Here is a 60,948-nt window from a genome sequence, read left to right on the forward strand (position 1 = left end):
TATTTTGATAAGAAAGGCAAATGCTTGTGGAGTGGTCAGTCCTTCAGATTTAATAGTGTTGTAACATCGATGCCAACATTTAAGTGCTAAACTTTGAATTAAGATAGATGTTTAGTTACTATAAAATTATCCATCTTATTTTTCCAAATGTGTGGAGACAAACTGTCGTAGGCACAGGATGCATTTCAGAATTCCAGCCCAATGAGATTTGGAAACCACAATTCCATGAAAATGAGGATTTGATGTGTTTCTGATGGTTTAAGGGGATTAGAAAACTACACAACATGGTCAGAAACCAATCTTACTCAATAAGGAAGGACTGATTGTTTCATGTTAAATCATTCATTGAAATGGAATCATTGGTGTGTGAGATGTTTTTACGACACATTAGCACAGTCTGTGCCTGAGGCTTATTTACTGGTCAGCCATTACTGACTTCATTGGATCAGTTGTTTCTGTGCACTTTAGCTGACTAAATTATTCTGTGACAAATTACTGATCATGATGTTCCTCTGAGGGTAAGCTGTCTGATAACCACCTAATTATGCTGTAATAATATTATTCTACAGCAATGGGAATATTATTGCATTAACCACATTTGTCTCAACTAACCTCCTCAAGATTCTGGAAAGATGGGGGAAGATGTTTACTTTTAAACTGTAACATATAGATGTAGTTTAGGATGTGCAGGATGATGATGCATCGGCCAATGTGTTGATATAGGAAATAAACAGAAACATTTGCTAATTTAGTTGTTATAGCAAAATGTGCAATATTAAAAGAGGGGTATAAGATGGTCCCTGGGATGAACTTTTACAGAATGCATAAAAGACTTATTCATATTTATTAATAATAAAATATTTTTTTAAAGTGTCAATTTAAACTATTCTATTTAAAATGTTATCTTGACAAATTAGTTAAATAATTAAATAATTGAATAACCGATGACACACAAAGCAGTAAAAGATTCATCTGAAAGGTCAAATTAATTTTTGCATATTTAACTGTCACCAAGCCTAAATTTACTTCACTATATTACAATTAAATCCTAATCTAATCACGACAAAAATATAAATAGATATTTTAGCACCGTTTTTTGTTACAAATTATGTAGGAACAGTAATAGATGAATTTATGACAAGAGTGCGCCTCAAAAAATGTACATCATAAAAGGAGTTCTGACCTTTGGCACAAAAAGTCGACGCACACACTTTTAATTGAACCTTTGGTTTTCATGCTAAAATTAGATCAGTTAACCTCAAAACTGTTTCAACTGACTAAATCTCACAAATGTTGATATTCAGATGATTCAAGATTAAAAATAGTGTAGCCATAGTCAAAAGTGATGTGAGATGAGATTTTGTGGCATTTATGGTCAGGAGAAAAAATTAAGTTTGTACCCTACTGAGTAACAATTCCACCGTAAACCTGGCTTCCATTGCAAGACATCAACAATATAGATGGTGTTTATGCTTTATGGAAGTTGATCAGTAACCCAAAAGAGATTTTTATACCATAGTTTTACACTTGCTCATTGTTCCAGTTAATAATGAAAAGAAACAGATTCAACTGAACAGAACTGCAGTGGGCAGACGGCACGTGTGAAATAGACATTTTTCTAACAACTGGAAACCCCTTTCACTCACAAAACGGCCTCATCTGAGTTGGGTAAGAGAAATATTTAGTAGGCCTAGTTGTTGATTTCGAGAACAGTGGAAAAAAAAAACTGCAGTTTCTCCGCTTGTGTAATTTGTGAGCATTCTTGTGTGGTGAGCTGTCTGGAAATCAGGCTCTTGCCTCATCTGTGATCAGAATGAGTGAATGAGAGTGAGAGGGCGAGAGCGTACATGGAAGTGTGAATGAAGCGAGTGAGCTCGGGGTCATGTGAAAATCACAGCTGAAGAGGAACCTCCCTTTGGGAGCGAGCTCTGAACGCTCTGCTGAACGCATTAAATGAAATGTTCTAATAGATAATTGAAAGTTTGGTGAGCATAGATGCACACAATTAAAGCCTTGACCTGTCTTAGACACAAAAAATACTTTCATTTGTTTCATAGTCTGAAATACTCTATCCCCAGCTTCACAGACGAGGATTAAGCCTAGTCTTGGACTAAAATGCTTGTTTGAGCTGTTTTAACTGAAAGCAACTTGCACTGATATATCTTAAAACATGTCAGTGCCATTGTTTTGTCTCGAGATGCACACCAGTAATGTTTTTTTTTTTTTTTCTAAGGCACATTTATAAAAGATACTTATGTCCTAGTTAAACTAAGGGCTAATTCTGGCTTAATCCAAGCCCTGTCTGTGAAACCAGGCCTATATGATCTTTAATGTAAACACGACGATTTAACATTTTCCAGTGTGTCTAGTCCCGTTCACAGTTTTTGATAATTTTCACAAAAACGTCATGGCCCCCAGAATATTTTGTTGTGAATATCTGAACATGCAATAGGCCTATATAAAAAGAGAGAACAGACACTGTTAAAAAAAAAAACAACAACAAAAAACGCGTTTTATTCTAGCTTCATTCAACACTTGAATATGTTTCATTAAAAAAAACCCCACCGTTTTGAGCAAAAAGCTGAGAAAATCACGTTTTTGTCAAATACGTGTCTGGATCAGATTCAGAACGATGATCAAGCATGGAGTAAATCGAGTCCATCAACACCGCTAATGCTTTACATCCCGGGTCGACATTTCATTCAGTAACATTAGGCAGTTTGGATTTATATGCCGTTTAATTAAATGTTGATGATCTGCAGCTTATTCATGTGCTTTGATCAGGAGGAGTATAAGTAGCCTAGATACTCTTTCAAATGATGTGTCATAGCGCCGCCTAGTATTAACAGTGAAAATTCCGTGTTTGTTGGGAAAGAATTTTCTCGAAAACGGAAAATTCAGGTTTGGCGGGGAAAGGGTGTCTATAAAACAGTAAAGTCTTATGACATTTGGAGTCGCGCAGACCACGAAAGTGGCGGGAGCTCCGTTGGCGGTGACTGTGTCGAAAACCTTCAGATGACACAGCTAAGTCACTTATTAGTGACTGCGACTTTGCAAGTTACCGAATCGTGAAATATCTGCTAGACACACACGCGTCTGTGCAGTATGACGCGACAAACGAAAAGTCCAAAATCGTTGAAATCCAGTTGCGAGTTCGGTTATGGCAAGCCGTTTTAGCTTAAATTGTACCCAGTGTTACTCGCCGTAATTGCATTTTTACTAGTAAGAATCTCTCTAATTATAATTGCTACTAAGAATTTAATTAGAGCTCTCAAATTTTATTCTTACTAGTAAAAATGCAATTACGAGTAATGCTGGGTACAATTTAAGCTAAAACGGCTTGCCATATTCGGTTATATAATGCGGTTGTCACTCCGATAAATAACGAGCTGTGTGTGTGAATTGTATTCTGCTGTTGTGTAAATGAACAGCCCCTAAAGGCCCTTGCACACTGATTCGCGTCTGAAATTTTTGCACAAAAAAAAAAAAAACCCGACGCTAAATCACACTTGCACACTGCCTCCGAAACTTTCGTCCGTCAAAAAAAAAAGAAAAAAAAAGATTTCGAATCAGGTTCGATTTTCTGCGTTTTTCGCATCCGTAGCAAGCATTTTGAAAGGTGTTTTGACAATTCAGAGCCACCGAATCACGAATGCGAAAAAACGCATGCGATAATTTCGGACTTGCCGTTTAAGGGCCTTCAGGATGTGATTTGTGATAGTGAAAATCCAACAGGAAATAAAGACACAAAACGCTAGTTCAATAAACCTTTTTTAATCTTAACAGCACATTAGCTTATGTGTGGTCAACAACCATGTTGAAGGTAAATGTAGAATAGTAGGCTAGAATGTCCAAGGAATGGTGTTCGCCAGCAGGTGTGATTATGATATGGAAACACATTCACTAATCTGCTCTTTCTGAACTATTCATAAGAAATATTGCTATTAATACTTTTCAACGGCATATACTGATTGACAAAAAGAAAAGGAAAAAGCACATTTACGAAGCAGTCCGAGAAGCTCCAAACTCCACATGGTGGGGTTATATACAGGAACATTTCTGAGGGGACTTTGGTTTTGTACCTTTGTTAAACCTGGGTCTACATATGTCCTGTAACAATACAAACAGAATCAAACTGAAAAACAAAGTTATTAAAGAATAATTCACCCAAAAAAGAAAATCTGTCATTATTTACTCACCCTCGGGTTGTTCCAAACTCATATGGGCCACTTTCATGATAGTTACTGTATGTCCTTTTTGACGCTTGTGAAGTGTTTCACAGAAGAAAGTCAGCCATTCAAATTTGGATCAAGTGAGTAGAAAGTAAATGCAGACAGAATGTTCATTTTTAGGTGAACTATCCCTTTAAGATCTTAACTTAAAAGAACGAAGAAAAAGGCACACGGAACACTATCACATTAAATACAAAATCTGTTGCATTTTGAAAGCACTTCCAAAGTTTCTAACCCCTATGTTACACAAAACAATTGCTAAGTCGCGCTCTCTCGGAATCCTTCTTTGAGAGAGCGCCGGCTCGCGGGGAGAAACTTATTGGAAAGAGATGAATTTGTCTCTTATTTGACAAAACTAGCAGAGAAGGTTCATCTTACCAATCTGCCGTCTCCTCAGCTACATTAACTTTAGCTTCCATGACAAAGTGCTCCAGTATATTATCTGCCTTAATGCGTGTTCTGTTAAAAGCCCCGAACCTTGCGATCAATTTGCGTCATGATCGTTCTCTGTAGAGTATCTGATATCTGGGTTTAGTCACAGACTGTCATTTCAAGTAGAACAGATTTACTAAGTGCTGCTAACAAAAACAATCTTTGTTTTGTCTGTCGTAAATGCAATGAATTGGCCGAACAATCCAGTGTCTTGTGAATAAACGTGAATGCTGATGTATTCTTTAGTGTAAAGGGGTAAATACCACCAAAATAATAACTGAAATCTCTAAATCATTAAAATGCATGCCGACGTCACCCATGGAGGTGATAATGTCACCTGACATACAAGAGTCATGACTCATCCCTTCACAGTACACCAATTTGAGTGCAGATTCTGAAGAACTGCAATATTAGCACACAAAATAACACTGTTGTGGTTTGAGGAGAACAGTTTGTTATTTTCAGGGCCTTTAGGATGAGCGTGAGGAGGAAATCCAGTGAAAAAAATTATTGAAAATCACAGCTTCATCCACAAGTATCTGTGGATTTAGACTTGAGCCGTTTAGAAGTTGAGAAACATCCGGTGGTAGCAGTTTTGGGTGGTGCAGTTCCTACTTATGGCTTCATTTTTTTTAATATATTTTTTTAGTTCTAAATGAATCAGTATATTGCTTCAATATTGCCATGTGTTTTAAACTAACATTGCACTTATCGAGTGTGCACGACTAGTCTTTCGTAATCAAAGTCAGACGCTTCGATTGACTTTGTTCAGTACAAAACGTGTCAATATTTAGTTGTGCTGTCGATCAGGCTCTGTATTGCAGATCTAGGCTGTCTTTGTGCTACATATGGCGCGTAGCGAGCAGCTCCTATCCTGCGGTCAGCTTGGAGGCGACGAGGTGAGCCCCCGACACAACTGGCCCGAACGCCACGCCATCCGGCACTCTATCGTGAGAGAGCAGCAGGTGGGACCACTGGAGAACGAGGAGGGAGGTAGGGAGGAGTTTCGTAAAGTATAAAGATCACAGCTCACGTTCGCAACAACCTAAACGTCGAACGTACAAAACTCGATCCGTCCCTGTGACGTCATCTCATCCGTCAATTCATCCGTAGTGAGTCAGATATCAAGGTAATACTGGTTATTCGAGTCTCAGCCTAGTTCACCAGTACGAAACCGTGCTGGGGGTCCACGGTCTCCATCATTTCGCTGTCCAGAAATGGGTCGGCCAATGCCAACCCTTCGTACCCAGCCGCGCCGCCCTCCGCGGGTGGAGGCGGCTGCCCGGGATCAAGCGGATAGTCGTATTGCTCCGGGTACAGTGCTTCTCCTGAGAGGGAGTGGCTTGGATTGCAGGCTGAGTAGGTGTAGTTGAGGGGTTCGTGCTGTTGCGGCTGCAGCTGAGCTGAGAAGCTTTGTGGTAGAGGCTGCATCTGAGAGTAATGCCCCAGGTAGGGTTCATACGCTAGGGCTTCTGGGTTGGGCTCCATTAGGTGGCCAAGTGGCTGTGCATGTGCAAACGGAGGTGAGGTCTGGGGGTTCTGCGGCTGCTGATGTGCTGCTGCGATCAAACCCTGTGGCTGAGGTGGGGCTCCGGAGTCCTGGTGGCCCATGGTTGCACAGGGAGCGTAAGGGTCCTCCACAATATGCATCTGGTTAAAGTATGTCTGCATTTGAGATTGTTTATGAAGATACAGACGTTTTTGTTGCAGCCTGCGTATCGAACAGAAGGGGTTTAATAGACGGATCACTTGTTTGACATCAAGAAAAGGGTAATACCTGTGCAGTAAAGGGTAGTACCTGTGTTCCTGCAGCTGCTGCTCCAGACTGCGAGGAGTTTCTTTGCAGAACATCTGACAACTGCTGGGGCTGTTGGCCATCAGTGTGGCTTTCTGTACAGAGATGCACAACATCAAGGATTGTGAAATGCAGAGCTCTAGCAATCTTTCAGCACTGCCATAAAAATCTTGAGAAATACTGCAGTGATCTTTTGGCCTTTTATCACTTTAATTGATAGAGATAGCAGAAAGAGGACAGGAAATGGAAAGAACAGAGCGCTAAGCACCAACAGCAGAGAAGTATTAAATAATATATTTCAACATCTTTGCAAATGTCAAGGCTTACTGCAAAACTTATTGGCCAAAGGTATTGTGTGGCTGCTAGCATGTTTTTATGTGGTTGCAAGCATGTTGGAATATATTTGCTAGGAGTAGGAATCTTTTGGTACCTCACGGTTAGATTCAAATCGATTTTTAATAAAATTTTGATATGTGCATAGATTTGATTGTTATTTACTGTTTTGTGTTACTTTTCTTATTTGACTGCGGTAGACAGTTTAATAGGTCTAGAAGGAAAAAAATCCAACTGAATTTAGTTTTTCTTCCCATTTTAGTCTATCCAATATAAAACAAATGCCCTTTAAGCTGACTACAATCATTGCAGTCTTCTGTAATAAAGCAAGGCAGGCAATTTTATTTTATTTTTTTATATTAAAAATAGGAACAAAGAAGCACATTACAAACAAGTTTTCCAGGTACAGTAGCATAGGTTACTACTTTGTCTTCACTGTATGAATTGTATGAATATAAATTGATTCATATTAAAGATAAAACAGTGATTCAGTCAAAAGCAGTGAGTTTTTTTTAAAGTTAACATTAATGAAACGGATGGCAACAGTTTATGAGGCTGCTGTCCCTTTAAGAATGAATGCACGGATCTAATATACTCTTACACATCTGATTTTCTCCCATTTGTTTTCGTTCGCGTAGGAAAAACAGTCTCGGTTTACAGTGAATACTCCACAGTCCACACGATTTGCATTTTGACAATTATGTGTGTCGCTGTGAAAGAGAACTGAACGAGTCCTTGTTCGCGGCTTATTGTGATCAACGTCAACAACTTTAAGTAATTTTAAGTAGTTCTGCGAAGTCAAAAAAGTGTAACACTTTAGAAAAATGATTTTTGAAATTTGTGAACCGATGCAAATCGATTTTTGAAACATATTAATCGATTTTTTCCCGCACCCCTAATATGTGATGGTTGCTAGCATCTTGCTATGTTGTTCATCCAGGTAAGACTGTCTGAGCAGTAGTAATATTTAGGCTTGTCTTAACCTATCATTACTAAGCAACTATTGTAGACCATGAAGCCTCAGAAATGTGCTTTGTAAGTGTACACACATCTCAGATGGGCTATAATGATCATTAGCTGGATGACGTTAGCAGAAATAAAGGTGCGTCACCTGTATTCTGTGAGAGAGGTACTGCGGCTCCAGACTCTGTCTCCTTGACAACAGTGCGGGGTGTGTTCCACCTGAGCATAGAGCCATGTCATGCTGGTAACCTCTTTCCTCCTGCACAAACCATACATACACACAGAAAACATGTCAGCGCCTCGCTAGGTGGCCACATCGGCGGCTGTGCACTCAAATGCATAAATTCATTACTTGGTTATGAAAAGGCTGAATAGCTGTCCAGTGACCCAGAGGGAAAAACATGCCAGTCTGCTCCAGTAGCTGATACTACACACAATGCCACATGCTTCTAATGGAAGATCATTTTTCACTGTTCTTTTTTCTACTATATTAGCTCACTAAAATGAACATGATTTAGAGCAGATTTTTTCTTGGACTTCATCTAGACACTGGCGCCTGCCCTGTGCGGTACCCCTACTAGTTATTCCCATAAGTGTTTATTCATTGATTCATACTAAATCTCTGTCTTCGGCTTGCATGGAGCAATGGGCACCAGCCACCAGCCTGTTACTCGACAATGGCCGCATTCAGCGGGCTTACCGGATGGACAGTAAACAACTGACAATTGGCTGCTTCTTCTCCAGTCATTACATAAGCGGGCTGTCTGTGTGTCAGTAGGGAGGTTAGAAGGGTAGAAGAGTTCAAGTAAGGGCGTTCTGGAACTTTTCAACCAAAGTAACTCGCAGTGCTTCTCAGAGTAATACATTTCACAATAATGTCTTAGAACCCTGTTTCACCTCAACCTTGGAATGTTGCAATTATTGCAGCAGCATCCCAGCATTAAGGCCTTCTCCTTGTTCACAAATTTTACTGAGCAAAGCTTCAAGCTACAGTATTGTGTGCAGGTCAAGCGTTATAACGCAACACTCATAGTTCAACTATTTCAACTGTGACCTATTTGCCACCGGTGGAATGCAGACCATGATTACTGAGGGTCTCTTCGTGAAAACAACATGGGAAAAAAAACATTAAAATATTATGTGGAAATAACTGTCTATACACACACACGCACACACACACACACATATACATGTATATACAGGTGCTGGTCATAAAATTAGAATATCATCAAAAAGTTGATTTATTTCAAGAATTCAACTTAACAGGTGAAACTAATATATTATATAGACTCATTACATGCAAAGTGAGATATTTCAAGCCTTTATTTGTTATCATTTTGATGATTATGGCTTACAGCTTATGAAACCCACGAAATCAAAATCCCCCAAAAATTGAATATTACATGAAATCACACAGTAATTACACAGTGATCCCATGGTCATTGAACCAGGTTTTTGTTCTTTTGGCAGTGTGGGCAGGTGCAAATCCTGCTGGAAAATGAAGTCAGCATCTCCATAAAGCTTGTCTGCTGAAGGAAGCATGAAGTGCTCTGAAAATGTCCTGGTAGACGGCTGCGTTGAGTGGACACTGGACAGCACAGTGGACCAACACCAGCTGATGACATGGCTCCCCAAACCAACACAGACTGTGGAAACTTCACACTGGACTTCAAGCATCTTGGATTGTGTGCCTCTCCATTCTTCCTCCAGACTCTGGGACCTTGGTTTCCAAATGAGATGCAAAATTTGCTCTCATCAGAAAAGAGGACTTTGGTCCACTGTGCTTTATTAAATCCAGAGTCAACGCAGCCGTCTACCAGGACATTTTCAGAGCACTTCATGCTTCCTTCATTTTCCAGCAGGATTTGAACTGTTCAGTGAACTGTTGGAGTTACTGGAGTAACATATACTCTGGGATATTGGTTTATTTCGAGTCGGAGGGACTGTCAGGCACGTCCGAAAGCGAGTAACTTTAGAAAACTGTGGATCAGCCCTGACTCAAGACGCAAACTGTTTTGACATGTTCACTAAAAAGAACCGGTTCAAAAGAACGATTCGTTCACAAACCGGACATCACTACCGTTGACACGTCACAGAGCAATATAGGTTGGAGATGTGAGTTTGGTTGCTCAAACGCTCGAGTCCGTTTTCCAACTGTACGTTGGTTAAGAATGGAAAGGCTAGAATTTATTCACACATCTACTATTGAAGCAGAGGTGTTTCAGCAACCAGGTGAGTAAATTTATTTTTACCACTGGCTAAAAATAAAATCGATATTTTACCTAAAGTTCTCTTTAGAGTATTCCATACTGTCCTCTTCGTGCAATCTAGAAACGTGTCAACTGTCATTCTTTGTTTTTGGGGCTTTTCTTATGACAAGACATCCAGTTCAAAACACGGCGCTTCTGTAGCCATTGTTTGTTTACGCTCACAACACATGTCAGTCGATAGTTCCTCAATCTCAATGACATTACACATGTTGTTAAAGACAGCAAGCAATAATTTGGACGGGAAGCAACGTGTCTGACATGTTTTTTGTCCACAATACGATATTAGAAGTCAAAATTGCATATCTGACACAATAATTATCGTGAAGTCTGAAACCAGCATTAGAGATATTACAAAAACTATTTTGGCTCAAATCTGTGCTTTCTAGTAGCTCCCCTGGTGGACTGACCTGTAGTGCAGGGTCCAATAAGCCATGTGGATGTGCCTGAGGGCTCAGCAGCCCCAGGGAAGGGGTTTCTCCAGAGCCCATCTGCTCATACACCTTATTTAGCTCCAGGATACCTTTGGTCCGTGCCAGATTCTGTAGGTGCTGTCTAAAGGCCACCAAGCCTACATGGAGAGAGGAGTAAGACTATGAATAATAGCACTGTTATTTCCAAATGATTTAGTGATCATCAGATGATATTCCACCCCCTGTGTCATCATGAATTCTTACATGGGAGTGTCAGAACAGAGGAAGTGAGACACATTCCCTCAAGCCCACGCCACTTCTGCTTGCTCCTGTGTGGTTCTACCATGCGACCTCTATTAAAGTTGTTAATCAGTCTATTTCAGGAGAACATATGTTCAGGCATGGATGTAAATGCTTTATTCATCGTTCAAGTGCCCATTAAAATGCTGTTTAGTGGCTCTTAACTTCTCTGCAGCTAAACGGAAGAGGGTAGATGGGTTGAAAAAAGGGACTCTCAGGTTATTTTAGGGCTTCAAGTGATTAAGGGTAATTATTCAGGCCACAGGATGAGAGAACTCAATAGGACAGAGTTGGCCTAATCTTCAAAGCGTTCTCTGATTCACTCAATGAATCATCTGATGGAGGGGGGGGGGCATTTAGAGGAGGAAAGCAAGAGAGAAACAGGGTGAGAGTGTGTGAAAAGAACAATAAGTGTGAGAGAAGACAAGGAAGAGCAGAGACCTCTGAGACCACTAGTGAAAACTTGTGCACTTTTTTAAATTATTTAATATTTTAGTATTTTTTGTATTTTATTTAATAGAAATGACATCATCAGCATAACAAATTTGAGTGTCACATGATCCTTCAGAAGTCATTCTAATATGCTGATTTGATGTTCAAGAAACATTGCTTGTTATTATCAATGTTGAAAGCAGTTGAGCTTCTCAATAATTATGTGGAGACTTTTGTGTAAATTTTTTTTTCAGGATTCTCCGATGAATAGAAAGTTTAAAAGAACAGCATTTGTTTGAAAAAGTTTTTGTTTGGTAACAATATAAAATTCTTCACTGTCACTTCTAATCAATTTAATGTCTTTGTTGAATAAATATATTAATTTCGTAAAAAAAAATAATAAAAAATTGTCCCTAAACTTTTGTGTATTTATTCTCATGGAGAGCACAGGATGCTGCTCACCTTGAGTGAGTGAGGTGTCTGACGCCCTGCGGCCCTCGCGGAAGCTGATGGGAGAGCGGTTGTGTGTCTCTCTCCTCTGGGTGCTCAGCGCTTGCATGGTGGGGTTAGCGGGACGAGCGCTGATGAAGGGCGGAGTCAGGCGGGTGACGGGTGTGTTTGCCAGGACCACCTCGTTAAGAGAGGGCGCATCCTCCAGCAGACTGAAGTCACTGTGCACAGAGCCCATGTCATACTCTGTGTCCACGCTACCCAGAGAGGGGTTATGACCCATGCTGAACAGTTTACCTGGGTAAAGAGAATGAGATGACACTCATTTATAATCTTAAAGTCCCCCTGTGGTGAAAATCAAGCTTTTAAATGTTGTTAATATGTCTATGTGGTGTTTTAATATGCTTTAAAACAAACCATGTGCAAATTCATAAGTCAACACCATTGCTGAGTATTTTCTCCTTAAAACTGCAGTGAACCAAAGACAGTCTCAAAAACGCGGTCTGAAATCGCTGGGGTTTCTGACGTCACAAACTACCTTGTAACCAATCACGTCAACGAGTGGATCTCTGAGCTGGTGTGAGTGAGTGGAGGCGGGGCTAATTTGCATATTCATAGAACCGCGTTTACTAAATGAGGCAAGGGTGTAGTTACATTCGAGTTTTAAGGGATACAATAATTTGACTACAGGGGGACTTTAACAGTGAAATAGTAGATTATTGTGAATTCATTGTCAGTTTTATTCAAATTGATTTATTGACAATGAAGTGGGGTTTGAAACTATAACTATGTGGTTACCCCTAAGCCACACCCACCTCCACTGGTCACAATTCCTGGCTGGTTGGTGACCTCAGACAGCGTGTGTCTGCGCTGACCAAAGCGGGCCGTCTGATAGGCGTTGAAGACATGGGTATGATCATCCTCAGTGTCCAGCTCCTCCGTCTCGATGCCCTCGTCTATAGACATCTCCATCATGTTGCTGGGAGACGAGGCGCTGGATTTGCGAACGGCCACGGGGGGCAAGGGGTCCAGCATGCAGCCGTTGACCTGGAAAACAAAGTAAAGATCTCTAAATAAAATGTGGCGAACAGTATTTGAATGATGCTACTGTGCTTGAGGAAATTCCAACAGCCATGTTGCAACATCTAACGCCTGGTACACATTGTACGATTTTGGGCTGGCCCAGCTGAAAGATGACCAATCGTGGTGATTTCTGTGATCGTGGCTCCTAAACGGTGGTCCTACATCGTACAGTGACGATGTTGCGACCAAAGATTGTCTGCGATAATTTTCTGACACTGTCAGATATTTAGCATTATCATCTCACAGTGTGTTTGCAGCTGCGACCTACATCTACTGACTAGCCAATAAAAATGCAACATGAAATGGTGTATTGATCATGGCGCTAAAACTTAAAATTACTTGCATCAAGCTTCATTTGCTAAATTGACATGCCAAGTTGTTCTCTTTTCCCTAGCCATGACCGTGTCCTTATTCTCCTCTTTCGCTTCCTCCTCTTTTTTTCACCGAACATAAAAACAGTTGCCAAAGTGCAATTCATCTGGCTCAATTTGTTTACCACAGGCGTATGCTGATGATGTTTTATTCTTCTATACTAACTTGTGTCTTGGCCTAGAATTCAATAGGTGTCATCATTGTGCAGTCTACATACATGTCGTACCCAAGTTTATTACATCCATGTCATATAATGTGAAATCACACAGTCTGTAGCAGGCATTATGGAAAGCCTTCCCTGAAGATTTGATATTGCAATTGGCAGGTTAATTTTTTTTTAGTGAAAAATAAAATGTAAACTGTGAAATATATTAAGCCACATTGTGAGTCATAAAGTTGTTTCTTTATTACTCTGAAGTGAAAGTGTAGTATATTCAACACTAAACCAACTTGAGCTGAATAATGACACTATTATCGTGTATCGTATCTCAATTCCGTGAGCACTTAACCTCATAAAAAAAAAAAAAAAAAATTACTTTCCCTTCGAAACATCACTTATCAGGCTTATGCTACTCTGAATAATACCTGAACTTTGTATTTTGAGCACTTCTTGCGTTGTTGTTGCTTTTGCCTCTTTATGATGACTCGCTGAATTTAGTCCTAATTTGTAAGTCGCTTTGGATAAAGGCGTCTGCTAAATGACTAAATGTAAATGTAAATTATCGTGCTATAGCTGTTTTACAGCAGAATTTGAATCTCATATTTGATTAAATTTGCATTATTAGTTATTTTATATCCCTGTTTATTACTGTAAAGCTGCTTTGAAACCATTTTTACTGTATCAAGCGCTATAAAAATAAAGGTGACTTGATTAGTATACATGCAATTTATATATTTTCTTTAAAATATTTGGCAGATGACAACTTTTCAGGGTGTTTCTTTCTATTGCTTTGCATGAACTCTCACTTACACTGGTGTTGTAGATAAGACATTTCACCCACATGCCTCGCAGCACTGTATTTCCCGTAAACTAGTTCTAATCTCCCATCAGCCCTAACAAGTCACCCACAGTCCTGAGGCACATTTCCACTCAGTCAGCACCATGCACATGTACTTTTACGTGCTGTACGATGACAGGCAGAACTTGATGAACACATTCCCTACTGATTTGGGGACTGAGCGAGAGTAAACAAAAGCTCTGCAGTCTCTCCCTTTTTGCCTCTTTTTATTGCTCCCTCTCTTTCACTCCAGCATTTCGTTCAAACGAATGAGTGAGCTGAAGAGGAGGGGGTGGAAGTCTGGAATGCAGGGACAGGAAGTGTGTTTTGGCTGAGAGGGCCGTCAGAGCCTCATGCAGACAGAGTGCACTGAGAGAGACATGCCATCAAACACACACACTCAACCAACATGGATCATCTGGATGAGTTGAGTTTCCTGCAGCATGCTGGGCCAGGAATGCTGTTATCCCAAAACACGGTTAAAGAACAGCCACAGATCCTCTCTTTATTCTTTCTTCTTTTGCATTTCAGCCCATCTTTGTGCCCTCTGTAATTCACACACAAACAGTGTGATCATTCGGACTCTGAACAAATTATGTAATCCCAGCCATCCCCTCCCCACCAGTGGTTGTGTTGTTCTCTCTGAGATCAAGCTTCAGATTTGATGATCTTGTACAGGAGAGAGTGCCACAATTCCCCTTCTGCGGGAGAAGAAAGTGGAGACTACTATAAATAAGCCATTTGTAGGTTGATTTCTCCAAAAAGTGTTAACACAATCGCTGTTTTATCTCAAGTAGTAAGTTTGGGTGGGGGCTATCTGTTTGTTCAGCCAATGGCACACAGGAACATGTTTAAGGAAACCTGTGTGGAAAACATACATTATTTTATGCAATTATGTTTTGTAATCTTTCAACACAATGTTGAAAAACGACTTCTGTTTTTTGCTGATGTCACAAAACGTTCTCCCATTCATCCTCCAATCATATGGAGTCACAAAGATTTTTTTTTATGACCTGAACAATTCTTGAACAGGGTTAATATCATTAACTAAAACCATAAAAAAAAAAAAAAAAAAAAAAAATTCTTGAAACAAGAATGTTACCTGCAATAAAATAAAATAAAACATAAAAAACTAACTTATTTCCAAGGCAAAAATTCTCATGTTCATTTAGTTTAACTTAAAGTAACAAAATAACTTAAAACTAAATAAACTAAAACTAATAAATAAAAAAAGGAATAAAAACTATAAAATAAAAACAGAAACACAACTAAATTACTAAAACTAAATTTAAACAAACACAATGTTAAAGAGAGGAATTAGCTAATGCAATGTTCAGTATGAAAGCCATGAACGCTCAATTACTCCACATTTCCGAAGATGGTAAAATACCGAAACACACAAAGCCAGACAGTCTGTGGTGCGCAAGTGTATGAGAGGGAAAGAGAGAGAGAAGAAAGAGTGGAATGACTAAGCCGGAGCGAATGGACAGCTGTCACGTCCAATGTGTGTTACTGCCAGAGATGTCTACAGTCTGACCTGCTTATGTAAGCCAAACAGCTGTGGACGGCCTCAAGGGGAAACACTCACAGTGTACGTCTCACCTCACCATCAGATACATAACGACAAAAATGACTAAGGACACTAAAAACCTTCAAAGTAAACAGCTTTTCCCTCATCGACGCAAAATGTAATAAAATCAGTGCAAGAGCGAGTGAAAGAAGAGTCTTTGAGAGAGCAAATTACTCCTCCTCAAAGAGACAGATAAAAATGAAGACAGCGTAACTAGGTCTCGAGTGAGTGAAGTAGATACGAGTGGCAGAGCTGGCCGGCTCCTGTGCTGTTATTCCTGTTCTGTATGCCAAGCTGGCAGCCGATCTGGCCGTCTGTCAGGATGGTTCTGAACAAAAGGCTCCTCGGGGAGCGGGCGTGATGAGAAGGCCTGAGCAAACAGCCAGGCCCACTGCCTGACCTTGGAAGGACTAACGTTGCTTAACAGCAATGTAGGGAAGGAGTGTAAGAGCACTCAGCGTGCAGCAGTCAGATTCAACTCTGTAACAACAGCTGTTTGTATCAGCGTCTCAACAGCCTGGCACATCAATGTAGAAAGAATGTCTCAGAGGAATGGGCATATGGGAGATTTTGTTAAAATGCATATATAGTAGATATAGAGATCTATCTAGACCTATCTATCTTATAATATACCCTGAATCATAATCACACTGTGTTCTCACCTAATGGAGTTTGGGTTCCTTGCCACTGTCACCTCTGGCTTGCTTAGTTGGGGACACTTAAGTATTCAACAATGTTATTGATCTTATTGTTCTGACTGTATTGACGCTGCTGTATGAGAAGTGAACAGAGCTGGATGATGACATCACTGTTTTCTGCAGAACTGCTTTAGGTGAAATTAACTAATTTAATAATTGATGATCTTTACAATGGAACTGAATCAACACTGAACTGACTTCAGGTGAACAACAGCCGAAATACATAATTTTCCTGTCATCACTGTAAAGCTGCTTTGAAATAATCTGTATTATATAAAGTGCTATATAAATAAAGGTGACTATATCTACCTCTAGCTACCTACCTACCTATTTTAAACATTTGCTACGCTTGAGTGAAAACTCTAGTTTTCATAGAAAAAACAATGCCTAAACAAGCAACAGAGAGAAACACAAGCTTCCTTCCACTATAATTGAACATCTAAGCCATTTCTCACTCACTTTGGGAGTCCCAACCTCCTCCTCCATGAGGCTGTGCTCAGTAGCACAGGTGGAATGTGGGAATGTGAAGGAGTCCGCAGAAGCTTGAGGAATAGCTGGGGATCGCAGGAGACGCATGTTCTGAGGCAGGAGGCTGACCTGAGGAGCAGCGCTGCTCGCCTGCGGTGCAGAGAAAAAGATCCGGACACAGTCAACAGCTTGGCCAACATCATACTTGCACTGCTGTTAACATTGACATTTTTAGAGGCAATTTGAAGAGTTTTACCTTGACGACGGTCTGCTCTGCAATCGTACTGGGACGTCTCTGGCGGGCGTCGAGTCGGGGCTCAACTGGGAAACTGCAGCGGTGGGCCTTTAGCCTCTCAACCAGCAAGTAGTAGATAGCAGCAAAATGATTGTAACTCTTATTCTGAAGAGACTGCAGAACATATGGAGAAATGATTAAAAATAAGGGCCATTAGTCAAGCTTGTATGAACATTAACGCAATTTCATTTCTTAAAATCAGTGTAATTTCTCACCTCTACGGTCTTGTGCTGGTCGATGCCCAGGCTGTGCATCAACCTGAGCACCTGTTCACTGTATTCTCCCACACCAGCCTCCCCCTCCACAGTCTGCTGATATAACATCGGCCGCTGCACAGGCACCTCCATCACCATCCACTTGTGCTCCTTTATTTGTCCTATAGACAGGCGTTTAGAGGGGTCTAACACCAACATCCGCCTGATCAGATGCTCACAGTCTGCACATAAGAGAGGAAAAGAAAAAGATAAACATGACACGTCCTGTACCCAGGAATTGATGGGGAACTTTTAAAAAAATAAAGTTTGGGGTCAGGGTTAGGGCTAGGGTGAGATAATACTATAATAAAAACGCATTTGAATGATCAAAAGTGACAGTGATTGTGAAAGTGTTACAAAAGATTTATATTTAAAAGAAATGCTTTTCTTTTTGACGTTCTTTCATAAAAGATAAATATGACACGAACAGTGGTGTATGTTGGAGGGGAAAAAGTAATGGCGGAAGAACTGTTTATTCTGATAACAGTTATAAGTAAATTATTAGTATCATTGGTCAAGTATTATCATAATTGTGGGAGCAGTAAGAAAGTTCTGTGCTCGTCTCAGTAGTGAGAACAGCAGCTCTGTACAATCTCAACCTGGAAAGGTCACAGTGTGTTTGCTTCACAGTAAACACTGCTGCATTGGAGACATACACACAGCAATGGTGACAGCCTGTACCCTCCACTGCTTAGGACAAGATTTGTCTACAGTCCCTGCAGAAAACTGCCCAACAAATGCTGCACTGTCAGACCAACACAAACCTTAATTACATTATCTCATCCGAGAATGCACAAGGTCTTCTGTCTGTCCCTGTGTCCTTGACTACTGACCACGTCTGACTCAGCTGGGCTGAATGAAACTGACGTCACAGGGCTGGTGGTGATGCGGACGTGCTTAATGCTCCTGTTGCTCATTGCTGACTATTTTTTTTCGAGACTTGTTCATCCTGTTAATCTGTCACATTTATGGTTGCTGGAGAGCCTGTGAGACACGAGAGCAAACAGAGGGAGTCGCACGGCTACAGTAATACTCCTTGTGCTAAAACACAGTGGGATGTCCGCTTGCTGGAAACATCCTCCTCCCGACGGCTCCCTCACTTTAGCAGGGGGAAATCACAGAATCTTATTAATATATTCATGTAGAAATCATAAGCATAAATACAACTGTGAAGAACTCTGGCTATACCTTGATTTTAGGTTGAATGGTTACTGATATTATTAGATTTTTAATCACTGCTTGCTTTAAAGACAAAACGTAAGACAAATTTTATGAATTAAAAATTAAAATTCGGTCATAATTTACTTGGGAACCGGGACTGTCTAGCACCAAAAAGCATCCTTATAGTAGTCCATTTGACTCTGGCACTAAACAGCAAGTTTTCTGAAACTAAACAATAGCTTTGTGGAAGGAATAGACAAAATGTTAGTTTTTATTCACTGAAAATCTCAACAGATTATTGGGAGAAAGGGAAATTCACATTAATTTGTCTACACCTGGCTCCAGAACAAGACATCTACAAAGAATAGTTTTATATCACACCATAGGCCCGCCTACTGGCGTTCAGTCACTTAAAGGTAGTATAGGCAATTTCGGAGAGGCTAGCAATAGCAAGCTAGCTTTGAAACCATAAGATCCCACCCTCCCTTCAGAGCGCTTTCTAAAGCCATACCTCCTTCAAAACACATGAACACACCCTGTCAGAACAGTCTGCAAAGAGAGAGAGACGGCGTTAAATTGCCTCATGTCTCAAAGTACATAACATTACAATAATAATGACCGTAAACAACTTAGAGCTCTGACTTGTACCACCTGACTGCTACAGATTCATTTTGGCATTGATAGTGTTGCCACAGAAATGCATAATTCCGAGTCCGAGTACAGCTCCAAGTGGGTTGCTATCTCTTAACTACGGTTATGACATAGCGTGAACGCAGCATAAGCTAGTTTTTTATTGCTTTAATTTTAGTTATTAAAGCAAAAAATATTGCTTATATTAACCCTGGAGTAAATTCAAAGACGTATCAAAACTAAGGCTAGATCAAATTTATGAATGCCAAGTCAGCACAGACGACTATTTTCAAGGCAATTAATAAAATAAAAAATAAAATAATAAATGTAACGCAGTATGTTGTTCAGGGAAGGAGGTGGGAACCGGCGAACATTCAAACACTTTAATTATACCAAAACAAAACGAAAGTAAAAGTGTAAAAAATAAAAAATAAAGTCTCTCTCGTCCTTCACTGTCGTCGCTCCTCCTTTTATGCTTCTGTAACTCTTTCGTGAGAGATATGAGGCTGGAGCGGCGCAGAGGTGACGCTGGTTATTAATCACGCCACCGGCCTCGCGCTAGTCTCTCACGGCTCTCGACCCCACCCCTCTTGCCACAAATAATAATAATCGTAATACATTTTTTTTTTTTTAAGAAATAGAAATTCTAAAATTCTCTCTAGTGACACCTAACTAAACACATTCTCCTAATTTATAGTAAAAGTATCTTCCTCAATCATACTTTTATTTCACCTCAAAGTATCAAAGGGCAGAGAACTTGTCCTACATGTCCTAGAAGATAATGCCATTACTGTGCAAGTTCCTGAATGTTCCATCTCATCTTGAGTTCTCATTAAAGCTACCAGGATAATTCTGGAAAAGTACTTTTCCTTCACTGAGAAATAAGCCAAAGTTCCCTGTATAGCACACCAGGCTCTCATAATCTTTCCCAACTGTGTGTGTGCTGTGTTCACTGTGTGACGTAGTGTGAAGCATGTAGTGTGTGGTGTGTGCAAGCAGTCTTGGCTGAGAGCAGACTGAGGTGGGGTGAAATCCTGTGTGATGAGAGCATTTGAAAACAAAATGTAAAGGAAACCCACACACTGTTCTCATTTTGGGGAGTAACAGTTTCACTTGGGGACCCGCAAGGACATGAGTTTTGGACTAACATTCTCAACGTGGCTTAATTGTTTAAATGTCTTGAACAAAGTCAACTGACCCCCCTACTACCGGCCCCCCTCCCCCCAAATCAGGGGCCATCCTGGCAAGACCGGTAGGTTAACATGTGTTCGCTCTTCCTCGGGTTACCTGATCCGTGCTTAATCACAGTGAGCAAAGCTTTTGAAAAATGAACAAATGTGACATTATGACTCTTGCGTCAAAAGCGGACCACCCCTCCCTCTCTCAGAGTCTGGCATGAACTCGCTCACTGCCATCAGGATAGTCTGAACTATCTTGCATCTCAACCTTTGCCCTTTCACTTTATCTATCTCTTTTCTTGCTCTCCTTTCTTTTTTCTCAAACACAATCCTGCCCTTCACGGCTTGCGTTATTCTGCCTAAAAAAAAAAAAGAGAGAGGAGCGAACGCTGACTGCTTTGATTTTACTCTGCGTAGGACAACAAATCAGGTTTAAGGAAGCCCTGTATAACTAGATGGCTTTCTGGGTCACCTGACCCTGATTGGAATGCGTTGATTAGGAGCATTTAACAAGTGGGCTAATTTAGCTAGCATGTTCTTGCGATGCATTTCCAAAGTACTATTTAATAATTGACACACTATTAAAAAAAGAATGGTGGAACCAATGATAAAAATATAACAAAAGAAATTCTAATAATCTTGTCAGTAAGTATGCTTGATAATCAGTACCATATTAGTGATATTAAAGACTTTGTTTAATAGATTTATTAATTGCTAATTTACCATATTTTTACATAAAATTTTTACACTACTATTCAAAAGTTTTTGGTGAATAGGATTTTTTGTTTTAAAGAAATAAATACTTTTATTCAGCAAGGACACATTAAATTGATCAAAAGTGAGAGCAAAGACATTTATAATAATACAAAAGACTATTCTATTTCAAAATAAATGCTGTTCTTTCCAACTTTCTATTTCTCAAAGAATGAAAAATGTATCACAAATGAATCAAAATTCCTGAAATGTTTTCCACAAAAATATTAAGCAACACAACTGTTTTCAACATTGATAATAATAATAATTTCTTGAGCACCAAATCAGCATTCTGAAGGATCATGTGACACTAAAGACTGGAGTAATGATGCAGAAAATTCAGCTTTGCCATCACAGGAATAAATTACATTTTAAAATCCATTCAAATAGAAAACAGTTATTTTTAATTGTTATAATATTTCACAATAACTTCAAATAAATGCAGCTTTGGTGAACTTCTTTAATGAAACATTAATGAATCTTGCCCAACCCAAACTTCTGAACGGTAGTGTAGATGACCTTTTTAGCGTTGTCTAACATTCACTTAAATTTGACTTTTAAAAACACAAAAAATTTAATTTAGCAAATCTCAAAATGAATATACACATTATAATGTTGTGATGCCTAAATTCACTTGTAGCATTTAACATTTATTGGATATATTTGGACAAAAACAGCAATTAACTGGTTTATTGGTATCGACCAGAACTGTAATATCAGTGCAACCCTACCAGTCAACCTCACTAATAGACTATTCGGTTACATCAATGACTACGTTTACATGCTGACAAATATCGGGTTATGGTCGGGTTAAGGTCACTATTTGGGTTTCTGAAACATTCGGAATAACCCGTTTACATGCGTGAGCAGAGAGAGTTACTCCTGTATACATGGAATTTGTAATCAATTGGCAATATCCCGATGTAAACGGCGACGCACGGTTAGCGTCTGGACGTACGGACAACGTTAAGACGCAATGTGCGTCATTTCCGATTCTTCTTCCTGTATCCAAAGGCAACAACAACAGCAGCAGCATGCGGATAATGAATAGTTCGGGGCAGATAGCGATCGCCTTTGTTTGCGCTTTCCTCCTCGCTCCAAAAGTGTGGTGCTGTGCTGCGTCTCGCCATGTTTACCTCTACTTCTTGTTTACTTCCGGTATACTGCACGCGGGGTTTTGTATGCGCCGTCTCTACTCAAAAGACCAAGATTCCTTGCGAATAGAACATGCGCAGAACACAAATCAATGTTCATTTTGATGGGGATATGCCGATACGCGTTTACATGACCAAATATTCGGGTTAGAAAAGGGGTACCCCAGGGATAATATCCGGGTTTTTAAAAACCGGGATATGAGCATATCCGGGTTTTTGCCGGTGTTTACATGGCCGTGCGCGACCGGGTTATTGCTAATATCCCGGTTTTGAACGGGTTATTGGCTGCATGTAAACGTACATGATGTCTAGTTTACAAGTTGACCCTCATTACTAATTTCAAAGGGATATGTTCCATTGCTCAATGTCTCTGAGCATTTAGAGCCATTCCTCTTTATCCAGTCCAGACACACACAAACTGTAGCCAAGCACTTATGGAATGTTTTAATTGACCAGGCTTGAATTTCATGAAAGAAAAAAAACCAGCAACTGCCGCCAGAAAACCTCTCCTGGTGGACTTCGTGCTCTAGGAGAACGTCTCACCTTCTGTCATGAAGTAAGGGATACGGAAACGGCCCTCCAGAACACGCTGCCGCAGGACGGGGAGAGAGGGCCCATCGAAGGGCAGGGCACCACACACCAGCACGTACAGAACCACCCCCATACTCTGCAGGAACACACACACACAGCTTCAGCTCAATGGTGAAAAACAAGATCATAATGTGCAAATGTACAGGTGGCATGTGGCATCACTTGCTTCCCCTCATGTCGTTCCAAACCTGTATGACTTTCTATTTTGTGGAACACAAAGTGAGATGTTTAACAGGAGGTACGTGCTGCTCTTTTCTCATTGTATGTGAAATTTTCACCTTATTAAATTGTCATATGGGTTTGGAAACGACTTGAAGGTGAGTAAATGATTTCCAATTTTTGGGTGAACTCTTCCTTAATGGCAGTAAAAAGCGAGCAAGAGAGATTTCACATGATCTGATCTCTATCTCTCTCACACGAACTGCAGGGTGTTTGGTTTACGCTTTGACGTCAGTCGAGTTCTCAAAGGTTGAATAGGTGGTAACACAAACAACTGTCAGCTGACTTACTAATCATTTACTGTCAAACACACTGCAGTGTGAACGTGCACGGATACATTGGAAGTGCAGAGAGGCATTACCCAGATGTCTAGCTGAGGTCCCTCATACTGCTGTCCCTCAAACACCTCTGGGGCTGCATATGGAGGACTCCCACACCATGTGGCCAGGGGCTTTCCCGACTGGAAGAAATTTCCAAAGCCAAAATCTGCAAACACAAAAAAAACAAAAAAACAAAAAAAGAGAACTGTGAAATAAGAATGAAACTGACAGGCTCGGCTAAGCCTGTGCTCAATATTGATTGTACTATCAAGGTTCTCACACCAAGTGACCGTTGAACTTTTCCAGTTAATCATGACTGGTCTGTTTAAATAAAGACTAAACTCACTAAAAAGAGATATTTCTAGCTGATTTTCTAACTTATTGAAAACATTGTGAAATATTTTTACAAAATATTATTACAATTTAAAATAGCTGTTTTCTATTTTAATATATTTTAAAATGTAAATTATTCCTGTGATGGCAAAGCTGAATTTTCAGCAGCCATTACTCTAGTCGTTAGTGTCAAATGAATAGAAATGTATTTATTTGAGAGAAAAATAAAATTAAAATTAAATGTATATGTTTCATGACAGGTAAGATGCTAATTACGGTTAAATGTTCTCATTTTACCCGCTTTTGGCAAATGTGGAAAAAGGTGAATAATGGATCCTGTAAGTGTGTGGATCATTTGTCATCAATTGTCAAGAGTTGAGAAATATAATATCCTTCCAACTGCATACCATAATTTCTGTGCAAAATCAGTTTACTGATGAACCAGAGGTGCAATGTTTGCCTTAAAATTACCCATGCCTCTGACAATACAGACACTGCAAAAACATCCTTCTCCAATATCCTAAGCCAAAAACACATTTCCTCCAGACATCCTCAAAGCTCACAGAATTATGCTTTTGCAGCCCACTTCTTTCTACTTTGATGACTAATATTAGTGTTGTACTTACTGAGAGGCCATAACAAAAAAACAAATCATTCCCACACAAACTTTGCTGTTAGAGTGTAATTTGCCTGTAGTACAGTCAGACAGCATTATACATATATATTTCAGATCCCATTAAATCAAAAATAGAGTTTTGTGACTTAGCCCATGTGTGTTATGTATGAGATCATCTAGATACAAGTGACCATTAGATAAAGCATTTCAAATTTAGTCTTCCTCTTCTGAGAAACAGAGCCAAAATACAGATGACTCATTCTGCACTACAGATTTTTGTCCAATCAAATGCCATCCAGAATGAATATATCAGTTTCTCTAATACCGCCTGCAACTGACTAGAAAATAGTGAATTATGTTCATGGCTGTGACTTAACTAATACGTAGTGCCTATTTTGTAAAAGGGACAAGCCCTTTAAAATGTTTCATCTGAACTTCCTGTTTCACTAGGAAATACATCAACACAGAAACGAAAACTGAACTCAAACTATTTTTTGATGAAAGGAATAAAACATGATTCTGTGACTTGATTTACACTTTGCCTAAGAAGCTGTAACACTGTGAATGACCAGAAAATCAGACTGCATTACATAAGGGCACTTAAAATTTCAAAGCGACTAAGTTGACATTATACCACACGATGTCTACCGACAAATTTGTATAACATTCAAATTGGACAACATTCAATGAAGGAACAGAAGGATGCTAAGCCAACACACAGGCTGAGCAGCATCTGTAACAGGGCTTAGTGGATCATGCCGTGCAAACCCTGAAGACGGAATCCGTCATCACCACCTCACCCTTGCTTTAATGGGCTGGAAAAGCTTTACAAAGTGCTCTGAGATTAGATACAATGGCCACCACTGCCAGAAATCTAAGACAGTGGTGCGAGACGGCCAAATATGGCTTCAAATATGGCTCTAAGACAAATCTGATACTAATAGTGTATAATAGTCAAAATTAAAGCATAGATCACAAGTCAGTATTTTTCATAACATTGTGCAAATGTAAAAGCACAAACCTGAGTAAGTTGTTTATAACAAATAAGCTTATAAACAGATCTAACTTAAAACAGGGGGAAAAACAATCATGATTATATTATGATAATTTCACCCTGAATTACTAAATCCACTCTTATAATTATCCAACACAGTACACATTTTCTTAAAGGTATAGCGGAGGATCTTTCCAAATTTTAGATAAGACCCGCCCTCTCCACTTTTTGAAAAGTTTGATTGATTCACCAGAATGATTGACAATTAGGAGGACCAATAGTATAGGTTACCCACCAGGAAGTAAAACATCCTCCGCTATACCTTTAATATACGTGTATGTTTGTGAGTGTGTGTATATGCACATGTATATATAATAATTAAAATATAAAATAATAATATAAAATTGTATTAATTACATAACCTTACATGTATTAAAATGTCAAAGTTTTAGGATGTCAAATCATCTGATTTCATTTAAATTCCAGTGAGTATCGAGAGTTTGTCTATAATCTGAGCTTCGCTGACCTCATAAAATGAAAATGTGAACCTTAAGGAGAGATAAAAAGCAGCCGTGGTTACATTACACTGTGACTGTGATGTAAGAAGCCGGTATGATGAGTCCATATCAGTTGAGCTGACCCACTTCATGAGTTGAATGCTGAGCAGGAGGAATTGACGTCAATGCTCTAGGCAGTACAGCGGCAGACATTGCAGGGTGAGCCTCAACATTCAATACAGGAATCACTCAATATCATCCGGCCCCAGAGCTTAACTCCTGCAGCTTGGAAAACAGTGGCTAGTGCCATATTTACAGGCAGGCAGACCTGATCTTTTTGTTACTTTAAATAAAAGCTTTTATTGAGGTCAATAACTCTGGCTCTCATAATTTCGTTATGCAGTGGACATGCGTAACACACTGTGCATTAGATTTGTGCTGGAGGTTGGTTGCGTAAAGATCTCTGGGGATCCAATCCTAACCATTTTTGATCCGGTTTCCCAATCATTGGCCAACCCCAGGAAGTCTCCCACTCCCACAGGTTTGCTCATTCAACACGAATAAAAACAGATGTATACTCTTTTCTTGCTTCAAGCGTTGACATTTTAATCTGTCATATAATCACAATGAAAAATCACTGTGAAATGAAATATATATATATTGCTCTGTATACAGTATGGGAAAGGGTCTTCATGGTTAAAAGATTAGAGTTTCACAGTGTCTTCTGCTTCATCAAAATGTCTTTTTTTTTTTTTTTTCATGATGACACAGGCACAAAAATGTTTGAAGTGGAACATAAAAGGCTGATGACCTTTCTTTGAGTGACCCAGCTCCGGCCATCTTCTAAGAGGCTGACTGTGCATCAGTGTGAGGACTAAAGTAAAAAGGACCTTTAACAAAGCCTTGTGGGACACCTCTCTGTGACTGGCCACTGCATTACTTGCTGTGCAAAACATCCCAATCTACCATCATGACAGTGGGGTTTGGGCAGAAAGCAGGTTGAGGTGTCAGGAAAACTGACAGTGTTTGGTCTGTGTTTGAATATGTGTGCACATATGTGTGTGGGAAGCTCTCCTTTCACGGAGAGCCTTGGATGGCTGCGATACTCAGCGTCTGGCTCACTTTATATTGCAAATTGCAAATGAACCTTGGTCTGCATGTATGGCTCAGCACAGAATGCACCTGTGTCCTCTTGACGCAAGCCATGGCTTTGCCAACTGAGCAGTACCTGAGTCATCATCCTGAGCATTACAGCTTTGATTATATAAACTGTCCATCACACCCTATAATTAACTATAACTATTAACTCACAAAAATGTAGGTGAAAAATGAAGGCAAGGAAAACTCCCCCCAAAAAAGTACCAAACCATTTTGACCAATTTTCAGCTGTTTTGTGGAGCTACAAACTTCTATAAACAATCTAGAGTCTCCAAGTCAGTGTTACTGATACACACACTTTTTTTGTTGTTGCTTTTTATTTGTGTATTTACTCAGTTGCACGAATGAAAAGCATTAATAAAATAAACCAAACTAAATTTAATATATTTTATTTGTGCATGTATTATATTATATAAAATGATAAAATATATAGTAAAATATAATTCATTATAGCCATAAAAAAAAAATTGGGTAAATAATAAATTGTTTTATATTATTATTTATAATATAATATAATATAATATAATATAATATAATATAATATACAGCAGATAGCAGTTGTTTTTTGTATCAGACTAGTAATGGTCCAAAGCCAAAATTTTGGATAGTGTAACTATGAACTATTACCAGCAATTTTGATGTTCATGTGTCCGTCTAGCAGCAGGTTCTCCGCCTTCAAGTCCCGGTGAACGATGTTACGATTGTGGCAGTACTCAACAGCAGACAGAATTTGCCAGAACTTGCGTCGTGCCTCTGGTTCGCTCAGCCGTCCATGCTTGGCTAGGTAGTCTAAATAAAGAGGAAGTGAGGTTAACTAAACAATCACAAAATACACAATCAATTAAACATTCTGCATTGGTACTGTAGTGTAATATGGGTCATAATAAAATGTGACTGGACAAAAAAAAAAAAAAGCAATAATTTGAAAACCATGACCACACGTTGTACCGGGAAAGGCTCTGGTGGTGTGGTGTGGCTAGTGGCAGAGATTGATGAGCCACAATAAGGAGGCTCTGTGGTGTGTGAGTAGGGTAAACATCCCCCGGATGGTGTAATCATGTGGTCACCACACCCTAAAGTGCTGGGTCAGCCCCTGGGCCTTGGCCCATGGCCAAACCTACAATCCTCACACATTCCATTCCATACTCGCCCTGGGATTATACTGAGGTGGGTTGGCAGAGCGACTGTGTGTACATGGCAACATGTTTAAGGCGTCATTCTCTGCATAAGTTGTTTTTCTAATAGCAGGGGAAAAAACTATTTTCAAAAACAGACAGTTATTTATGATTGCAGAATTACCTTGCATAACCTAGTCTAAAGAATAGAGAAGAAAAACATGGGTTACTAAAAAAAAGCCACATTGTGTCCACATGTCATTTAATAAATTTCATACATTTGCTGTGTGATGCATGCATTTAAAAGAATGTATTGTGTGCAAAGAATGCATATTAGCTCTAACCCATCTTATTGCATTTGTACAGGGTTCACTTTTTAAATAAATATAATGGTATATGATATTTGTATAATATTCCTATAATAATATAATACTATTAATAATGATATTATAATAATAGGGAACAATTTATCTTAAGGGGACGTAGTTAAACGTTACTACATGCACTTACTATAGTAATAACAGTAAATTATGCATAATTGCAAGTAACTAACCCTAAACCAAACCGTAATTCTATAGTAAGTACATGTAGTTCAGAAACTCATTCACTACCAAGTACTTATTTGAGGAAGAACAATGTAACCATGTCACCTTAAAATAAAGTGTAACCTAATAATACATCTTATCTATTATATACATTGTAATATTACTACAATAATAATACATTTACATTAATACCAAATGTAAAATTTATTGAGCAAACCAATTAGATAACAGATGCAACATTCTGAAATTGTGCTCCGTTTTAAAAAACATTTTTAGGGGTATGTTGCTAATCAAAAAGCACACCTGACATAGGAATGTCTCATATTTGTGTCAACTGGCCAGTGGGAATCTACTCCGAGATAAGGTGTACATACACTCTGCTCTATACCCCTCAACCCATCTGTAATCAACCCCACTAAAACACAGACTGTGGACTTTGGCCAACGGAACACAATATAAGTCTGGTGCCAGAATACCAGGTACATTGATGCTTGTTATCCATGCATTTCTCTTCTTCTGTTTAGCCATGTGAGCATGAACAAGATAGACCTGAAAGAGCCTGAGTTGGCCGGCTGACCTTATAAAAGTTGCTTCGACTTTATAAGTTGTACAACCAAACTTCCTCTCCACTGTCCCTTCCAAACCAGAGCAGCAGTCACACCACAGTTGCATGGACTGACTAACTGAAGAGGCACACGAAAAGGAGAAAAAGCATTTCCTCATCCCAGCAAGATGCATTATCTGAAGGGCTTGTGTACTAGGGGTTTTAAAACATGAACTAGCTGAACCTTGTCCTAGCAGTATTGTCACTTACAGATAGGGTATATTAGGTTCAACATCTTTCATTCACTGAAATAAAAGATCTAAAATGTTAATAACAACATGTTTGTTTAATAAACAAGGTATTTTAATACATTTTAAAAATCGAATATTTCATATATTCTGCATATATAACAGTTTTAAAAAAAAAAGGGAAAAAAAAAGAAAATAAGAAATAAAGAATAAAGATTAATACTCCAAAGAATACCATGGTATTTTATAATTCTTCTTTACTTAGATTTCCGTTTATTTTAAGCTTTTTAACATCTTTAAGCTTTTCACAATCTTTCTTTTGCTGTGTGACTTTTTTTTTTAATATATATATATATATATATATATAAAAATATCTATAAACTAATTAAAAAAGATTTCAAAGAGTCTCTCAATTAATGAGGTCATACTAACTAAATATATAATAATCAACAAATAATACTTTAATGAATACCATATTAAATAAAAAATAAATTAAGAGTATTAAAAAATACTATGGTATTACTACTACTATTTTCCGTAAGTGGATTCCTGCACGCATATTAAACTAAATTAACTTGAAACACAAGAATACTCTTTCTAGTGTCAAAAATTATCTAGACAGGATTTATGAATTTTCCTATACCACCATTACTCATGCTAAAACCTAAAATTGACAGACTATGAATAGAGCCTGAGGGTAAAAGGCAAGGATTGAAACGCTGAGGGCAGACACGGGTGTCAAGACTGATCATCTGACATGTTGAAAAAGAACCTTTTCTCGAGCTCTGTATTTTTCTAAAATATGCATGGCCTACATTTCTTCTCTCCACTTCCAAAATTCAAATCAATGTCCCTTAGCTTTCCCTCTCTCTCCTGCTTTGCCTGTGCGTTTTGCAGCTCCTGCTTATTCGAAGTTGACCCAGTTTCCAGGTCCCTCTAAAGCTTCGGCTCTGATCTGCGGTGCTGGTGGAGCAGACAGGCTCTCGTGGTGGGCTTCTGCACTGCTAAGCTCCACCACGGGGGACCAAACCCAGCACTTCACAACACCAAATGCTGCTCTCTCTCTCTCCTCTTTTTTATCCATGTGAAGATTATCTGATGGAAGTGAGTGCCTGTGTTATGTTAGGATAGCTTAGGTTTAGTGTGAACTAATTGGGTTCTGTTTTGTGGGATGCAAGCACATCACTCAGTCTTAATTGTTTTGTTTTTTTGATTAACTGAAGACGTTTGGTCTTTTATAGCGATGGAACATGCTGTAAATAAGTTGCATAATCATATTGTGCAATCAGAGAATCACAAAAGCTGGACAACATGGCCTCTCAGTACTACCAGTAACTATATGGTAATCTCGACAAAAACTGTCATGCAAGTATTTGTCATGCTATGTTGACAGATCATTTTATGTTTTTAGTTTTTTTATTTGCTTGACCTCTGCAATCTCATTTCAAATCTCTATGGGAGTTTTGGCTGTTATCTCACCCTGTTGCACACTTGGGCAGGAACAAGTAATTTGGTTTGCCTCAGCCACGACATTCCTCTTTATATCTCTTTCAAAACAGACGCTGTTGTCACATCCAACACCAGGGTCATGCTGTCCACACAACGACGTACACCACAACCACGAGATGGATTTAGCATCACGCTAAATATCTGTTTGTTGTCTAGTGATAAAGCACTTTGCTAGTACAACGTGCTGATTGGTGGCTGGACAAGCAGAATTTTCATGACAAATACGTTTACAAAAAAACAACATATATCCGAAGCAAAGTAGTGTTAAGTAATTTGTCTGTCTACATTGAAAGCAGACATGTTGCACAATGCAGAACAACAGCCAATCTGAACATATGTTGAATATACAGTTTTGGACCAATAGGACTATATACAGGCTATTTCCCGTAAAGTGCATCAAAACTCTAAATGCACGTAGAAAAAAACGGAATCCTTAGGGTAGGAACAATTTCTTGGTAGCTTCATAGGTAGATTTCTTCATATCACATTGCCGTGTACTGTGAAACAGACACTGTTATGTAAGAATAATGTGTGATGATTATGTGAGTTTTCACAGGTGGTGAACAGCAACTGCTGTTACAAAGTCAAAAGGATCAGTCAGTGGAAGTTATATAGTCTACTCTTTGAACACTTTCAAGAATCACGAACAAGGGATTTTTAAATGGATAATTCAACAAAATTGTTTTATTCTTTGATCATTTACATCCATGTTGTTCCAAACCCACATCACTCAGGATTCTCCTGCCTACTCTTTTCAATATAATAAAAGTGAATCACTACAGTGATGACAATCACTATTTGCTGTTCATTTGCTCTATAACAGGCAAACCACTGCATTTTAATCACAATCCAAACAAAGATGCTACATTCATGTAGCATGAGCATAAGAATTTAATTTTTAATTCAAAGCAAAAACAGAATGGTCTGACTTCATATTTGAGAAATGATGCGACATTAAACATACCCGAACAAAACAAAAACAGCAGACCGGTTGAATGAAAACGTAAATTCACTGTCTGACAGTAGGTGGCGCTTATGGAACAACAGCTATTTCTTATTAACACTACTTTATACAGAGGTAAGAGGAAAAGAAAATGACAGTCAGTTCCCTTAAAAGATACATTCATATAAACCCCCAATGCAATATTTATATTTTTCTTCCTATATTTCAAGCATCACTAACAGTGAGCTTGTTGTATCTGGTACAGTATTTTCTCTGCTTGCTGGCGCGTCTGTGTTCTTCTCTTTGCGTCCGTCTTCAGTGTGTCCCGTCTCTGGCCTGTGTTAATGTCCTGTTTACAGACTTCTTAATATTTCCACACAAATTACATTTTGGGAAATGATTGCAATGCAGTTTCTGTGCAAGTCCGGAATAGAATTCGGCCAAAAAAAAAAAAAAAAAGAACAAAAAAAACTGGTTGCCGATCATGTGTTTAGAGCAAAAACAGTCCGGTTCTGATTTATAGCGGGTCGACTGGTGCATGCCTACACTAAACAATATCATAAAAGTGATCTATGTAACTCCTTCCCTGTTTTCCAAGTCTTCCAAAATCCTACAATAGTTTTGTAGGACGAAGAGACAGTAAATTTCTGTCGTAGCTTTCATTGGCATGTTCATGAGAGAAACCGCAATGTCCGATTTGTGAACAAACTGTTCATTTAAAATGATATTTTTGCCATTTTTGCTATGATAGGGCAGTAGAAGCAGTGACAGGAAGTGATAGGAAAGAGTGGAACAGTATTGGAAAAGGACCATGAGCCACTTCCCACAAGGCTATGTTCTTTTCAAATCAGATCTTTTCAAAGATTCGGTTGATCTAAGTTACCTCACTTCAGTCCCCATTCACTGTAAAAGAAAAGCCGGACCAGTACCTTAATATTTTGCATGAAATATTCCTTTAATTTTCTTTGACCTTCAGTTTTGCTCTTAGCTTCCAGCTTGTGTGTCAGACAGAACAGAACTCAAGCAACGGAAAGATAGACAGCTGACCCGTCAGAATATGATCATCATCACTGACACATTTGTTGCTTGTGACCATGATGGTTATTCACACAGACTGTGTTTGTCACGCCTGAGCTAATTTCAGCCTGACCTTTGTCACTATCATCTGAAACCAAGATGTTAGTCTGAATACACACTTTCTCCATGTCAGTGATATGTGGAATTAGGATATTTCAGTGAAATAAGAGGTAGATCTGGCTGTCATCCTGAATCAACAACAAGAGCAACAACAACAACACTATTGAGTAGTTATGCCCATCCCAAAGTGATAGTCAGCTTTGTGCAAATAAACAACAACCAAATAAAAACAAATAAATCGTCCAGATTGTACATTCTGTAAATCATCTCATGTAATGCTTTGCTAACCATCTTGAATACAACAACATTCAGCCAATAATTTATAGATACTGTGGGCCCTATTTTAACGATCTGAAACCTAAGTGTCAAGCGCGAAACGCAAGTAACTTTGTGGGCGGGTCTCGGGTGCTGTTGTTATTATACCGGCGGGATAAATGACTCTTGCGCCCGACGCAAATCTAAAATGGGTTGGTCTGAAGTAGCTTCATTATTAATAGGTGTGGTTTGGGCGTAACGTGAAATAAACCAATCAGAGCAACATCTCACATTCCCTTTAAGAGCAGGCGCGCTTGTTCCATGGCAGATTGCTATTATAAAGGCGGATTTGCCAGGCGCGCGCCAGGAGCGGTTCACAGCCGAGGAGACCGACGTTCTTGTCAGGGTCGTAAAAGACAGAGAAGTGACATTGGGGATGGGAGAAACCCACCCAAATTAGCTTCGGTTAAACAGGCGTATAATAATGTGGGTAAATGTGTAAGCTAGATTTATGCCTATTTTTTCACATCTTCATGGACACAACAATGATTTTCCTCGTGTGTTAATATTTTTCCTTGTAATAATGTATGGTTTTCTAAAAATGAGAACTGCTGCGTCTGTGTGTAGATGAGATAAGCAAAGTTGTGTGTTGTGCACACGCTACATTGATTATTATGGCCAAGCATGCGCCCTTAAAATAGCATATGAATAACATGCGCAACGCGCCACTGACTTTAGACTAGGTTTTTCCTGGTCTGTGGCGGAATTGTTTTCTAAACCTGCAAAATAGCACCAGGGAACGTTTGCGCCGGAATACGCCTCCTCTTTTCGCCTGAACCGCCCCCGGGAGCGCAAGTTCATTTCCTAATTTACCGACGTGCGTCTGTGGAGGGAAAAGTCCGCTGTGCGTGGGTGCAAAATTTGCAAAACAATTGTATTGTACCATTGTAAATGTTTGGTACCAAAAAATGTTTGTACCAATATACCATGCAACTACCAATATGAACAAACATTTTTTACAAATGAAATAACATACAAATCAATTGTAATTTGGTCAGTGATGGCTGGTGTGTCATTAATACTAAAAAACACTTACCAAAGATTTCCCCATTCTTGGCGTATTCCGTCACAAGGTACAGCATATTCTTGGTCTCCATGACCTGCGTAAGGATGAAAAATATAATGCATGTTACATGTAAAATCCTCCATATGTCTTTGACACTATGGTAGATGGCCTACATAACTCCAAAATACGCAAAAAAGCACTTAGAGAGTGCAAAAACCATTGAGTGATAAAATGACTGCTACATTAAGATTAAATCTGAAGTATCCCACTGAGTTCACAGTATTATAATGAAACACACATGAATCAGAGTGGGACGCTAGTTTACTCGTAGCCTCGATTCATAGAGCAGTGTCAGAGCCAGCGATGTGTGGGAGGACTCCAGAATTAGCCAAAGCAAACAAAAAGATGAATAGACCTAAATGTAGTGAAGAGAAGTGGCATGTTATAATTCAGAAACATTCAAAGAGTCCCACATAAACACTACCGTCGGCCAATTAAACAGTCAGTTTAGGGTTTACTGATACATCAGCCTCATCTGTACCAAGAGGCTTTTGTGTAAATCAGCCTTATCTGGGCTCAACTTGTAGGGGATTTTCTGCTCTTGCCATTTAAAGGCATTATTGGGTTGACTAATAAAATCAGCAACTAGGCCAGAATATGAATCATCTTTTAAACTCCTCAACTAATTATCCTTTCCAGAAACTTGTTTTGATGGAAGCTGTGATCTCAGAGCTGTTCAGAACACAATGATCACAAAGCACGTCTTATCCCAAACAGCTGCCAAATAAGCAAATACATGGAAATAACTCAAATTATCTCATGCGAATAGTTGATTCTACACTAGTTGGCTGTTGGTTTATGTGACAAACTGCCAGTAGTAGTGAGTCACATTAAGTCAAGAGATGGTTCACACTGTAGTGAAAGATAACCGCAAACAAAACTAGGGCTATCAATCAATTAGAAATGACATAATATGCTTATTGTATGTATCGTGTGTAGATTTAGTGCAGTTTGTTTAATTAATTGCACTACATTTATGCATCAACTACTTATCTATTCATAATAATGAAAGAAATCACAGTATAGAATACTACAAAATAATATATTTTTTGTCTCATTCTGTGATAAGAAGCCACATAGGATCACAGAAGTTATTTCAAACACTCGAACTGACATTATACGATAACTTGAGATAAAACATGGCATTTAATCTCATAGATTTTGCGTTTTGATGCTATGCTAAGATAACATGTAAATGTAGAAAAATAGAATTTAAGAAATATTAAGTATTTAGTATTGAGTATTTAGTGTATATTTGAATATATGAGATATTTAGTGCATTTTTTTATTAAATGCACAACATTAGCACATTAGTTATTCTATTACATTTAATAATAAAACAATATGCATGTGTGTGCATATAAACTGCAATATATATGCAATTTTTAAGAAAATGATCACACTAAATATTCATGTTAAATTGACTCTGCTTAAAGTTTCAACCAACAAATCACGCTACCAAGAAACCTACATGAATGATGCTTGAAGAATTGATGGCAGTGTGCTTGAAACGCATGTGCACTGCATATGCTCCATCTGATAGGTCCAAAGAAAAAGCTGACACGTAATGCTGCTGATGAATGACGTGTGAATAGAGGCAGATTACCACAGTAAATATGGATTATTTGCTGCTGCGTTACATGTACGTGAGGGTGCATGTGAGGAGCAGCTGCTTGGTGTTAGGACCCTGAGCCGTGGCAGATGGGGCAGAGGGAAACCGGGGGTTAGAGATGAGATGGCAGGGCCTGCAGAGCTGCCCTCTGTTTATGATGACTGAAAGGAAATGACTAATTGACCCATGCAGTTTGAATGGAGTAACCGTTGGAAATAATGATACACTATGATTACACGGCAAGGGGCTTGGACTGGTGCCGGTACGTTCTATAATAAGGAAGCGCTATTCACATTCCCAAAAGCCAAAGTGACCTAAAGTCTTACATAATGCTGCAGTGAAGTCACATTGAGGGAGAAGTTATCTCATCATCTAAGAGTTTGTGTGACTTTGACTCCAGAGTGTGAATGATCTCCTGTTAAAAACAGGCTTTTTCCAGCTGGACAACTTTAATGTTGGTCATGTGGAAGTTTACAGTGAAAGGTAGTTAGCCATTAACTTTAGACAAATGGCTGGAGTTAATCTGGCGAAATTTGCTCAGGTAAAATGAGAGAAGTGCATGGTATATCATATAATATATGATATATCATGTTCCTCTTTTGTAAGTTGCTTTGGATAAAAGCATCTGCTAAATGCGCAAATGTAAATTTTTGTTCTATTACCAGTCCTGTGTGTCATTGTCACCTGTGGTATATGTGTGAAGCCGCCTTTCCACTATCTCTGAAATTCACAGATGTTTGTCACATTTCGCCTCCCTAGTGGCAGTCGCATGGAACTTTCAAATTAGGTCTAGTTGTTAAACAGCCATTACCCTCTGCTTATTCACCATGGCAAAATGAATGAATAAAGAATGTATGATTATCCACACAAAAAAACTGACCACCAATACCTCTGAAACTTATTTAACGTAAATAATATTTTAACAATAACAAAATAATTATTTCTGAGATAATTATTCATAAGAAATAGTGTTTAAAGAATAACTTGTTCTTCACTAATCTCATAGTTTTGATTAGAATACATCACATCTGGTCTGGTTAATGCATTCTATATAGCTACAAAAGTTCAAATATTTCAACCCACCCGAAGCTCAGATTGGATCCGAAAATTATTTGTGGGCATATAATCGGAACTCCACGTAGGTTAAAATAATGTTTTCAATTTAAAATAATTGTTTTCTATTTCCTAAAGCTACTTCCTCAAGCTACTCAGTGAAATTCATTAGTCTTGTTGCTGTCTGCAGTGCAAGTTGTATGAATTGGTTTGAATTGGTTAGACATTTCAAGCTTTCTATAGATATATTTCTCATATCTGTGAGGCAAGTAGCCTTTGCTGAGTTTTGTTTCTTTTGTGACATGCTCCAGTTCACGGAGACCGAGACGGCAGAAAGCACATCCTGTATTTTTTTTCTTTATTTTACAAAGGCACAATGTTTTTGTGTTATTGTGAGTTTACACAAATAAAAGTAGACAGTTTCAAATGATGTATTACTCTTATCTGTATGACCAAAAATGTATTTGAAGTTGTTTCCGCTGTCGTCAGGAAAAAATGCAAGTGATCGCGTCTGCGCCTCCATGTCATGCAGTAAAGCACGCTATACTTTAGCTTCCACACTCCGCAAAAAAACTTGAGCTGCTAATTTCGAAGGCGGCGTCCTCCGGAGGTTGCATTTGTCGGCCACATACGTCATAAAGGATGTATTTTTTCACAATAGCAACAATTATAAAATGTATTGTTATTCCTAGTGAAGCATAAAATGTTGTACTTTCTTAATGACTTTGGAATGTAGTGGTCAGTTTACTGAAATTAAGCAGCCTCAATGACACATGCAGGACGCAGCCTTCGAAATGGGACACAGCTTTGGATTTGCACCTAATTAGCGGACATTTATCTAAGTTAACGTAAGAGCAAGCAGCCATGTAAAGTTGCTACTTACATGTTTCAAATGATAAGCCATAATTGTGGTCGATGGAGGACAGGCGAACATTTGGATTTCCTGCCCAACATACTGTAACTACCACAAAGAACCGCCACAAGGTTTTGTTGTTGTGCGACTAACCGGCTAATACAATTTTGGTCGACTAAGCCTCTTCAAGTCGACTAACGTATAGTCAACTATTAGGGGGCAGCCCTAAAATAAATGCTTTGTTTATAATGAGGAGGATATTTTGAGCTATGAAACTTGCGGGATGTTTTAATCATACAAAGACCTCTTAAATGTCCGCAGATCAAGGCAAATTTGATTTCTCATGTCATGATGACCCCTTTAAAGTAAAATCATTGGTCATTGTACCAGCTGTTGATTATCGGTTTTGAGCCCAGAAATCCCATATCGGTACATTCTTCTTAAAACCTTACTATTATATCAAGTATTTTATATTTACATTTAGCAGATGCTTTTATCCAAATCAACTTAAAAATGTCAAACGTCAACTTAAATAATTTAAGAGCCAACAATACTGGCAGCAAATGGCCTGGGCAGGCATTACCTGGTACAGTTTAATGATGTGCGGATGGTCCAGCATTTTCATGATCTGTACTTCACGATAGATCTTCTCCAGGTTTACAGCATCTAGCTGGGTCTTGTCAATGATCTTTATAGCCACCTGTTGAATTAAGGGCACAGAAACACACTTTCATTGGTACAGAGCCTATTGCCTCAAGCTACTCAGTGAAATTCATTAGTCTTGTTGCTGTCTGCAGTGCAAGTTGATCCAGTCTTCGCAAGCCCCAGCGCAGATCAAAGGCACAATACACGCGAGCAAAGCTAATACACACCTAAGTGTCTGTTAACGGCTCAACTACTGAAGTAGGTTAATGATCCAAATGATCATTTTCCCACAGGCTTTTCATCTTTTGCCAGACAAATAGACGAACACAAGTAATTCACCATTTCATAACCAGTCATACTTTAACCCCTCTTTTGACTGTATAGTAATAATAATGTTCAGGTAAGTACACAGAAGCAGAGAAACCAGAAAATTTTCCACAGGTAAAGACTTTAACCTTTGTTTTATATTATTACAGTGATATAAAAAAATTTTGTTTTGAAGATTTACGATACTGCGGACCTTTAGCATGTTTCCTGCTGTTAGTATAAGTCATATTTATAATGCCAAAGTAAGGCTCAACAATTAGTATTTTGTATGTATGCATGTATGTATGCATGCATGTATGCATGTATGTATGTGCGTGTGTATGTATATGTGTAATATATATATATATATATATATATATAAAAACACTTGAAAAGATGGCATATGGTGCCAAAAAAAATTATTATATAAATGTATTAATCTGATGCTTTCTTTCACACAATTTCGAAAGACGTAATCTATGTTAGTCAGCTACATTATCTTAGTGAGATCGGAATCAGCAGAACTTGAAAAACAGCAATCAGTATTTCACAGAAATCCAAATGTTTACGTTTGCAAGGCATTAAAACATATGTACATGATAAATGCATGTAAGAAAATTAGAATGTATTGGACAAGTGACAGTTCTGTCTACTGGCCTGAAACTCTCTCACACTGACTCCGGGCCAAGATAATGGTAACTGACTGAAAACATGATTACAGCACATCACTCCCTATGAATCAGCTGTCATATGCGAATGTGGTTAGTCATTCTCATTGGAAGTAACAGTGATCCAACTGTCCGTTGAAACCATGAACAATGCAGGCAAGAGGCAATACTGGAGCAGAAACACAAAGCGGTAGACACATGGTACCAGAGCATGTGTATTCTGAAGAGAGCTCAGAGGGAGAACAGAGCAATCACAAAACACAAGAGAGGCTGATGAGAAGCTCTGGGAGCCGAGACGGTGTCGTCCCCACAGAAATGAAGCCGCCTCAAGGCAGCCACTGCAGAGATGCATCAACTCTGTACAACATAATCCTGTTACATATCTTAATTCCCTCACATTCTGCTCCAATGCTCAACTCTACATTTGCAGGCTTGCAGACAGTCGGAAAACCACAGCTCTCAGAGCAAGCGTGGCACAACGTAAGCACCTATAACACCCCGAAACAAAACTTTACTGCAAAGCAACACATTCACAGTGACACAGTGTCACCAGAGGTCATGAACCTTGGATTTTTTTGAAAACATTTGATAAAGACTGCACTCGTAGAGTAAACATTTTAGAGCTTAGTGTAACTAGGAAAAATGTAAAATCATTTTTTTTTTTATAATTTTCTTGACATTTCCCTGATTTCCGTGACCCTGTCATGCATTTGGTGCTCAGCAGGGTTTCTTTGCAAGGAATGCAAGACAAACATCAGCTCAGGTTTTGTGATGAGACGGCATCCATTATCACAAAATCACCCATGTTGCTTATGCAACCACTGCTCAACAGCATGGCCCATAAAAGGGCACTAAACCAGCATAATTTCTTGCTATTGTACATAGCCTTTGGCTTTGTCTTTCTTTGACAACTAGTTTCAGACACAATTAAAGCTGACAATGCTTGAATACTCTGCATATTTCCATTGAGGCATCAGGCTGCTGGACGTGCATGTACCAGTGAATGCAAAGCTGCACAAAGGCTTCATCTAAATGTAGACTGTAACATACTTTGGATCAGAAAAATAAAAATAAAAATAAATAAAAAATGTAACTGAAAATGACAAAAATGCACCAGATACTTTGTTTAAATGTTATAAACATTTATATTATTTAGATATAGGTTTGATGATGATTTTATTTTATAATGAAAAACAAATAATAATTCATTTTAATTCATTGAAGTATTTTACATGTATAAATGTTGACAAAATGGTTAAAACATTTAAAAACAAAAATCAGCCCAGATGAAGTTATAAAACATTCCAGGTGGTTCCTTTAGCACAACAATGCTGATACCGCTTCAGACAAACAGGTTGTTTGTTTATTACCCAAAGACAATAAGTTCTCATATAACTAGTGTCAACAATAAAATAATATTATCAAGCCAGAGTGAGCAAAGCTTTAGAGACTGTAACTTTGTATCCAGTAGTTTTGCAGTGCATACACAAGGGTTAGTTCATATATTTAGGTTAGCTCATATATTCTCAACTTACCTCTGTCTTGGTTATACGATGTCTTGCTAGTTTTACAACAGCGAAATTCCCCTTTCCAAGAGTCCGCTCGATATCGTAGAAGCCCACTCGGACAGGACCCCTGAGCACTGGCTTTTGGTGACAGTCAGCCATGACCATGCTGTTTGTGAAACACTAGGGTTTGGGGTGAGAAGATAGAGACCTGCCACTTGAGCCTCAAGATAACGAGGTCGGCAGAGGCTAACGCGTGTAGAAATGCCAGTGTGCCGGCCACGGTGCTCGCTGACGGTCCGCTCCAGTCTTACAGGAGAAGCAGAGTGTTTCGGAGCGCGGCGAAGTGTCACGCCACCTCCTCCAATACAATAGAGCTCTAATATTTCATCTGTGTTTGCGAGAGTACACGAGTTGACTGGCAGGAGGCATCATGTTCTCTGGTTGACGTGCATTGACGTCAGAGCCTATGGGGGTATTTGTACAAGGGGCGTGGCTTCGAAGCGCTTCCACACTCCAGTGCCAATTCGTTTCCAAGACGACAGACCCACCTCTTACGTCAACGGCCAAAGCGTCGCTCTGTTTGCTCGAGCGCTGGCTGTGAGTGTGAGCAACTTTGATAAAGTCTCTCGAGTGCTTCAGTTCAGTCGAGGAATGAGAGCCGAGGGGGGACGTGCTCGGTATTTGAAGGCTGTGCGCTTTGTTTTTCTCTCTTTATTGTTTCTTATTATCAAGTCAGGGCAGGGGTTTCAATCTTTTAGGTGTCGCTGATCCCCAATGTGACGATCCTCGTGCGAGGTAGCCTAGTTGCTATAAATACTGAACAATCAATATTATAAATAAGTCAAAATGACATAATTAGAAAAATATTTGGTCACTGTTTAGTTAAAAAAAATTCTACTCATTAAAAATTCTACTCATTGTGCTGTACTGTAAAATGGATTATTTATTTATTCACTAGATTATTTACCTATTTAAAGATATTACTTTATTCATTTAAAGCTAACATATTATTTATTTATTTTATTTTAAATAAATAATCTTTTTTTTTATTCTAAACATTTCCACGAACCTCCTTTTAAGTAGAACCCCGCAAACCCAGCCTTAAAGGGTTAGTTCACCCAAAAATGAAAATTCTGTCATAAATTACTCATCCTTTTCCAATTACTCACTGTTTCAAACCCGTAAGACTTTCGTTCATCTTCGGAACACAAATGAATATCTTTTTGGTGAAATCTGAGAGCTTTCTGTTGGCTAATCTCCATAGACAGCTACGCAGCCACCATTTGATGCTTCAAAACGTTCATAAAGAAATCGTAAAACTGTTGAGCGGTTTAGTCGAAATTTTCTGAAGAGACACGATCACTTTATATGATGAACAAACTGAATTTAGTCGTTTATTCACAAATAAACATTCATCAACTCACATCAGTTGTGGTAAATGAAAGCTCAAGCATGTTTGCTTGACATGCGAGAACCAATGAGGTTCATTCTCATGTTACGCAGCATGTTTGAGCTTCCGCAAGAACCAATGAGTTCGTTTGTTCTGCGCATCAGCATCATTCGGTTGAGCTTCTGTTTATGTTCGCTGATCAATGTTTAAATGTGAATAAAAGCCTAAACTAAATCAATAAAGCAATCGAGTCTCTTCAGAAAATTTGGACTAAACTGCTCAAGCCATATGGACTAGTTTTAGAATCTCTTTAGGAACTTTTTGAAGACGCGTAAATTAGCTGTTAACGAAATTACAGGAAGCTCTCGGATTTCATCAAAAATAGCTTCATTTGTGTTCCGAAGATGAACGAAAGTTCCAAAAGGGTTTGGAATGACCTGAGGGTGAGTAATTAATGACAGAATTTTTATTTTTAGGTTAACTATCCCTTTAAATAATCACATTTTGAAACATGACATGACATCTAGGACAAGTCAAGGGTTTGCAACCCGGCCCTGTAGACGTCAAAGCAGTCGTAGTCTACCTCATATTTGGTCAATTACATCATCATATAAAGCAGATTTTAGTTACAAACTTTAAATATGTCTAGAATCAGATGAGCGAGAGTGGTATATGTACAACACAGAACATTGTATTCAACAGTTCAATAAATAGGTTAATATCAAGAGTACGTAAGGGTAAAAAAGCACTACAGACAGTGAACGATTTGTATTGGAAATTTTATTTTAAACAACAAATATGCATCAACGCTGCAAGTGATTCAGCCTATCATATGGCGACATCTCCTGGACACATGATGTACTGCAGTACTAATAAAATACTTCATTCTGCTCTGACGTCGGAGAATTCAGTAGAATAATAATGCATTTTCAAATAGGGTCAGACCTTTTGATCAATCAATTTCCATGTCTTTTGTAGTCATTAAGATTTTATAGTGTTTTAGTTAATGAAATATTTTATAATTAAGCATAACTAGAAAAAGTACTCTCCTTTTCCATGCCTGATTTTAAAATTACCTGGTTTTCCATGAGTGTGGAAACAATGTAGAGTAACCACAAACAGCTATTCTGTTTAAGAAAAAGTTCAAATAATGTGACAGAGTTATTATTATTATTATAAGGACAGAGACAACATATAATCATTTACAATCCAAATACAGCAAAAACTCATTTATATTTTTCTCACTATTTCATACCTACCCAAAGGAAAAATACATAATCAATATGTTACAATAATGTTTTATGCATACAAGTCCTTTAGCTAATTCCTTTAATTCTGTTTTTTAATTTTTTATTATAATTTTTTTTACATTATGGAGCTTACAAAGCAACTAGCCTTCAAAACTAGCCTTCAAAAACAAGCGAACAACAGATATCCTTTAGAGAGGCCATTTTCAGAGACATAGAAGGATGTTTTTGAGATGGGCTGAGAGGTCAGCATGTTTTGTGGATTTCCAAAAGGGAAGGTCCTGTTCCAGGATACCAGCTTCCACAGAGGAAGCTCTCACAAGCTGATGACACCTTTATGCTTCTTTGTATAGTCAGTTATGGGAATTTGAGCTTCACTGTACTGTACACCCCTGCATTAGACCCCACTGGCTCCCCAATCCTTCACACTAGGTCACAGTGTGCACATCAAAGAGCAGGCATACAGACTGGAGATGAGATCAAACATGGTGCCACACTAGTGGGAGAGAGGTCAGTATATACTGTATAGTGTTTTAGTATCCATATATGTCATTGTCCACCCACCCGGCCTCTCCTGCCGAGGGGCTCCGGCAGGTCTCGTAGATGTCATTAGTGACAAAACCACACCGTGCGGGGCGGCTCGCAACGTTCTCGTAGTCCTCACACTGACTGTTTGGGGATGTCACGCTAAATGTTCTGTCGATTTCAGAGCTCATGTACTCCAGGTGAGCTCCAGGCTGGTTGAATTTGTTGGTGTGTTCATAACTATTTTGACTTTTTGGAGCTACTGGACGCACCCACTGTCCTGGCACGGCATAGATTTCATTCTGTTCTTTTCTCCTTCAAATACAAAGTATATTATATGGCAGGGTGACAGACAAAATAGTTCATGAAGATATTCAAAGTATGAATTGATGAAAATATTTGCGCTGCATTACACACCTCCTTGACATGACTCTGAAACAGAACACCCCCGACACCACCAATATCAACAGCAGCATCACAGGTAGAATGGCCAGGAGGATGTAGTAAATATTAATCGTGTCATCTGAAATAGAAACTAAGAAAGGCTATATTTATTGAATGTTAAAAATATAATTATTCATCAAATATTATAAAATAATAATAATAAAAAGAAATTATAAATATGTATATATATATATATTGAATATAATTATTTTTCCTTAAAGGAACACTCCGACTTTTTGGGACTTTAGCTTATTCACAGTATCCCCCAGAGTTAGATAAGTCCATACATACCTTTTTCATTTCTGTGCGTTCTGTAAGTGTTATTTGACGCACCCACCGCTAGCCTAGCTTAGCACAAAGACTGGATGTAAATGGATAAGGTAGCATATTAATCCCAATAAGTGACTAAATAATGCAAACATTTTCCTATTTACATGTTGTGATCTGTATAGTCACAGCGTGTACAAATAACAAGGCTATATGAGACAGAGGCCGTCTCGTGTGCTGCGCTAATCACTCCGCCCAAGTAGCTGTGCTCCTACGCCTAGTGAGAATATAGTTCCCAGTATTTATATGATTAAAAATGGTCTCTGTCTCATATAGCCTTGTTATTTGTACACGCTGTGACTATACAGATCACAACATGTAAATAGGAAAATGTTTGCATTATTTAGTCACTTATTGGGATTAATATGCTACCTTATCCATTTACATCCAGTCTTTGTGCTAAGCTAGGCTAGCGGTGGGTGCGTCAAATAACACTTACAGAACGCACAGGAATGAAAAAGGTATGTATGGACTTATCTAACTCTGGGGGATACTGTGAATAAGCTAAAGTCCCAAAAAGTCGGAGTGTTCCTTTAAAAAATTGGGATCATGAATTATCAGGGTTTTTGCTGTATTTATTGCTGTATTACCAGATGACTCTGAGAGTTCAGTTTTTATCCTGTCATTGTCCACAGTAATGGGCGGGTGCTTTGGCACCAGAGTCAGGTCATCAATACCTAAAAACAAGAATGACAGCGAATGAGGAATAAGCACTTATAATATTTGGTCTTAAAGGGATAGTTCACCCAAAAATGAAAATTCTGTCATAATTTACTCACCCTCAAGTTGTTCCAAACCTTTATGAGTTTCTTTCTGAAGAATGTTTTTGAAGAATGTTGGTATGCAAACTAAACAGTTGATCGGCCCCAATGACTTCAAAAGTATGGAAAAAAAATACTATGGAAGTCAATGGGGCCCAACAACTGTTTGGTTACCCATATTTAGCTAAATGTCTTCTTTTGTTTTCAGCAGAAATAAGAAATGCATACAGATTTGGAACAACTTGAGGCTGAGTAAATGATGACAGAATTTTTGGGTGAACTATCCCTTTAAAGATAATGACTGACCTATTATGTTTGTGAAAGTATAATTCCACTTCCACCTCTAGAGGTCATCATAAGCATTATTATCCATACAAAGTTGGAATGTCTTTTTAAAGGAAGAATTCAACAAAAAATGTATATTCTGTCCTTTTATTGTGTCCACATTTACACACCCTTATGTCGTTTTAAACCTATATAATTATCTTTCCTCCATGGAGCACCAAAGCATTTTAGCAGAATGTTAATGCTGCTCTTTTCTTTTTTTTCAATTAAAGTGAGCGGGTGAGTAAATATATTTGAGTATTTTTTATATACTATTATAGCATTTATTAATATTTTGAATTATATACTATTATAGCATTTATTAATATTTTGAATTCTTTTTTTCTTTTTTTCATTATTATTTTTACTTTTAAGTTTTTGTAATTTTGTTATGTCCTTTTGTCATTTTTATTAATTTTGGTTTTTAAATAAATATTTTTTAATTTTTTTAATTTCAGTTTTATCAATTTTAGTCATTTTAGAACTTCAGATTAAACTTGTTAATCTTATTTAGTTGTTTTAGATTCAGTTAATGACAGCAGCACTGGTAAAATTATGAGAGAATATTAATTTTTTTGAGGAACTATCCCATTAATCTAATTCTGAGATTAAAGGTACTATAAAAATGCTAATATCTCACAGCAATTTAGACACTCTTACTTATTAATATACTATATATTATTAATAAGTAAAATATAATATCACCATTGTTGTGTCAGAAAAAAAAAGGTATCAAACACACCAGATAAAACTTCTGGATTTGTTTACCTGTATGTGTGGTGATATTTCCTGCTGGAGTGGGGACAGGATGCTTCTCTAAACACATACAGGAGTTTACATTTGAAGTCCTTTTACATAATATGTTTACACCAAAAGATGCTTGACTGATATTTGTTCGCTATTAAACATCTTAATGTGACAGCTAATCTTAACATAAGCAAAAGCTTACCGTCTGAGTACTTGCAGATGAAATTATTCTTGGAATTGCAATTGTAGTCCGTCCACTTGAACAGGTTGCGTTTCTTCTGGACAGCAGAAGACGAGGGCCGGTAGAATAACGCCACACACTGATCATGGCCACAAGAGGGCTCCGTCACCAGCCAGTTCCTAAACACAACACGCATTCACTGAAAATTCTCACATTTTACTTTCACTTAAAGGGATAGTTTACCAAATATTGAAAATTATGTCATAATTTGCTCACTATTATGATTCATAAGACTTAGAATATAGAATACAAGCAGTGTTATTTTAGTATTATTTACTATTAATATATTTATTTATTATCACTTTAATTCTAGTTTAAAATATTTCTATATAGCCTAGCTTTAATTCATTTTTATTTCTGTTTTAGTAATTTTAGTACTCCAACTTATTTATTTCAGTCAGTTGCCAAGTTGCCAACTTTTTCTTTAAGTTAAAGTTTTTCATCTAATATTTATATTGCATTTTATTTCAATTACCGAATACAATTTTGGTAGTTTGATAGTTTGGAGTTTTAGTTAACAATAACTGCACTGGTATATAGAGCACTTTTATGAATCTTTTGTGCCCATTTTGAAGCTTGAAAGCTTCAGTCCCCATCTATTGTAATTCCAACCAGAACAATATTCAAAATATCTCCTTTAGTGAAGAAATAAGAATGACATGAGGATGAGAAAAAGATGACAGAATCTCTAAAACCAAACATACAGGGGGAGAAAAAATCATCAGAACATTTCAGGATGTTGTTACTGCAAATATCTTACCTAAATGTGGCCTGACTGTAATCCAGCCAGTAATACTGTGCTGAACAATCAACGTTATATTGTGGGCTCCTTCGTAGCCCGATCCAGAAGTCTCCATCCACGGCCCTGAGCTCCTGAACAATCTTCTCCACCAGACGCTGCTCATTCTCGGTCTCAATACTGAGCAGCTCCCCATCATCCTCCCTGCATTTCTCTCTGGCTGCCTCAAAGCTCGCTCTGAGCCTGCTGTCCTGGAAGCTTGTGATCTTATAGCAGGGCTTCTCTGTCCCTCTCCGGCATATCCTGTGTTCTGCAAACCACATCACCAAAAACACTGATGAGAGTGTTGAACCTAAAGCACTATTATGGAAACATTGTGGGAACCGTTGTAGGAAAGTTGGCGCAGGGAATTCAGTGAGCTAAGTGAGGAAGAAACCAGGAGAACTTCCACATACAGTCAGGCGGAAAATCCTCTCAAGCAAAGTCATGTGTGCGACAGCCATGTCCTCTCTGACTAAAAAACAACTGACCCAAATTTAAAACGCTTCTTATCCGAAAACTGGACATAAGCAAACTACTTTAACATACAAAGAAAACTCAGTGAAGCTGTAGTTGAACGTTTTGTTGTATTATAAGAAGTTTATATTCGTTAAATGGTTCTGCAAAACGCTTCAGAAATCTTTATTTGAAAACACTGCGGTTCGTTAACCGAAACCCTCGTATTGTTTGACTGTCAGTGTTGCATATTGTGCACTCGAACTGGACACTAAGGTTTATTTCAACGCATGTAAGAGGCAACAAAAGTCCTATCGTTTGAATATCACTGTGCATGAACCGACATTTTATATAAATAAGCACAAACTCACCACCGAACGCGCTTGATGCGCAGCTGGGATGGAAACAAACTGCCAAAACAGTTCCGATCAGTTTCATGAACTCCATCTCTACATAGTTTCAAAAGGCGTGTGATTGCCTCGACACGACGGTTTCTAGATCCTGGTCAAACGTCCCGCTGTCAGACGAAACAAACAAACACAGGCAAAGTTTTCGCTCGACTCAAGAAAGCTGCTCGGGTCTCCGAATGAATGTGCTTGCCAGCAGAAACTGTTTTTGTGCTGACACTCTTTGTGTAAATGTAAACAGTGTTCCGAAGAATTTTTCCACGATATCGTTTCTTGTTTGTTAGCTACTTTTTAAATAATTAAGCTGAAATGTAAGTATAGGCTACACAATTTGTTTTTAATGTATACTGATTTAATGTTTGTTTTTTACTGTTTCAATGCTTTAAACTTTTAGTCACCATAACATCAAAATTGACCATTCTTATTGTTGTGCATGTATAATAAATTATTTATGCACATCATTATTTTATTAATTCAGGTACCCTCATAATCTTCAATCAAACTAACTTCCCTTCCCTCTTGCAGTGACATCTCATCTCTTCTCTGATGACGTGTTTACTGACGTGAGGGCGGGACAACCTGTCACTCACATGAGATCACAGCAATAGCAAATCACAACCATCCAATCAATTCCCCATGGACAAAATCAAGTCCCGCCCCGCGCCATATTTTTTTTCTTGTTCAAGAAGCTGTTTTACACCACAATATGTAAGAAAAGACTAGCAAATTCCAAACATGCAAACAAAAATGATTGTGCTTTTATATAATGGATAGTACCATAGCTTTATTTTTGTGGGGTTAGACCCCAAAATAAAAATATGCAAAATTATTATTTTTTTTTTCTATTTTTTTTTTCTTCTAAATTGTTTTATGTTGTAGTGCTTTTGTATGTTAAATATGTTGCAGGAGATAAGTGATAAGTAACCGTGTTCTCTATCTTTTAGCACAATTTTCTACTTTTCCTGTGTGTATCACTAACACGCATCAATCACTGTAGTTTCTAATTCACATAAAATCAGTTCGGAGACGTGCAGAGGGACAAGTGTTGTTTGGCTCACAAGCAAACTGACAGAGGAAGTAAGATGGGTGACTGGTTTGTGCAAGTCAAAGGAGCTCAGTCACTGCTGCTGACCCTGCCAGCTCACAGTCAGACGCACATTATCCCCAGGAATAGGAAGCCAGTCAGGAAAGAAAGCACACAGTTTTTCAACAGGCTGTTTCCTCTTCATCTTAGTGGGGTTTTTTGTGTGTGGGTTTTTTTTGTCCTTTTTCATTTTTCATTTTCCCCTTGACCTGACAAAGAAAATAAATTCATTATACGGAGCTTAAGTTGGGAAATATAAACTGTAAAACCTATTCTGGTGTTCGTGACAAGAGGCCCAATTACAACTTGGGTTAAATTCGTGGAAGAGGAAAACTCCTACTGTGTATGTAATCATAAATGCAGTGAAATCTGGTATTATGAACAGATCCTGCAGATGTCATGAGGTTTTGGAGAAGTAAGGGTGAGGCCATTAGACCAGTGGCATTGCATGTGCAGTTTGTTTGTGCTGATCTCTGGCAGACTGCCCGGACTCATTGCCCCTCCTCTGTCATGTCTCTTTTATTAGGCTCAAGTCACATCTTTTGAGAACCACTAACCACTGAATGTATGCTTGACATTTGTATTGAGAGCGTTGAAAAACAGCATGATTGTGAGTGTGTTATTGCTTTAATTGTTATATTTACATTATTGAGTGTTTCAATTATTTACACTGTTATTTATATCTTGTATTGAGTAACTTATATTTTAGACTTACATTTCATGCCAGTTAATTTGTCTGTTTTTGCTCCACCGGAAACAAAGCCACAGCACAATCCCTGTGCATTGTTCCTGAATTAATAATTTGTAAGTTAATGATGACTAACTCGTAACGACGGAGGCTAAATACGGAATAGCAGAATACTCGCCAGTAAAAGATATTGGAGAAATAAGAAGTGCTAGTGCGGTATGCGGTATCCGGGGCCCTGGTGCGGGTTGTTGCTGTGGGCCCCTTCGGTTGAAATCACGGGGGCCCTCTAGCTACGACCCTGTGCTATTCTGTGTTTTTGAATGAATTGACTGAATGATTCAATGACTCATTCATAAAGACTTAGGCTGCTTCTGAAATCGCATACTCTCTTAAGTAGGTACTACTTATTTTGAATAAGTAATTCACCACTAAAAAATAATGTTATATAGTATGAGTGTGTGTAGTGTGAAAGTAATCCAGACGTATAGCCTACATTCGCCATGTCGTCATTATCAAGTGACTTACCAGCGCCAGTTACGTTGCTTCACTGCCATTCACAAATCCTATCCCATGGCCTCATGGGAAAGTAAAATGTCCATCGTATTCATACTTCAGAATCTTGCTGGAAGTTGTAGCTAGTTCATCCGGGTACTTTTTGCTTACTCTTTTATGAGTACTGTGAATTTTGACATACTTCTTTTGTCGCATACTGTTTTTTAGTCTAGTATTTGTAGGGAAGCATTCGATTTCATATGCAGCCAAAGTAACCAGTGTTGTCGGCACTACATTGGTACTCCGGTAGGCTTACGCTATTTCATTACTCCTGGGCTATGTCCAAAATGCTTAGGCAATGAAGCAGCTTTTGCACAAGAAGGTAGCCTATCTCTCAAAACTAATTTTGCACTGGCTTCTGAGGCAGAATAATGCTTTATTGATCAACAAAAAAATAGAGAGAGCTTTGATGATAACTAAGCTAATATTTAATTACTACTATACTAATTTCACGCTAATTACATCAAAAATGAAGACAGTTGGTCACACAAACTGACCACTTGAGCAAGTTGTTTAGGTATGTTCGGCTTGTGTCACCTTGTGTGGATGGCTGTTGCTGTATATTTATTGCACATGCATATAGAATGGACATTAAAGTTTATCTCACTGAATGCAATGCATTTTCTATAACCTGGATGCAGGAAAGTTATTGCAGCAGGCAGATAGCCCTACGCATACTTAACAAGCACAGACTGACTCTTGTAATAGCTGAGTTTGAGAAGACACCAGATATACTGCCACTACTTTCAATGTCATCACTCATCATAGACAGATATAGTTTGATTGAAAGACAAGACAATCTGTTAAGAATTGCTCATTTATTATTTGGGTTATATTATTCTGTCAGCTTATTTTGTGCTCGAACCATTAGCAATAGTAAGATAATACTATTTTTGATATTAAAGCAGAACGGACCTAACATAACCTATTAGTATCTGGTATTAAGACGGCTGTCAATATCATTGCTCATTTACTGGCAAAATATTTGTGTTGTTGTTTTTAAACCTTTGAACCAGCAGGTGGTAGTGTTGTACTAGTATTGTTCTGTTTTTCTGAACCGGCTCCACTGTTCCTTGGGTCGGTTCTGATCAACTTGGGTCTGTTCTACTCTAATGCGGTCACAATTGTCATCCTTTAAGGGAATCTTCTTTTTTTCCAGTAGTAAAATGTCCTATGTGATTAATATCATGATGAAAGAAGCAGAACTCTAACAACAGTAGGAAACACATTTTCAAGCAATGTGATTGTCTTATAGGGCTTTAGGCCATTAATCATGAAGGAGTCATAAATCATGATTTGACAACAGGGTTCTGTTCTTTACAAAATGGCCTTTCCTCACTGTAATTCCCAGTATATATTTTTACAGAATCGAACAGGGATGTTAAATTAGAATCAAATAACCACTATTTTGTTCCCCAACCTCTCTTTCTGTTCTTCCTCTATTTTAAAAATGGAGAATTGTGTGGCTAAAATTTGTATTCTGTAGTTACAGGATCAGAATGTGAAGTTGTGGAAAATTCTTATTTATAAAGATTTAAATGTATGAATTATGAATAAAGAATCAAATCAAAATAACCTCACTGTGCAGGTGGTTTGACTTCTTGAACAAGTATGATTCTCATACTATGCATTTGACCTCCTCTCTGAATCAGATGCAGTCATATGAATTAATCTTACTGTGAATAAAATTGAAGAACACAGGGATTTAGATTGCTATCACTGTTAAGTTGTTTTGTCCAGTGGAGAAGAACTGAAAATCATCAAGGTGTGACACACTGAAGCATAATATGTGAAATATATTCTCTGACCAAGGGGCTTTTTGGCAAAAACAAGTGTACCTGCTTCATTCAAAGTTCTTTGTCAGATATCACCATCACTCAGTCAAAACCGACCCTTTAGCCTTTAGCAGGGGTGTCTTGAGCTAGTCTAGAGATAGCTGCTCTTAGAATACAATAGATGATGCTTGCATGCGAGCCAGACGAACAAAAGCTATTTTTGGCGTCCTGTGTTTCATACCTTGTGGCAAATTATCACATTTCTCATATTCAAAATGTTCTATTCCCTGCAGGAGATGATGCAACATTTCATGTTTCAAATGATGTATACATAATAGACTCTTAATTTATTTTATAAAGCTTTGGGATTCAATACTGTAACAGAAAAATATGTTCCCAGATGGATAAAATAATACACATTATTTTGAATAAATCAGTTAAAAGTATTTAAAATAAAATCCATCTGAATGCAAGAATACAGAACTGTTTTTACTGCTGGTTCACACAGACAACAACACATTTAAAAGTTTGAAGATATGGTTTTACATGTTCATTTACAACAATATAGCAATTTTCAGTTTTAGATTGTGTGCTATTCAAGACTTTATTTCATTAAAAGAAAATATCAGTGAACAGATTAACTGACTGCATTTATTAGATACATACAAATGACAGATGTCAATATCCTTTCCAGGTTATACATAACACATCATAAGACCAACTATAATTGCAACAGTACAGTGGGTATCATTTTAAAAATATAAAAATCGTGTAAGAGTAAGATACTTTGTTGTCATTGAAGTACAACAACATTTAGAATGGCAGCTCTCAGAAGCAAGAAACATTTACTCATAAAATATTGCAGGCTGAATATTAACACATTCAATTACATAAAAGCCCCTGATGGCATATTGCACAATATAGGCCAATAAAAAAAAAATGCATTTGATTGTAAAATTATATAAATATACATTTTTATTAGGATTGATTTATATGGACTTATCTGAAAAGTATCTATTGGATATGTGTCAAATCCCGCTGTCACTGTCATTGTTCACCAGAGCCAGAGGCTTGATGTTATAATCTGTGAAGGAACTGTACGGTAATGTAGTAGGGGGGATGAGACACTCCCTGCACCTATTGAATCACGCCTGGGGTCTAACCCTATATAAGAAGCATCATCTCATCACCTTTTTCAGATAGTGTCCATTCAACTCCCTGGGAGTTAAACAGGTATGCTGTACTGTTTCTCTACGCTGATATCGACTTCTTTTTTCCCTAAATTACTATAAAAATACAATTAATTCTTAATAATTACCTTCACTGTTATTGTAACTGTTACCGCGGTTAAGGTTGTGATGTTGGATGACTTGACTTTTAAATAGGTGACTTTTGGTCATGTTCTGCCTTTGCTCTACAGCAGGAATGATGCTGTGCCTCTGCTTATGTGCACTGGCTCTCGTCCTACAGCCCATTCACTCGGCCTATAACTGCTCCTCGGTGTATAACAGGGTTCCAGGTGAGTCTGTGACCTTTCAGATTTTGCGACAGTCCTCCATTCTCTGCAGTTTGCTTGACACTAAGACCTCCCTTTTTGTTTAGATAACAATGATCTGGTTGTACACTGTGGCACCAGCGTGATCACTCTGGAGGTAAACCTGTGCACCGCTGAGTGGGCAGGCTTTGACCCCAATGGCCTGGCTCTGAACGGGGAGCGCAGTAATGGCCAGTGCAAGGGCACCATTGACACCACTGTGGACCCACCTGTCATCCGCTACCTGCTGGCAGTCAACCACAGCCAGGAGAACCCATGTAGACAGTCTTTGCAGGTGCGACGAAAAAAAAGAGATTTGTTATCTTTCTCTATGTTTAAGTTTGAAAACATAATTTTTCGCCTCCTTTTTTCAATCACAGTTGTGGGGAGGCAAATACAAACTAAAACATTAATAAAAGCTGCATACATACAAATTATTTTTTCAAAAATAGTTAAACACAAAAAAATGGAGGAAAATGTGTAAAAATATATATATATTTTTAAACCATTTTTATGATATTTTTTGTGATTTAATATGTATTATAAATACAAAAAAGTATATAAAGTATAAATAGTAAAATATTTTTCAGATGTATAGCATTTTTGTGTAGCATTTTATTGAAAAGGTCATATGTGATACATTATATTCTAATTATATATTTTTTTAAATGAACAAAAGCTAAATACATACTTTACTAATTATAAAAAAAATATATAATGTAAAAAATTATCAGAATTTATTTTTAAATATATTATATTTATAAAAAAGTTAAGCATAAAAAGGTATTTAAAAAATTATAAAAATTAGTAAAATAGTTTTAGATATACAGTATATATATAATTTAATTTCCCCTTGTGCATTTTTAGATTGTGGATGAGAAGCCCAGCTCCTCTGGTCCATTCAGCATGTTCTCCAGCATTCAGGCCGTCATTATCACAGGATACATTGATACGCCCAGCTCGGCAGAGGGCATCATCAGTTACTCCACAGACCTCTACTATCACTTCTCTTGCCGTTATCCTCTGGAATACCTCATCAACAACACTCAGATCGTAGCGTGAGCATTAAGATGTTCACCCTCCACTGCATACTTCAACTGCAGTGACAACAAGAGGATTGACTTGATTTATATATTTTTTCATGCAGGTCATCAGTGTCAGTGGCCACTAGTGACAACAATGGAACTTTCATTGACACTCTCAGCATGAGTGTCTTCAATGTAAGTGTAGATTTGTGTTAAAATTCCTTTCCCTGAATGCAAAATATGGCAAATTTGTAAAGATATTTTCGATTATTTTCATGTCAGAACACAGATTATACCAGCCCTTTGGTGGTTCCGCCTACTGGATTAGATCTGCGCACTAAAGTCTATGTTGAAGTAAAGGCTGCCAATCTCACTGGAAAGTAAGAACACTGCAGTTTCACTGAATAGCATGTTTCTCAATGGTTTTATTGAGGAATGAAAAAATTATTTCTGCCTTTCTTTAGTTTTCATCTGTTGTTGGACCACTGTTTTGCAACCCCATCTCCCTATAATCACACCAACAACAACCAGTACAACTTTTTCACAGGGTGAGTTACTCCTGATTAAGAATTCATGGTAACACTTTACAATAAGGTTCCATTAGTTAACATCAGTTAACTATTTTTGTTAAAGTCAGCATGAAATGGAAGTTGCTATCATCTTATCTTCCCTATATTGTGACATATCCTAATGAAATGGTTTCTCAAACAATAAAAAATGTAGGGCGGGACTTGATTGAATTGATTGGATTGTTTGCTATTGCTGTGATGTCATGTGAGTGACAGGTTGTCCCGTCCTCACGCCAGTGCAACTACATCAATGTCTCTCTATTGTTTCATCACAGATGCGTTGTAGAGAATCGGACAACGGTGCTTTATAATGGGTTTTCCAAGTTTTCGCGATTTTCATTTGAAGCCTTCCGCTTCGTGGAGCACCGCAATCAAGAAAAGTCTTCTATATACTTGCACTGTATACTGCGACTTTGCGAGCCAATGAAGTGCCAAGAATTACTTAATGTAGGAGTCTTTTACTGTTCGAATAGAATGCATTGAATAGAGTACCACTACTGGCAATGTCAGCCAATTAACATGTCACTTTATTTTACTTATGCAGTCTTGCAACTCTAATAGAACACGACGGCGAAGGGCCCAAGAACCTTACGGATCACAAGCCCAAGAATCTGCCACGGTGTCTGTGGGGCCTCTGTACACCACAGCCCTGAGTGAGTCAGTCACGTTCACACATAAATCCAGAATGAGACCGATCCGAGACCCAGCTTGTTGTCAAACACGCTGAATTCCAAATGAGAGCCATGCCTAACTGTTTCTTTTTGATCCTGTAGAGAATGATGTTCCCACTGCATCGGCCTACGGTATGAGACTCTTTTTGAAAACATTATTTCAATCAAAATATTGCACTTTGATGTGTCTGAAATTCAGATGAAAGTACTTAAAAATGAATAAAAACTAGACAGTAACAGCACAGCTTGTTTTCTCTTGTGAATCAGGAGGCAGTGAGCCATTGAAAAAGGACAATATGAACGTGGCTGGAGTGGTGGTGGGGGTCATTTTTGCCACCGGCGGTGCTGTGTTGATGGTTATGGCTGGATGGTTTGTGCTGAAGAAGTTTTTCTGGGCCGGTGGTCTGCCTCGGGCTTTCCACTAAGAGATCCATCAACTCGCCATCTGTTTTGCGTTGAATGAAGCTTAATTTGATATGCCCGATAAGACGTCTGATCACATCACGGCATCTGCACAAACCAGCAAAGAACCACTTTGCATAATGGCTATTTAGCATATTTGAATCTATTTAGACAGCACTGTGTAGACCAGTCACCATGCGCTTGGAAGAAAATGCTAATGCTTCATTGAATCATGTACAAATACTGCATTGTTTTATGTGTTTTAGATGTTCATTATCTGAGTTATACTGTAAAAGGTATGTAGGTACTGTATTATTGAGAGGAACAAACTGTGGATGTAATTGTTTTGTAATGTTTTGATCAAACTTTGCTTCTTATCCACATTGCTTATATATTAGCCCAGGGTTTTTCAAACTTTTTGAAGGACCCTCTTCCTAAAAAATAAAGGCAGCTATTTTGTAATGTATAAAGACCTGTTTATATTGAGTGAAAAAAAATATATTAAACAATGTTGTTTTCTGAATTAAATAATTGGCTTTTAAATTGAATTTTAAAAGTAAATCAGTTATTAAAATATTATGTGAAAACATTTGTAAAGTTTTCTACCTACCTATATTTAGATGCATAAAATTAATAACAATAAATATTTTCAATTAAATTCAGATTTATTTGTAAAGCACTTTTTAATATTTTGTGTTAAAAATTATTTTAGTTAGTTAAACATATTTGATACATAAGTTAACTTTGACAGCCCTAAACATTTTTTTTTTGTAAAATAGATTTCTTTTACAGTTTCTTTGTGTATAATTCCTCTCGTTTTCTACAGAACCCTTTGCGGTCCCGAACCACAGTTTGAAAACCCCTGTATTAGCCAATCACTTGCTACTTCTCTATAATTTAATATGATATAACAATTGTCTAGATGTGATGTATTTAGAAAGGAATAACTGTATTAATATACTGTAGTTGAGGCAATAATCAATGAACAACATTCATTTCAAATTTGTACACATTTTTTTATTTACATGCTTTTGTCTGTTTATGAAACAATATATACACACACTACACAACATATCCTTAGTAAAATGAAGAAATGCATTATTTTCTGTCTTTCACTGTGGATTGCACAGTACATAATATAAGGTTCTTTTTGAAAACTGTACAAACAACAATATTGTTATACAAAAGTTACAAGTCACAATGTACAATCCAAACATAGGAGCTGTTATTTACATTACAGTTGTGTTTCCGATAGGACTGGAGGTGTGTTTAATTGAGAGTGTGTACAATGTCTTGTAATAGGGCTGTGAGTCTAGTGGAGAAATCCTCCTGTATGGACTCTATGTTTGTCTGATGGAAACCAGATGACTCACCATGGCTCTGGTTTTCTTGGAGAGCGATCATCTGTTGGTCTAAATTAGAAATAAACTGTTGATTCCGAGCTGAGGAATTCTGGCAGAACTGATCCACTTTTGAAGCCATCACATCCATTGGAGGCTGTGCTGAGGCAAGATGGCCTGTCAAAGCTATCTTCAGTGCTGCCACCTTCCCTTGTACCTCTAAACTGAAGGTACACAATTCCTGTCCCAGCCTGGCAGTGACTTCCTCCCAAAGTTCCTTTCCACTGCTGTCTCTTTCCTCCTCTACCGCCTCAAATGCTTTTGTTTTAAAGTCCTCAAAGGCTGCTGTCCTTTTCTGGTGGCTTTCATCCAGAGCTTGTGTGATCCTCTGCACTGCCTCCTGGTAGAGAGTGATTTCCTCTGGGTTCAGTTCCTGGAGGTTCAGATTGAGTTTCTCACAGAGTTCCTGAGTATTCGACTGGAGGGCGGTCTGGAGCTGCTTGGTGAAGGGGGCCAGGAACTCCTTGACATTGGCCATGGTGTGTTTTGGGTGGCTGGGGTAAGGAGAGAGTCTCTCCCTCAACTCCGCAAGCTCCTGCTTTAGACGAGCCCTCAGCCGCTCAGACTCCATGCTCAGCTTGAGTCTCAGTTCAGCTGCCATAGGGTTGTAAGAGTCCTGGGAGTAAAGGTCACTGCTCACCACATGATTCTTCCACATACCACTGCAAAACAGGATCAGGGGTCAATGACTTACAAGAGCCTCCCATGATAAAGAACTCGTTGTATTCAATTTTGATAAAAAATAAATAAAAAACATATTCAAGAAAAACTCTTTCCAAAAGTAAAAAATAAATAATATTTTCCTTACACCTTAAAAACATATGAGATTACACATCTTAATAATTACTTTCAAAAATGTTTTTTAAAAATGTTTCAATGTAAAAAGCATTTTTTGTATAATAATTCATAAATATCATTATTACGTTTTTGGTGAGTCTGTTACATGACATGAAAACTATATTTTCTATGAAATAAAAAATGTTATTAAGGCTTTTAAAATTTTTAGACCAGGCTTTTTGCCTATATGTCCCTGCCCCCAAAAAGATTTAATTAGCAATAATTTGTTTTAATTTTTAATATCTGAAATAAAATGAATTTTTCATGGAAGAATTGTGTTCAAGGCATGGCATATGAATTCTGTTTTTAATAAATGAAAGTAAACAAAATATCTTATGAGAGTAAACTTACTTTGAGTCTTTGCCAACATTTTTCTTGTCAGTGGCCTGATTGTCTCTCTGTAAACTAAATGCTTCTCGACCGATCTCATCGTTGAGTGGAAACGCTGAAAAGGAGGACAGTTGCATTAGATCAATGTAATAAAACATAAAAATAACCATTTTAGATTAAATTGAATTTGATAATAAAATTGGAGAGGCAACAAACCTGTTGTGGTAGCAAAGGCCAAAACCAATGTAACAAACTGCAGATTCATTTTTCTTTACTTTTTTACTGATGAAGGTTATTCTCTGTTTAAAAAAAAAAAAAAAAGATTTAGGCAATCAGATACATTTATTTAAATGTTATTGGCTATCAATATATAAAACAGGATAACTCAAACACCATTAAGTAATTAATCTATGCAAGTGAACATCTGGCCCTTACCTGTTAGAGACAAAAAATGAGAAATGCATCCACTGAGTCCACATTTAAAGCAGTTCCTTATCAGAGATTTTCGTGCTTTTCACCTGTGTCAACACAACACCCACGTGGAGGGTCAGTTTGATAACGATAGGCGTCAGGAACCTTAAGTATTTTGCTGATCGCCTCTTCAAAGCTACTCTTTTCCAACAACGCAGATTCAGAGTAGCCACTGTGATGTCACACCAAGGCCATTTTTGACGTCATTTTCGAGGTCAATACTGTGATATGTTAACTACTAACCACAACCAGAGGTGTTTGGACAGCTCTTACTTAAGTGAACAGGGTTGAAAACTTCGATGCATGACCTCTATTTAAATTTCAAAAGCGCATATTAACATTACGATATGGACTTCATACTTGATACTCGGTCCCAGGACTTATGTTGCCTGTGAAGTTCACTCAGTGAACTGAACTGCATGACATTTGGCTTAGTTTTATCAGTCTTGTTGAGTCCCACTTGGCTAGAAATGACATAGAAATAAGTCACAGAGAATGAGCCCTCCAGCCTGTGCTTGCTTCGTTATCTCTGACTCTGCGAACAAAGGTGCTGTTTGTTTTTACTTTACTGAATGGATTTGCTTTGAGTCTACATGGCCAAAGCTAGTGATAAACAAAGCCAATAGCGGGATACTTTGAACATTTGATTATTTCAGTTTAGACCTGGCCTACTTTCTGGCAGCTGCATGTATAAGCGAGTATTTGACAAACAAAAGGAATTGTGCAATAAAAAAATGCACCATTTTAGTTACCAAAAGTGCTATTTTGTTCCGGGTAATGTGTTGATGTTGTGCAAATCTCATAGCACTACATCATTGTAACTTGCCCTATTGATTTTATACCAGTGCAGTCTGAGCAATAACATGATTTAACAAGAGATGTTATAAAATCGTTCAATTCTGGTGACTTTGGGAGCAGCATTTTTACATTTTGTTGA

The 60,948-nt window shown here is 38.1% G+C and overlaps 4 protein-coding genes across 5 annotated transcripts; 1 reads left to right on the forward strand and 3 right to left on the reverse strand.

The window, feature by feature from the left end:
• Window positions 1–3,758: 3,758 nt before the first annotated feature.
• On the reverse strand, window positions 3,759–41,446 carry sik2b (salt-inducible kinase 2b). The gene is made up of 15 exons (XM_082179626.1): window positions 41,054–41,446; window positions 38,483–38,599; window positions 34,352–34,415; window positions 27,587–27,748; window positions 23,403–23,527; window positions 22,775–22,898; window positions 17,317–17,537; window positions 17,063–17,215; window positions 16,798–16,956; window positions 12,433–12,664; window positions 11,630–11,914; window positions 10,433–10,593; window positions 7,904–8,014; window positions 6,463–6,554; window positions 3,759–6,375 (listed from the first exon to the last, which is right to left on the reverse strand). The coding sequence occupies exons 1-15, from the start codon at window positions 41,189–41,191 to the stop codon at window positions 5,820–5,822; spliced, it is 2,700 nt and encodes an 899-aa protein (XP_082035752.1). The 5' UTR covers window positions 41,192–41,446; the 3' UTR covers window positions 3,759–5,819.
• Window positions 41,447–43,178: 1,732 nt separating this feature from the next.
• On the reverse strand, window positions 43,179–48,895 carry laynb (layilin b). 2 transcript variants are annotated; one of them, XM_082179639.1, is made up of 7 exons: window positions 48,638–48,895; window positions 47,793–48,081; window positions 46,994–47,151; window positions 46,813–46,860; window positions 45,550–45,636; window positions 44,606–44,723; window positions 43,179–44,503 (listed from the first exon to the last, which is right to left on the reverse strand). In XM_082179639.1, the coding sequence occupies exons 1-7, from the start codon at window positions 48,711–48,713 to the stop codon at window positions 44,197–44,199; spliced, it is 1,083 nt and encodes a 360-aa protein (XP_082035765.1). In that variant the 5' UTR covers window positions 48,714–48,895; the 3' UTR covers window positions 43,179–44,196. The 2 variants fall into 2 exon arrangements, with proteins under 2 accessions (XP_082035765.1, XP_082035766.1); XM_082179640.1 differs by lacking the exon at window positions 45,550–45,636.
• Window positions 48,896–50,313: 1,418 nt separating this feature from the next.
• On the forward strand, window positions 50,314–58,214 carry LOC309506082 (zona pellucida-like domain-containing protein 1). The gene is made up of 12 exons (XM_082179638.1): window positions 50,314–50,367; window positions 53,834–54,005; window positions 54,193–54,291; window positions 54,375–54,601; window positions 55,174–55,364; window positions 55,454–55,526; window positions 55,614–55,711; window positions 55,796–55,879; window positions 56,176–56,347; window positions 56,445–56,553; window positions 56,674–56,703; window positions 56,839–58,214. Exons 3-12 carry the CDS (start codon window positions 54,198–54,200, stop codon window positions 56,994–56,996), a joined length of 1,236 nt encoding a protein of 411 aa, XP_082035764.1. The 5' UTR covers window positions 50,314–50,367; window positions 53,834–54,005; window positions 54,193–54,197; the 3' UTR covers window positions 56,997–58,214.
• LOC309506084 (uncharacterized protein) lies at window positions 57,969–59,992 on the reverse strand. Its single transcript, XM_082179641.1, has 3 exons — window positions 59,757–59,992; window positions 59,562–59,655; window positions 57,969–59,035 (listed from the first exon to the last, which is right to left on the reverse strand). Exons 1-3 carry the CDS (start codon window positions 59,803–59,805, stop codon window positions 58,243–58,245), a joined length of 936 nt encoding a protein of 311 aa, XP_082035767.1. The 5' UTR covers window positions 59,806–59,992; the 3' UTR covers window positions 57,969–58,242.
• Between the last annotated feature and the right edge of the window lie 956 nt (window positions 59,993–60,948).

The sequence above is a fragment of the Leuciscus leuciscus genome, assembly GCF_965113295.1.
Source record: "Leuciscus leuciscus genome assembly, chromosome: 9".
NCBI lineage: Eukaryota > Metazoa > Chordata > Actinopteri > Cypriniformes > Leuciscidae > Leuciscus > Leuciscus leuciscus.

What these genes read in the sequence shown, in the direction of transcription:
- sik2b (XM_082179626.1), bottom strand. Translation starts at nt 41,191, where the DNA reads ATGGTCATGGCTGACTGTCACCAAAAGCCAGTGCTCAGGGGTCCTGTC. An exon ending in CATGAACATCAAAATTGCTG is followed by an intron (nt 23,528 to 27,586) that starts GTAATAGTTCAT and finishes TTGTGTTTGCAG; the next exon opens with ATTTTGGCTTTGGAAATTTC. An exon ending in CCCTTACTTCATGACAGAAG is followed by an intron (nt 17,538 to 22,774) that starts GTGAGACGTTCT and finishes TCTTATGTGCAG; the next exon opens with ACTGTGAGCATCTGATCAGG.
- laynb (XM_082179639.1), bottom strand. Translation starts at nt 48,713, where the DNA reads ATGGAGTTCATGAAACTGATCGGAACTGTTTTGGCAGTTTGTTTCCAT. An exon ending in TACAGTCAGGCCACATTTAG is followed by an intron (nt 47,152 to 47,792) that starts GTAAGATATTTG and finishes TGTTGTGTTTAG; the next exon opens with GAACTGGCTGGTGACGGAGC. An exon ending in TTCAGAGTCATGTCAAGGAG is followed by an intron (nt 44,504 to 44,605) that starts GTGTGTAATGCA and finishes TTGTATTTGAAG; the next exon opens with GAGAAAAGAACAGAATGAAA.
- LOC309506082 (XM_082179638.1), top strand. Translation starts at nt 54,198, where the DNA reads ATGATGCTGTGCCTCTGCTTATGTGCACTGGCTCTCGTCCTACAGCCC. An exon ending in CATGTAGACAGTCTTTGCAG is followed by an intron (nt 54,602 to 55,173) that starts GTGCGACGAAAA and finishes GTGCATTTTTAG; the next exon opens with ATTGTGGATGAGAAGCCCAG. An exon ending in AACAACACTCAGATCGTAGC is followed by an intron (nt 55,365 to 55,453) that starts GTGAGCATTAAG and finishes TTTTTCATGCAG; the next exon opens with GTCATCAGTGTCAGTGGCCA.
- LOC309506084 (XM_082179641.1), bottom strand. Translation starts at nt 59,805, where the DNA reads ATGAATCTGCAGTTTGTTACATTGGTTTTGGCCTTTGCTACCACAACA. An exon ending in GGCCTTTGCTACCACAACAG is followed by an intron (nt 59,656 to 59,756) that starts GTTTGTTGCCTC and finishes CCTCCTTTTCAG; the next exon opens with CGTTTCCACTCAACGATGAG. An exon ending in AATGTTGGCAAAGACTCAAA is followed by an intron (nt 59,036 to 59,561) that starts GTAAGTTTACTC and finishes CCTGTTTTGCAG; the next exon opens with TGGTATGTGGAAGAATCATG.